We start from the raw sequence: 66700 nt of genomic DNA, 5'->3' as shown, positions 1-66700 counted from the left end.
AGTAGTCTAGAGATGGGTGACCTCCTGGGAAGTTTCTCGGGATGCGTATGAGTGAGGACAAAATGCGTCGGAAGAACTTGTGTTGGTTATTGAGGACAGTTGTTGGCCTGGATGCGCATTGGTGACAATAGACTCGACTCTTGATGGGTCGGGGTGTTACAAATGGTATCAGAGCAACCCTGCGACCGCGTGCTGATCGTGTGGATAATTAATCCAAGGTTGGTTATTGTGGACAATTGTTGGTCCTAGATGCGCATTGGTGACGATATACTCGACTACGGAAGAGTCAGGGTGTTACATGCTCTAATATCAATTGTTGACTTGAATGGAAAACTGCAAGAGGGGGGTGAATTGTTGTGTGAAACTCTTAGCACCTTTTGCGGAATTATAATGAACTAAGAGACGAGAGAATATTTATGACAAAAATTCCTAGGCCCAATGGGAAGCACAACTCCACTTTTATAATAAGCCAACACCTTTGTTACAACCTATTCTCTACTTGGACCCTCAAATTCCGCTAGGAACTCGTACTCTCGCGATTAACAGTTCCCTCTAACTGTTGAAGCTCTTCTCTCTCTAATCTCTTCTATTTACTCTCACCACTGTTTAAACTCACTCAAGTTTATTCCCCTTGTACTATGAAAATTACAAATCTTTTGAAATACTAGAAAACAATAATTTAGAGTAACTGGACAGGAACTCAACTGGATTTCTGACTAGCACTTAAAAGAATTAGACTCTAAACTCTTGTGTTTTCACTCATAAGTGATTAGCTATTTATACTAAGTGATGAACTCAACTAAACAGCTCTTTGACCCATGATATCCACTTAACCAACTAACATCCACTTTTTCCACTAATAGGAACTTGTACGTTCTTAGATGCTTGCAGCCAAAGACTCCTACATTTTATCCTATTAACTAAATTAGAATACATGCCTTGATACTTATACATTTATATTCCTTAACATTTACTCTAACTACCTAGATATTTATATATCTAATAACCTGGAACTATGGTGAGAACAATTTACACTCTTATTAGACTCCATTAATTCAGTTAATTACTAATTATAACTCATATTTAGAGGCAACTCATCGGTAGACCACTAGCGGAAAAAAGCCCAACTAATCCTGACAATTTGGGCTCATCTCATACGAAATTAGACCAGATCAGTTAGGCTAAGAGAAATTCACGAAAGTTAACTGATCTGGTTGACCATGATCTGTTTAGGGTCAAGTGATCCGGTCAAAGGGTTTAAAACGGATCAGTTGTTGTAAAAACATATCCCATTTAACAACTGATCGGATCAATTGAGGGTAATATGTAAAAAAAAATGATATAAGTGGATCAGTTTAGTTTAGGGAGAAACTGAGTACTAAACTGTGCAAACATTACAAAAGACCAACAAATATCGCCATAATACGTGCAAATATTACAAAAATACATAGAAGGGAAATTCAACCGTTCAGGAATTATAAAAAATGAAACAAGAAAATTAAAATGCCAACAAATTATAAACAGGAATTACAAAATCATACTTCAACAAATCAAAATTCTACAAAAATAACAAAAAATTACAACATTAGGTGTGGAGTAGGTAAAAATTTGGGGTGGAGCAAGTAAAAAAAATTAGAGCAAAAATAAATTACAAGAAACTAAAAATATTATAATAAATTACAACATAAATTACGAGAAATGATAAATTACGAAAGATTTAAGATGAAAAATCTCACACACACACACAAAAACCAATTATTGCAAACCCTAAATTTGGACTCAAGTTGCGACGATGCTTCTTCCAAATTTTGACCTTTTGCCACCTTAGTTGCATTGGGAGAGAGAAGTGGTGCTTCCCTCCATGTTGATTGCATGTAGGAGCGAGAAAATTGGTGATTTTTGCCGCTTTTTTTGCATTGAGGAGAGAGAAAAGTGGTTCGTGGTTTTTAGCATTTTAGGATTTTGGATGGTGGTGGTGCATCAAGAGGACGACAGAGTTGCTCGTGGTTGTTGGTGTTTTCTGGTTTGTGGGTGGTGGTGCGTTGAGAGGACGACAGAGGAGTAGAGTGAACGTAGATCTGGTGGTGGTAACCTTGAGGCGAGAGTGAGGGCTGAGGAGGGGTATGAGGAGAGGTAGAGGAGTGAAGGCTGATGAGAGGAGAGGGAAGGACGCGTGAATTAGGGCCTAATTTTTAAAAGCCCAACCCACTAACTGATCCAGGCTTCCAACACACTAGATCTGTTAACGAGTGAGGTATCGAATGAGATGAAGGTATGTTTCTAAAAGAAGACCATCCCATAAACTGATCTGGTTTTTTGATAAACTTGATCAATTTTCTTGTGTCATTTAGTGAATTTTCCACTAAGTGGACTAGACACCTAAGTTCCATCCAAAACTTGACTCGTATTCCAGTCAGATTCTAGACTCCATTGTACTTAAAAAACCTTAAAAGATCAAATTCCTAATTTTCTATACTTATGTACTCTTCAAGATTCTCTTGCTCTGGAACTTTTGACTCGTAACTTCTCTTTGGAACTTGGTTTTGATTAGCTTTGTTCCTGCTTTGGAACTCATCTTGTATCATCCCTTGTTCCATCAAGTAAATCCTGCTTTAGAACTCCTTAACGTATATTATTGGGTTCCTTGTTTAGATAGTCCTTGACCTTCCTTTACTTGGAACTCCATTTATGTGTACCTTAGAAAAGTTGTTTCTCCACAAGCAGCTTTTAAACCCTTAAGAACCTATAAAACCTCATAGGAACTCAAATGTGTGCAAGGCATCATCAAACTCATAGATCAACATACTAGACTTTAAATTACAGGTAGATTAAGCAAACTAGACTCAAAAATTGTGCATCAAAGGACTTGAGAAATACTACTTTGAACTTGCGGGAGAGTAAGTAGAGTAGGCACGCGATATGGAAGACTACGAGAATAGACAGACTAGGAAGGCTAGACTTGAACTTACCTTTGGAATAAGCAGGCTAGAGTTAAAGGGTAACTAGACTTTGAACTTACATTTAGAGTAAGCAGGTTAGCTAGACAATAAGGAAGACTAAACTTTGAAATTACATAATGGTAACCACGCTAGACTTAAAGGGTGACTAGACTTTGAATATACATTTAAAGTAATTAGGCTACACAATCAGGGGTTACTAGACTTTGAACTTACATTTAGAGTAAGCAGGCTAGACAATAAGGAAGACTAGACTTTGAACTTACATTTAGAATAAGCATGCTAGACTTAAAGGATGACTAAACTTTGAACTTACATTTAGGGTAAGCAGACTAGACAATAAGTGTTATTTCACTAGGAACACCACAAGAGGGGGGGTGAATTGTAGTGTGGAACTTATTGCCCAAATAATGCGGAATTTAAAACATAAGCAATAAGGAACTGAAAGTGCAAGAGAGATTTTGACGTGGAAACTTCTTGTCTCAATACAAGAAGAAAACCACGACCTATTCAGGATTTAAACTCTTCACCATAATAGGAAATCTCCTATGATTTAACCTATTACATACTCAAGTTCCACTCGGAACTCCAACTCTCTACAATCTCCACTCTATACTCTGGACTTAACTCTAAGTCTTTCAAGAGTTCCCACAACTCTTTACCAAAGGTTTACTCAAACCCTTCACCCTAGATAGACTTCACCTTAAGTCTACGCATACACATAAGAACTTACTCAAGTTCCTAACTCGAACTTACTCAAGTTCCTAACTCGAACTTGATACAAGAATTCACTCAAACCCTTTACCAAGTTCCCATTACAAGAGTTCACTCAAACCCTTTAACCCCAAACTCAAATACAGACGCTTGATAATTTGGTTTAACTCTAGTATATAGAAACTGAATAACTGTAAAGGAACATGGCACTCGTAGGAACTTGAAACTCAAAGGAACTGACTCAAACAAGGAATAGAAAATATAATTCTTTTGTAACGCTATTCCTTAAGCCAAACTTATGGAATGACATAAGTCTAACACTATGGAAAGACATCAGTCAGACAATTAGAAACTCAATTGAACTTGTATATTTATAGTAGTCTTTTAGAATGAACGTGGGATGAATCATGTGTTAGTGGTTAAACCATTATCCCATGATTTCCTTCCTTAAGGAACACGTTCCTTAACACATCCCATGATCTCCATGATCACTGTTAAACGTGGGAGAGAATTAAGTTACTGCTTCCTAATTTTAGCAACCACTTTGAGCATTAATTTGAAAATCTGATTTAATTAAAAACATATTAATTATTAAATCTGAAATTAAATTATTTTAATAAAATATTATCTTTAAATTTCTTCCGAATAAAACCGAATAATATTTTTATTATCTTTTGAAAAATAAAATCTTTTCCTTAAAAAGATTTTCCATAAAATCAGATTTTTCCTTAAATAAAACGGTTACCTATAATCTAGGCATATTTTACTCAACTGACATAACTTACCGTTGTAATGCTCCATCCTAAGTCTAGTTCCTTTTAATAGTTAGTTCCTTTAACTTAGATTAAAAGACTACCACGTCTGTTCCTTTAGAGAGGAACAGACAGACAATTTCTTTAACAATACTCATTATACGTATTATAAATCTAGGCTTTTTATTTTCCAAAAACTAAAAAGATAAAATTAAATTAATTAAAATCAGATTCCTAAAGAAACCGATTTTATTAAAAACTTATCTTTTATTTTAAAACTAAAACTTATCTTTTATTTTAAAACTAAAACTTATCCTAAAACAACTAATGCATATTATTTATAAATAATTAACCACGTAGAGATTTATTAAGAAATAAACTCTAATAAATTCTTATAGATTAAGATAATAATATGCATCAGATTTATTGACTCTTAAATACTTTTGACTCTAAGTTCCACGAGTTCCTTTGACCTTACGAGTTCCTTTAGACCTTGTTCCATTACCTTTCATGTTTCCATATACTTACATGAATCCTAGAAAATAAACTCATATTTTCTGCCTTCATGCTCCATGCTGCTCCAACTCAAGAACCGCATGTTGATAGCTCCACCTTTGGAACTTCAGTGTGCTAGTTCCTTTAAGAAACTTCGCACTCATAGTTCCTGCTCAGGAACTTCTTGTTTCAACTCTGAAACGTTATATTGCTGCTCCACTCAGGAACTGCTCCAAACTTCATATTCAATGTTCCTCATAGGATGTACCTAGGAACCGCTCTATTTGTGTTCCTTATAGGAACTCTTTTAGGAACTTCACTTGTGGGAAGCCTTCATGATGTGATATATTCAACCTTTGATGACTTGTTTCATGGTAATGTAATATGCACATCTCAAACACACATGTTAGTTAGATAATCATCATTTGTTTACAATCATCAAAATACTACATGACTCAACAATAAGGATGAGTAGACTTTGAACTTATAGAAGATAAGCAGGCTAGACACTATGGAAAACTAGACTTTGAACTTACATTTAGAATAAGCATGCTAGACTCGATATTTGGAACGTTATGGCGATAAGGAGAGCTAGACTTTGAACCTACATCAAAGGTAAGCAGGCTAGGCTAGAGGAATCAGAGGTTTTAAACATTGTTCTATATGGGATTGAAATTGGAATTGACTAGGCTTAAATAGATATGCAAACAAGACCTAAGATTGGAGTTGGGCCAGTACAGACTTAAGTTTGGAATTAGACTTGACTAGGGTTACATGGAGATGCAAACTAGACCTAGGATATGAATCGAGCCTCTATGGACGTAATTGGAATTGGACTTGACTAAGACTTACATTGAGATGCAAATTAAACCTAGGATTTAAATTGGGCTTTTTTGGATTTAAATTTGAAATTGGACTTGCTAGGGCTTACAAGGAGATGCATACTAGACCTAGGATTTGAATTGGGCCTTTATGGACTTATATTTGGAATTAGACTTGACTAGGATTTACATGGAGATGCGAACTACACCTAGGATGTAGATTTGTCCTACATGGGTTTGATATAGACTTGGATTCACATAGACATGGAAAATGGGCCTATATTTTTCTCATAAGCTAGACTTATATGGGCCGAAGATGTAAATAGAGTTCTCTTTTTTTTTGGGCATAACTATTAAGTAGATCAAATCATAAGTTATATGTAACCCCCCGATAATTCTCTCTTTCCCAAAATACTCTTTCAATATAAAACTTAGAGAATCATCAAAGTATTATCTCTCGTGTGATAATGTATCGCTTATTCGGAATTTCGCAGCGAAAAACATATAACTGACCTTTAGAATTGAAATATAATAATTAACGAAATAACTTTAAAATCAAACAAATTTTTAACTTTAACTTCAAACCAAACTTAAATGTACTTGTATCTACTATAAAACAATAAGTAGATCAATCTGTTACACAAGCTCTCCATTTCCAAATTCCCATGATACTCCCTTTACATTCTTTTATCTTTCTCACTTTCTTGTGCGCTTTAAATTGCCAATGTACTTTTTGCCCAGTATTTACATAGTAAGGAGTCACCATCTTCCTCCTCCTTCACTTATATAATGGAGATAATTTTATCAACAAAATACCACTTGAAGATGATCGTAGCTAAAATCACTAATTAACAACGTTGCAGATGAATAACTATCAGTCATATAGTATAACTTTTGCTTTTCCATTTAACTGTAAACTTGATACTCTTCAAGTATATCGACTTATGTGAGCAATTATTTCAGTTGCTTAAAAAATGGTTCTTATTTTTTCTAATATTATAATTACCTGTTTCACTACTGAGTAGATCTTACAGTCCTATAATCTGATTTTGCAAAATCTAAAGCTATCCGAATCTCCAATTTTGAGATAAGAGATTGAACTTGACTAAGCTCGATATATTTCTAAACCCGTGCATTAAGCTATACTCGTAACTTGATTCAAACTCGTCAGCTCGTATTAGCCTAATCATAAGTTCTATATATGCTAGTTAGGGGAGTTATATCCATTGTTGTTAAATTCCGATTCGGATCTTACGATTCTACGATCTGGAAGAATCTCACCGATCCCGATCCTATGTAAGATCTTATATTGTAGGATACTTCGATCCTACCCAACCACAGAAAATCACGTGTTATGATCTTAATACGATTTTATGATCCTACAACTTTACGTTTCGATCTTGTTGTAAAAAAATCACAAATTAATTTCACATATTGTATTTTTCAGATTAAATTTTGGTTGCAATTTCATTTCAATCTTATAATATTGAAAAACTATCACCATTTGCTAATGAAATAAGTCATTACTAATATGTGCAAATTTTAATATGAAGTTCTCACCATATTCTAGCATAATTATATTGATTTTGCCAAATTGTAGGATCTTATGATCCTACGATCCTATCCCCGCGATTCGATCCTACCAACCCCTGCGATACAAAGTAGGATTTCGATCCTGGTAATATTGGTTATATCATCTTATCACTCACTAACTTGATTAATAATATAAAAATCAACTTGAATTTTTTTTAATTAAAATAGTTTTCTTATTAATAATAGTATACAATATTTATCGAATTGTTCTCGACTTTATCAAGTCAAGTGGGGATATACTCAACTTGACTCACTATTTCGCGAGTCATTGGCGAGTAGCTCAACTCGATTAACACCCGAATCCACAGCTAAGTTTGTTATTAGGCAGCTCATAAGTCATAAGTTGGACAACCGAAATTATACCTCAAAGCAGATCTGAATTAGCTAACTCTTTATAGCATGTTTAGTGAGATGTATAGAGTGTTAGCATGCAATATAATCCACCGACAAAGACACACGTATCGACCAGCAAGGGGTTAATCCACTGACGTATAGCAATATGAGGACGATGTACTGACGTAGGTAGTAAGGTACGTATTTGAGAATGGTGGACGTGTCGTGAATCGCGGAGCAATGTACTAGTACTAGTATTACTCTAGTAAAAAAACTGAGTACGAGGTTAGATGTATTGTTCTGATACTCTTTGGCTTTCAGAGTTCTAATAGTGGAAACAAAAATCTAAGAGATCATGCAATGACATGAACATGATGCTCGAGATCAGATTCATTGGATTTATTTATACTTTTTATGGTGAAATTTGCTAAAATCTTAAAATTCTATTTACTATAATATACTACTCCATTTCTTTTTACTTCTCTCGACTTGATATTTTTATAGTACGGTAATATTACATATATTCTTCTAATAATTTACTCTCATCGTTGTTTTTCATCCTTCCTGTTTTTTACTTTAATTATCAAGGTAAAAAAAATACCAAACTAATTAATAATGTGGAACTATTATTGAGCAAGTTGTTAACAAAAATTAGTAAATTACTAAAATATTTAATATTTTAAAGCTACTATTGACAAGTTGTTAAGAAAATCCATTAATAAGAATGATACTGTGTAATTTATGCTAGCTTTAAATGTGAGAAAGTAATATTAGTAAAAAATATATTTAAAAAAATTTGGCTTTTAAACCTTCTTTGGTTCCACTAGCATTGCAACATCACTCATTGTCAGATTTTAAAGGTTGTTAAACCCATGTCATAACCCATATTATTTGATAAGACTCTGATATAATGATTTGAATTGACAATTAGCTCTGTTGTCGCAAGTAAAAGTTGTAGCTTGATGGTTAATATAGGGATTTGTACATTAAAGAATCAAGAGTTTAAAACCTCACACAAACATTTTCGGAGACATAGGATAACAAGTGGTAGTGTTTTGGGTTCTCTTTTTCTAGTTCTATTAGCACAAAAGCAATAATTCATTTTTTTATATTATATATATATGCATATACAGATATTTATAGTTTGGTCTAACCTTGTTGAGCTATTCTCTTTCTTTCCTTTATTTGTAAGCTAAAACTTGGAATGAACCGTCTCTTCATTTTTTCTTTATCATTCTCACTTTGTTGTGTGTGTCTCCCAATGCACTTCTTTAAACTTACATATCTCTTATTATATATTAGTAAAAATTATAATGATTGAATATCTAATAAAGTATCAATTGAGACGAATCAAATAAAACCCCATGTGACTATATTTTTCTTATGAATTGAGAAAATTTTAGAAAACTCTCTCTAAGTATAATGTCAAGATTCCAAGTGAAAAAGATAAAATAAACAAAGTGAGTGCTTTAATAAGTTTTCTTAGGAGTAAATAAACATCATTGATATGTTAGTTCATTGGTAGGAAGAGCACCAAATTTTCTACATGAGAATTTAGGTCCTATTACGATAAAATTTGTAAGGACTAGTGAAACAAAGAAAAGATGTTACCAGATAATATTGCAATTAATGTAAAACTTTCGAAGGATAAAAATATTGCAATTAACATAGAAAAGAAAAATATAACTTAAAATAAATTTGACAACATCACACATGACTATTCATTTTATATAATGACGAGAATTTATAATCAAATTTTATTTACGTTGAACTTGATATTGCATGTAATGCAATACTCATGGAACGAATAAAATATTATTAAGTAGTTGTTTATAAACCAGGTTATTTATTAGGTAATTTTGCACCAAATCTCCTAAATTTAGTAAAGCCTAACCATTTTCGTCCAAAATCGATTAGATAAAATCATTGTCATCTGTAAATTCTAGAGTGACAGTAAACTAGTTCTATTTATCTTCAAATCCAAACCAATTCTTTAGAAAGAACCACATGACTCGATATCAACTAAACTCATACGTATTCTAATTTAACTCCCTGTTTCTAGTCACGGATGGATTGAAAACAAGCTTAGGAGACTTGCATTGCTCTGAGTATCCTTCGCACATATGTTGTTCAAACAGCCATCATACATAGAAAATGAGAATACAAGCAAAACTACCCAAAAAAAGAAAACTATAGAAATGACAGCAAAACAAAACTCAGCTCCTCGTCTTAGGAGTATTGACTGCAAAACTGATAACATATGCCCTCTGACAGAATGCGTGCATAGTATAGAGAAGTATGTTCCACGAATGCCAATAATCGGTTCATATCGAGCCTTCAGGTGTAGTTACATTGTATTTGAGTGACTCTACATACACAGGTCACTAACCAGCCAGCAGAAGAATCATCGTGCTTGGATGATCAAGCTCGCACAAGGGCACGAGAAGGGCAAGGTCAGATTACCAGCTTGTCTAGTCATCCTCTTCCATTGGCACTTCTGGAATATCAAATCTGTCCTCCTCAATCGTTTTATTAATAACAGATACTGGAGAGCGTGATAAATAGGTCAAGGTGGACAAGCAAATTGCATGAAAAAGGGACATGTCTCCATGCTATAGCTCAATTTGTAATTGACATATACACACAACTTTGAAAATAATTAAATGGACCCAAAACAAGATAACTGCAACATGAACAAATTAAGGACTTGAACAATAGTCTAAACAGCTGTTAACTGATAATTTTAGCGACAACGGAGACCATAGATAAAGGACAACATTACGAGTAATAATGAACTTCACATTATTATAATAAATAACAATACTCAAAATTGACTTGATTTTATAGCCATTATGTTATAGAAGTACATATTTATTTTTATGAAAGCTAAATGATAATGAAAATGCTTGAATTCAGATATGCAAAAAAGTGAATCTAGATTTTAAAAAATTAACTTCCATATTTTGGTTTTCAACCTTTTCGTTTATAAGTTCAATCTAATTTAGTTAGCCTATATAACAGCCAACCGTCTCTATCAACCTATTACCCATCTTTGCTATAAAAGAATCAATTGTTTTTTTAAAAGAAAATAAAGACAAGTCTAGTTACCCCTAAAGTCATAATACTAACTGAGCACCAACAATTTGGAAGGCCAACCTAAAGTCATAATACTAACAAAGGCTTCCGATTCTAGAACTCTCATATTAACCATGACTTTAACCACATCCCGATCTCCATCATGCTTTGTAGTTAATCTCCTCAAATGCCCAACACTATTCCCTATTCCAGTTTCCAGATACTCCGAAAAGAAAGAAGTTCAGATAGAACTTTTAGACAGATTAAACAAGCAACACATCGAGTTGAGTAGCTAGAGCAACTAGGCTGTGGAAGTTTTTCTTTTAAAAAAATGAAGCCTTGTATATATGTAAATTGATTGGCTGGATGATATTTGCTTCCCTGTCGATAAAATATGTTTTCCCTATTAACACCAAGAAGGAAACTGGAAAAAGGACTGATGACGGAACAATTCGTGGTATTCTCAAATTGCATAGGGTTTTTTGAAATGGCAAGGGCAGTAAATTTCGAGAGGCTTGGACAAAATTTGTGTCTGGACTCTGACTCTACAGCTACAAACCACTGAGCTCAAGATGCTCCAACCGTTAATTCTAACCCACTGATTACCATATAATCAAATTTACTCAGTCCACTGACATTGGTCAAATCCTCTTACTTGGATCAGTCAGCTTGAAAGCAACCCCACTGAGTCTAGCAAACTGATGAGCTATTCAAAGTTGGCTTGGTCAAACTCCAACAAGACTAGACAAAGTGAAGCTTGTCTTTCTGACTAAAGAGTCAAGTTAAACTCCTAGGCATGTGCTTCAACTCATTAATATACAAATAACTTGAAGCATTACATAAATATATATAATATGCCCAAAAAAGCACAACCAATCCATGATAGAGCAGTCAGATACTAAAATATCAGCAATTAAAACACAATAAAAGGAGGTAGCATGTCTGGATGTATGGGTTAGGGTCATATAGATGAGAAAAATCATGACCACATTGGCAGTAAAGGATATACAACATATTTTCATCCTCTTTTTCACCACGGTTACGGCTATTATTCAGCTCTCTTAAAATCTCGGGTGTTACCTGCATAGCCAAAAAAATTGAGAGAATGCACCTCAGCCAAATAAACATGCTATGACATTTACCAGTGGTTGCAGAGCTGTGAAAGCTCTTACCAAATAGTGTCTTTGTTGTTGCATTAATGTATTAAGATTTTCTTTGTCTTCCTTCCTTAATTCATGTTTGTATCTGTTGCAGATATAAAACGGACTGGCATTAGAGATGTCAAAAATTGATAGAGCAGAAAATGTATATCATTACTCAAATAAGAATACTATGAAGCTTCACTCTGCAGCCAAATATATTACATGTTTAACCAAGACCTTCTTATATAATAATTTCTTGTAGAAACAAAATCTAATCCAGCACTGATTCAGTGAATATGATCCCTTGACATTGAACTATCTTAGACAAGATAATGAGGAATGACTGGTTTCAATAGAGCTGTCATCAAATTCAATAATCCTACAAAAGATTCTAAATAAAGTTTTGAATCCTCAAACAAAGAAAAGCAGAGATATGAGGTTTTTTGAAGTATTGAATGCTTCATGACTCTTCATTTTGACAAGATGGCAAGGAAGACGATGAAAACCAAAAAAGTTCCGAAACCTAGAAATTACGATGCATATGGGAAAACCCCTGAAAAATTCCAAGTCTTCAGAAAATAAATTTGGAAAACACGTGCTCAAACAGAAAGTCATTGACAAAAAAAATTTATTTTGTTATTTTCTTTTCGGGGTGTGAGAGGGGAAGACATCGAGAGGTGGTAATAACTAACCTTTGAATAAAAGCAAGAAGAGTCTGATGCCAGATTACAGGCATTACCCTTGAGTCTTCAAGGAATCTCATGAAATGACCAACCAAAGCATCAAGCACACGATAAGGCAAAGCATACTTCTTGTCAATGAATATCTTGATTATATAGCTGCATGGGGTCCAGATCAAAACTAATATTAGCAAAATATTATATTTCAAAATTCGTATTATTGTAACCAAGGTGTCTGCAGTTAACAAAAGTGGACTTTTCACTGACCAACAGGCTTTCTATCCTCTTCAGTGTCAAGGACACAAGAAACTGGAATGCCACGTCTAAATCCGAATTGGACAGAAAAATAGCAAAACTGATACCATTATAACAAAGTAGAAGGCAGGACCAAGGTGCGATTATGCCCACTTAATATGACACACCAACTACACACACAGCCATTCCTTCCCTGAATAAATGTGTGAAAAGCAAACAGGGAAGAAGCTATGAAAGTTAAGACAATAAGATCCCAAAACTTTTGATAGATATATGGATCAAAAATAATAAAACGCTTTTTTTCATTTTATACCTCAAACAAATGCTTTGAGGTTTATAGCTCAACAGCAAATACTGGTTATCTGCCGAAAAAACCTTTGTATAGTTTTTCTTCTAAAAAGGAAGTTCACCTACAAGAATTTGATACTAGGGGCCATAGAATTTTCCTTTACATGTGAAGCAAGGGAAATTGTACCGAGCAATATCTTCACCTAGAATATAAATTTAAGTACTGGTTTATCTGCAAAAAAAACCTTTGTATAGTCTTTTCTTCAAAAAGGAAGTTCACCTACATTACTCCCTCCGTTTCCTAAAGATCTTCCCTCTTTCCGTTTAAGGGTGTTTCCAAAAGATCTTCCCTCTTTTGCTTTATTCCTTATTTGGCAAAACAAATTTCCCTATTTACCCTCTCATGTCACTATCATATGGTGCACCATTACATTATTAATTCAATTTTACTCCCTTTCTCTCCTACTTTAACCCCTTTTTATTTGTTTATTTATCTTAACCCCTTTCTCTCTCCTACTTTACTCACACCATGCCCCACACAACTTGATTTTCCTTGGTATCTGTAGGAACAGTAAGTGGGAAGATCTTTAGGAAACGGAGGGAGTATGATCTAAGAATCTGATATGAGAAGCTGTAGAAGCTGTAGAATTTCCTTCACATGTGAAGCAAGGAAAATTGTACCAAAGAATAGGCCTCGCCTAAAATATAAGAGCATTGTCAATCGTGAACAAAAAGTTCACTAAATTTCCCTCCTTACTCATGTTTTCTTCATTTCATGAACAAAAATATCACCTCGATTCCACTCATGAACAAATAAATCATCATTATACCTCATTTCATTTTAAAAAAATATTCCGAAATATGTTAATATGGATATCATTTTATAGAGGGAAATAAATTATGAATTTTAGTATAAATTTTTTTTTTTTTTATAAAGGAATTTTCCGGGAAATTCCATGGAAATTTCCACAAAATTTCCCAAAGTTACCTAGGACATGTGGCAATTGTCATTAGCTTGTTTTGTGTAGTTTAGGATGAACAATTTGTTCACATGGTGAACATTGAACAATTTGTTCATGTCATGAACAAATTATTATCACCAATGGGAGAGGTGTTCTTTTTGTTCACTCAAAAAAATTGCAATTTCATGAACAATTGTGTCACTATTGGCATTGCTCTAAGTTTCAGAAAAAGGATTAGCAACATAATGTATCTCATAGCCTTTAAGCTTTTGCAAGACTTAGTCGTCCGGCATATTTTGCCAATTACCAAAAATAGTACATATGATCTCACAACTAATGTTGTTAAAATCGAGATTCTAGTTTGAATCGAAAACAACATTTAGAATCGAATCGTAAAATCGTAAGATTCTACAAACATGTATAATCAAGATATTGCACTCAATCTTCATTGAATATGCTAATATTACAAGTTAATAGACCTAAAAATTGGAAAAAATAGTTGTTTACCCACTATATTGGCAATAACTAACAATATATATCTCTTATTTTCTTTGTTAGCATGATTTAAACTTGCGAGGTTTTCGCTAGTCAACAGAAATGTATAGAATCGTCTAGAATTGCGAATCGAATCGTCTACCATATTTTGAATCGTAAAATCGTAAGATTTTATGATTTGAATCGCGATTTTAATAACCCTATACAATCTACACAATGAACGAAATGATAGATATACAGAATTCGAAATATTTGAAATAGTTAATACCTGGTAGTCCCACAGTAATCCATCTCAGCTAGCCTCAACAATGCAACACTGCAAATGCAACAGATTACATGTTATATAGAGATGATTACAACTCCACATACATAATAGAGAAGGAAAGAATTAACCTCCATAAATGATTCCATCAACAGTCAAGGCAGCAAAAGGAATGTAGTTTAATTTTAGATACGAGGGCACTCTTCAAACATTTTGGCCCCCTTTTAGGGCCTACTAAGGCATGGGATGCAGAGCTGCGAATCATCACAAGGAAGATATTTATTTTATAAGAAATACTATGTAGGACACTCTCATTTTTCTCCTAAGTTTAATCGTAATTATATGACTTTTGAAGCTTGTATAGTTGTGCATTAAAATTTTTGAAGCTAAGTAAACTATGACCATCCTTCAACTAACTCTCCAAACATAGATGTCACCGAAAGAAAGAAGAAAATTTTAAAAGATTGACACAAACTATTTAGCATGCTTAAGAACATGTCACTATAAAACCTAACATAGAACCTAAGAAGTTGAACGTTGGATTAACACAAGTAAAAATAAACAAATACCAAAAAAAGCTGTCACTTTAGGGAACCAAATTTTTTGCTATGCTTCATAGTGAAAACAAAGGTTGGAGGTCCATCACCAAAACCCTTACCACAACTTCTATTACCACAAGGACAGATTAGATGCAAAATTCATTTTGCCTCAATTTTGGAAATATTGAACAGAGCAATAACTTGGCAACTTGATAAAGATCTTGACCTTCCAGGTATACTATATTGACACTTTATTCGTGAAAAGAACTTTAAAGTTTTATCTAGCCTAACAAATTCTTGTAATATCCTCAAACTTTGGCCATCATTACAGACTGAACCAAGCTAAGAGTTTATGTTGATAACATCAAGCTAATATCAAGCTAATATGATGCACAAATATGAGCATGTAAAACCATTTGTTTTATAGTATAGGTTCTCCCATTCTATTATCTCAACGCCAATCATTCCATTTTCTCTACGGTATTTCACATATTTACATTGTACATGTGCATCATCCTTTCATTTTGAATGAAAAAGTTCACAGCATTAATCTCGTTCAACTTATAAAGCCTATTAAAAAACATGTCTATTAACAAAAGAGGTAATCACATTTATTTTCATTCACCTAAGAAACAATCACTAGTGAAGAAGAGATATTGAGCGCCAATGTCATCAAAGAAATTAGGTTCATAATCAGCCCAATGTATGTAGGTATGTACAGCAATATATGACAATTTCAAGCAAGAAAAGACAAAAGGCTACAAAAACACATGCAACTTCAATTGTCAAAATATACAAATTATACCTTGAATGAGCTGGTGGAATGGACATTTTTTGGATCACACTACCTAAAATGACTGCTTCCCGAAGATTACAATTTCCAGACTGTGAACACACAAAAAAAAAAATCATGTTGACACCATCAGGCAAAACTAAAATCTCTAGAACTAAGGTAGAAGCGTGGAGATATGCACGGCACAATCAACCTAGCTACATGAACTCAACAGAAGAAAAGAAAGTAGAAGACATCAATAGCAATGTCACCATATACACAGCTTTCTCTAAGGCTACAATACCTTAAAAAGGGGAAATAAGATCCCTTTGTTGAAAGCAGCTGGCTTGTACAGAGCTTTCTTCAAAGTTTGATATAACTCAAAATGCAACCTTTTATGTTTTCTGATATCTTCCCTCACTCGAGGAAGAAGCACGAACTTGTAAAACTTTTCCGCCTTCTTCCTATTCATGTTAGAAGCAAAAATTCTAGTAGCCTGGTATACCGCACATGGGGACCATTTTTCAGGTTCAGTCAAATATAGGATCTCTTCCCAACACGCCATAGCAGGGATATGTTTAAATCCTTTTGGTAACTTTCCTGTAGTATAGGTACTTAAAAGCTTCCCCATCCTATTCACATTTTGACATATGTACATATTAATTTGCATGAAGATAAATAAAAGGAAAAAGATGGGAAAAAAAAATCACTGAAAAAGGCAGAATACATACGTCTTGTAATGCTCTATAACATTGTTATCCAATTTGGGCATTGGTCTCACTTCTAGAGAAAAGAACACATTAAAACATGTGAGGCATAAATTGTTTCATGAGAGAAAAAAAAGCCACGCAAAGATCTCTGGTAACCAAAAAATTCAGAAATTTAATAACATCGCCAGTTTTTACCAGAGGACACGGTAGCATCTTGTTCTTTGATACGAGCAGCAACAACATCCCCAAGTGTGCGCTGTGGACCTGCATCCTTCGATAAAAAAGCCTCCAGCAAGTTCTCATCCTCTTCATTGATCTGATCCTATTAATTACCATCAACAGCTAACATCAAACAAACAAACAAACAGAAAATCCTGAACTTAAATAGATTTAATATTGCTCAATCAAACACAAACAGTTACAACGATCCTATCAATGTCCAGTCAACTCATCAGTGCTTCTTAGAAAAAGGCAATTTAAGCTGTTACTGTTGGCAGTTCTTCATCCAGGCTTTAATAAAAGTTGATAATATTGAGAAGCAAAGCTGACATTTGCAGAAATTTTCTACTCATAGTTTTTTGGCTCATATAATCACAATCCTCGAATGTAATAACCGATTGTCATCAAAGTATTGTTTCTAAAACCAAGTTCTGGAAGCATCCTACATGAATTGCAAGCAAATTTCAGAGCATAAACCCAAAAATTTACCTATTTTCCTATAAATTCGTTATCAAATCAATCTCTATTCTATAAGGAAACACAAGGGGAATTTAGTGTCCTCCCAAAATGTCTAAAGTACCCTTATGTAATTATTATTCAAATTCATAGAAATATGTGATTACTGTAGTGATCAGATAAATTTTTAAAGCTATTGTTTTTAACCAAATACATGAACGCATATACCCAATTTTCTAAACAAAAGTTAAACGAAGAAGTATAATCTGGAAAAAAGACTGAGACCTCGTAATCATTAAACTGGCTTTGTGTCTCGGAGAAACCAGCAAAATCATCAATGTCTTCTTCCTCATCATGCAGTGGAAGTTGAACAGCAGATAAATTAAGAATAGCAGGGTTTTGCTCTTCGTTTTCTTCATCAACAATTTCCTTCTGCTGTTTAAACGCTTCCTTAAGGATTTTGTCGCTCAAACTGGTGGAAATCATCTGCAGAAAGTTCCCCAAATTTTCAAATCAAACCCAATTAAACTTAGAACTCATCCAAATACAATAAAAACATCAATCACTACAACAACAACGATAAAAGCGTTCAGTCCCAATATGTCAAAAATAAAAATTGAAGATTTAGAGAGAGAGAGAGAGAAAATGCCTGTTCTTGCTGTTGGTGGCGTTTGGGAGGTTTAGTGCGGTTTTTGGAAACAGCGGTGGGATGTTCGGCGAGAAAAGGGTGTGGATTGAGAGTGCGTTCTCTTGATCTCTTCTTCCCCATTTTCTCTCTCATCTTCGTGTGTTGTGCTTACACGGCGGCGTTAATGGGTATTTTCAGTTGATTGATGTGAGAACTGAGAAGTGAGAGAATTGGTGTGGCGAGATGAGTTGCAAGGGTTTAAAAAGATTTTGGTTTCGATCCGGGTTGAGTACCATAGATATATTATTGGGATATTCCATTTGATACCATTGAATTTTTGGCTTTTCCATTTGGTACCACTATTATTTTAAAATTCCACATGATACCACTCTAGTTTAATATTAATCTTTATCATACCATTTTTTTTAAGTAAAATGTTAGTTAATGGTTAAACAAGAATACAATTTTGTTTGTGTTTGCATGTTTCTATTTGCAATTGCAAAAATTTAATAAATTAAGATTTTAGGGTATCGATTTAACCCTTAAAGCTCTATTTTTCAATCAAAATTTTCATAAAAGTAATCATAATATTCTATGTCTTTTTATTGTCAAATATGACCTCAACTTTGACCTTAACGACTAAAATGATTACTAAAACCTTAACGCAAATTAAAACATGTACATCGAAGTAAAACTCTAGCCTATTCTAACTTAAATTAACACTTTACTTAGTTAAATGCTATAATAGAGAATAAAATCAAATTATAGTGGTACCATGTGGAATATCTAAAAAATAGTGGTACCAAATGGAAAAGCCAGAAGTATAATGGTACCAAATGGAATATCCCTATATTATTTCACCCTAACCCCAAAATTAATGGATATATCATAGAGGTGATCATGGGCCGGTTCGGGCCGGGTTCGGGCCGGGCCGCGGCCAAAAAAATTTGCCCATTGGCCGGGCCGGGCCTAAATTCGGGCCGAATTTTTGTGTCCAAAGCCCGCTATTTCGGGCCGGGCTTAGCGGGCTTTTGCTGGCCAAAACAGGCCGGGCCAAAAAATAGACTAAAAAGTCGTTTTTAGCTTGCCCAAAGCCCGCCCAAAAACAAAAAAAAAAAGACCGGGCCGGGCCGGGCCGAAAAATTCTGCCCAAAACCCGGCCCAAAAACGGGCCGGGCCGGGCCAAAATGATCACCTCTAATATATCATAATATTATGTTCCATAATATTTTTTTTTTTTTGAGGGGATCTATGTTCCATAATATAGTGCTTACTTAGGGGGCGTTTGGTTCGTAGGTTGGTATGGGTTTGGAATCAGGAATCAAATAAGAGTGGTATGGGGTTGGAACTTGATTCCTAATACCATGTGTTTGGTTCAGTTCTGGAATCAAAATGATCCCCATACCTGGTGTTTGGTTTACAATGTCTCTGGAATCAAGAATGAAATTAATATTATTTTATTTTGTCTTATGTCTTGTTTTGAATAATTCAACCGTGCTACTATAAAGCAATTCTAATATTTTTCAGTTTTTAGACTTCTTTAATTATCCGAAATCATTATTGTAAAATTTTAAAATACTAGAAGATTAGAGCATATAATCCAAATAATAACCAATAAAGTTACAAGTAGCTCCCTTTGTCTCCTCCTCCTTCTCAAGAACAATCCACATTCCTCCATTATTTCTGTACTTCATCACATAATTATAAGTAGTTGTAAGTGTTAACTTTAACGAATTAACGATGATAAAAAAAATTTGAAATTCTACAAGACTAATAGTCATATATTACTAAATCATCTACTTATAATTGCCACATAATATATATGCACTTATTATTCTGTCAAAAATAAAATATAGCACTATTATCACCAACAAATAATAGAGATCACTTATTACTCTGTCAAAAAAAAAAATAGCATTATTATCACCAACAAATAATATAGAGCACTTATTATTCTGTAAAAAAAAAAATTACACTAATATCAGAAGCTAACACACAAGAATTTCAATATACTATGAGTTTACTAAAATTTGTAATCAATACATAGCTGGAGAGAATTTGCAGTACTATGAGAATTTGTAACCAATACATAACTAGATAGAATAATGGAGTATATGAATTTACAAATTTTCAGTGTATACAAATTACAAATTAATACGATGTTTATGAATCAACTATTATATCCTATTGTATCCTAGGTAGTTAAGTATGCAAAATTATAGTTGGAGATCGTGATTTCTAGTATATGAATTTGTAGGTAGTTAAGTATGCAAAATTATAGTTGGAGATGAGTTCTCAGATGTAGTATATGAATTACAAATCAACTATCAATATCCTAATGTATCCTAATAGACAAAAAAAAATTGCAGTAGAAGAAACTAGAGAAAACAATGGAGTACTTGGAAGTATCACAGGGAGGAAGATGAAGACGTATTAATTCTATGCAGCAATATATTTTATCTTAAGTAATTTGATACTTGGGTTGGTATGAGCCAAACCCACCTCCCCCCATGGGTTTCTAAACCCCATACCTCATGGGTTTAAGGTATTGGTTTTAAAATTAAAATTTTACTAACCAAACACTAGGTATGGGTTTAGCCCATTCTAAACCCATACCTCATACCCATATTTTGTGAACCAAACACCCCCTTACGGAGATTAAAAAGATTGAAAAAAAGTAGTAGGATTCTTAAAATAAAAAATTAAATAAAATACTTTTATCTTGGAACTACTCCATTTTCTTTTTCCTAAAAAAAAATAAAAAGCAATAAAAAATTCTTTAGAATGGTGCAAATCAATATATAGGAACACACATCTTAGGAATACTTTGGAAAGTTTGTATAAAAATTGAGGATAATTTAGTCAAAACAAATTAATAAAAAATAAAGTAGGAACAATATTTTTGGAACACCCAAAATGAAATGTAAGCATTATATTATACTCACGATGTTAATCTTAATTAAATACATAAAAGAGTAACTTTTCAAGAGCACAAGAACTACTCAGGATTTCAAGGTCATAAAATGTCACATAGAATTGTCATGTCATTAATTCTCATTTCTATCTTTTAAAAAATAGAATACTACATATATTTAACTACGTATCAGTGGCTTTGGATAAATATTAGAGTTTGGTTTTGAATAAACAATCTTAGCTACTATATTATGTAAATTGTGTATAATAACTTTGTTACATAATCAGTATATTATAATTTTTGAATCATTGGTAAGCGTCCAAAATATGCTTCAAAATAAGATCCCTTTACATTATAATTTTACAGTTTCTGAAAATATATTATCTTTCGAAATCTTAGTCTTTCTAAACTCAACCAAAATTAGTACCGATTCATTAAGAAACTTTGTTGTTACAAGAAAAAAAAAGTTCTATAGCGATAAATTATATATTTATTGGAAATGGTGATCAAACAAATAAGAGTTTGATCTTTAAAAAACAATCTTAGAATATTATAGAGAGCGCACCTAAGCATGCCATATCTTTTTTTTTCAAAAAAAAAAATAGAGTTCTTGATAGATATAAATACATCAAGGAGTTTTAGATAATTGAAGATTAGAGTTTGATTTTATTATATTATGTAAATTAAATATAACTTTTGATACATAATTCGGAATATTATAATTTTTACACCATTGTAAAGTGCTTAATATATGCTTTGAAATAAGATTCATTCACAATATAGTTTTACAACTTATAAAAAATTATTTATTTAGATGAATAATAACTATTTATTCTTTATTTTAGATACATATAGAAATAACTACAAGAATAGTATACTTGCATGTAACTATAACTAAAGAGTATTAAAGGATCAAACAAAATATATCTTTCTGAATCATAATTTTAAATTTAAGTTATATAAAGATTAAAAAAAAAATAGAGCTCTAAATAGATATAAGTGCACATCTACCTCCGTCTTTAATTACTTGCAAAATTGGTGTTGGGACACGGATGTAGGCTAGGAGATGAGAAAAAGGGTAGTAAGAGATCGTAACTTTATGGGAAAAATGACCCTTGAAAATGCCACATATAGTTGGCCATGGGTGAATACTGATTTTGGCATATAGCGGATGATATTCTGCAGAGTTTGTCCATGACTTATTGCGTTTACAATCAAATAAAAGCACATGTCACATAAATATGAAATAATTTGTTAAATTATGAAGGATTGGTAATATTGCATACGACGGTATGTTGCTAAGGTATATTGCAACGATACGTTACTATGCGCTTCAAGCCTCAATAGACCAACATGATTAACAATATCAACCCTCTTTCTAATATGTTGGCCATGTCCCATCTTTTCCAACATTCATGTTTGGAGGAGACGAAGGGTGCATCATTTGTTTCTTATCAAAGGAAAAGAATAAATGAGGAATATATTTGGCACTTAATGAGCGTGACAAATGGCGTCCAATGAGGATAAATATCACGACCTCGTGAGCTGGCTTTTGTACTCTTCTTTATAATAGTGGTTTGGGTGCGCGCTACGCACGCGTATAGCTAGAAGTAGTTAGATTGGCACCAATATAAGTCAAATACTACCTCCGTTTCCTAAAGATCTTCCTTGTTACTGTTACTACAGATACCAATGAGAATCAAGTTGTGTGGGGTGTGTAAAGTAAGAGAGAGAAAATGGGTTAAAATAAATAAACAAATAAAAAGGGGTCAAAGTTGGAGAGAGAAAGGGAGTAAAATTGAATTAATAATGTAATGGTAGACCATATGATAAGAGACGTGAGAGGATAAAAAGAGAAAAAAAATTTCCAAATAAGGAATAAAGTAAAAGAGGGAAGATCTTTTGGAAACGCACTTAAACGGAAAGAGGGAAGATCTTTAGGAAACGGAGGGAGTAGCTTATAATTTCTTGGTATTATAAGAAAGGTTGAACTTTGTCATAATAAGCACTTTTTTCTTCTGGTTTATCTAGTATTTCATATATTGTTACTTTTAGTTTCAGCCAAGAAATTTTCAATTTTCACGCATTTTTCACTTTGTATGGCCATAATATTCCCCCGTGTTATTTCTCTATTTTGCAAGTGAATATTCTTTAAAGGAATTGAGGTTGGCTCAAGTGGTGAGCTTTTCCATCTTTCCTAGTAAGGTCTAGGGTTCGATTCCTACCCCAAGCATTTGCTTGGGATTTAAGGAGGGAGGGGGTTGGGGGTGTCTGGCTTGTAACGGGCCTCTGGATGGGGGCCTTATGGGAGGGCAACACAGAGTAATTCTTCTTACTATTTTTTTTTTTAAAAGTGAATCTTCTATAAATATACGGTGGCAAATTATTATATTTAAGGAAAAAAAACTTAATCCCCCCACACACACACACAACAAATTTTACAAAATAGAATTATCAAATGGGACATATCAAACAAGCTAATCCGCACATAAGCCTATTGTACAAAGTTGCTAACTAAACTAAAATTGATATTTGAACGTTCAATTTTTACACTCAAGACACATAATTTATATATCTATAATGATTTTATAGTACAATAATATTACATATGATCATTTGGATGGATATGAATAGAGTATACAAGGATAACTCATTCATCCATAGAATCTTCTTTAGATATACGGTGGCAAATTATTATATTTAAGGAAAAAAAACTTAATCCACACACACACGCGCACACACACACACCAAATTTTAACAAAATAGAATTATCAAATGGGACATACCAAACAAGCTAATATGCACATAAGCCTATTGTACAAAGTTGCTAACTAAACTAAAATTGATATTTGAACGTTCAATTTTTACACTCAAGACACATAATTTATATATCTATAATGATTTTATAGTACAATAAGTCAATAATATTACACATGATCATTTGGATGGATATAAATAGAGTATATAAGGATAACTCATTCATCCATATAAGCTAGTAATTTACAATACAGTACAATAGTTTTGACACCCTTGAAATTTTGGCGAGGCAAGTATCCACAGAATTTATGATAGGTAGGTATCTCATAGGACATCCAGGCTCGATCCTCTTCAACTTGCACAAGAAAGAAATTCTGAAGAAATATTAGTACTAAAAATGTTAGGATGTTAAATATAACAAGAACAAAATACTTAACAAAAAAGAAAGCATATGTGTAGTTAAGGAGGAGGTAGCGAATGCAAGCTAAGTATAAACTTGAAGCCCAACTAAATTGCGGTCAAGGCACATCCTAGTTCCTACATCCTCCTCCGAAAGGTACTTGTCTGAATTTCGATGAGCACTTCTAAGTCAGAGTAATATCTGTTATCCTTTAGGTACAATAAAACCCTCAATAAAAAGGGGGGGGGGACAAAAATTAGCTATGATATGTTTGATTTCATCTGATGTATATCTGAAACGTAAATAGCATAGAGATTGCAAAACAATTAAGTTCGGGAATGAAATTGTAAAAGACCATAAGGTCCAGAATTTAAAGATATGTAAAATAGACATGGGGAAATTTAAGGGATTATCTCCAAGGCCAAACCATTAAATAATAACATTAAATACCAAAAACGGCAAAGATCGACAAATTTTGAAAACCCTGTCTGGACATGTGCAATTAATCGATGAAAATTAACAGCGAAGTTGCGATATAAAAACTAAAAGTATTCCATATCAAATCTCAACATATCCCAAGAACTAACCAATTATCATAAAGCAAAATAGTTAACAAAACATAACATGAACACATATAAGTATGAATGTGAGATTGAGAGACGGAAACATTTAGTGCTTTGGACAAGAGGTGCTATGAAAGCAAGTTTATCAAAAGCGGGGAATTCAACACATTTATATTTATATAGATACAGAATAAAGTGTAGGTTAACTAAATAGATATCTAATTGGAGAAGGAAGAGTCAGGTTAGAGGAGACGCTCATCCATAGTTACTTGCCTTTGTATTGAAAGACATTTCACTAATCCGTGAAAAAGCTTAATTTCTGGGTTTACCCATAAAAAACATATTTTAATGAATATGGTTACACTCACATTACTATATGCAATATGAGCATATTATTTTTGTCCATGCCTCTATCCAATAAAATGAGACGTACGCACATGGCGCGGATTCCGAAATATTCATTTTTTATTCTACACGTGCTTCTAAGATGCCATTTTTATCACTAAAAATCCGGAGATCAAATTTTACGGGTAGAAAATCAGATTTATGTTATAAAGATAATAAAAAACTTTTATTAAAATATTTATTAAAACAATAAATATTCAATTGGGCTTTAAAAAGGGACTTTAGACATTTTACGAGTTTAATTTGTAATTAATCATCATGGATAATTAATTGGGCTCTTATAATGTTATTTTAATACACATATGGCTTGGTTATTCGGATTTCTCCTCCATTAGGTCGTGTCAACTAATACCGCGGTATATTTCATCATCGGACCCGTAAATAGGGAGGCACAATTATGTGTCTACCTTAGGGATGATATATAGTGTAGGTTTAGTTTGTTGGATTGCAATAGGTTTTTGAAAGATAGGTCTCTTAAGATCTTTATTAAAAAAATATTTTAGAAAAGAGTTCGATAAAATATTTTTGGAGAAAGATTATTTTTATAAAATATATTTTATAAATAAAATTAATTAATAATACTAATTAAATTGGTCTTAGAAAAGGGTTTGAAAAGATTGGGCTTTCATAAAAACTATTGTTAAAAGGTTTTCAAAGATGGACTTTTAAAAGTTATTTTAAAATGTTTTAGGAAAGTGGGCTTAGTAGAACTAGTTATAAAAAAAGGTTTTAGGAAATGAATTAATTAAAATAGTTAGGAAATGCTTTTGGGCTTAAAACATTTTATTTTAGACTCTTTTTGTATTCTTTCCTTGATATGGACCAATTGGAGTGGGATATTGGTCATCATAAGGTACCGAATGGGGAGACACGATTATGTGTCTACGGAATCCCCCACTTTGAATGAGGTTCAGAAAGTCAAAAGTCAAAGTATATGGTGTCGGGACGGAGAACGATTCTAAACACTCTGCAGATTAGAACTAATCTATATACGTCGGTCTCTACAAAACAAAGTAGTACATAAGAAAATAACTACAAGCAATCTGATTACCTGCAGAAGAATATGTTAGCAGATAGGTGCAAACAACTCAGATAAGCACGTAATGATGTAATAATGCAAACTTAAACTCTTTAGGGATGCATGAGACACTCTGAAGCATTAAGGTTATGCAAAGCTAAGGGATGATACGTCATACAAGGTCAGGGTTATGCAAGACTAGAATGTATGCAATGCAAGGTCAGGGTTTTGTAAGGCTAGAATGCAATGCAAGGTCAGAATTTTGCAAGACTAGAAGATGTGTAGAATGATAGAATGATCATAAGTAGATAGAATAATTTTCGAAAGTAGTTTTTAGTAAATAATCGGGGTTCATAAACGAGGTCCACGAATTACAACTTTTTCGGAGTTTGATTTGGATGCAGCACCACATATATATATATATATACATATATATATATATATATACATATATATGTATATATATGTATGTATATGTATATATATGTATGTATATATATATATGTATGTATATGTATATATACATGTATATATATATATATACATGTATATATATATATATATATATATATATATATATATATATATATATATATATATATATATATATGTATTGCCTTGAATTTGGCATATACTTGATCTAATATTGAAATGTACTTGATCTGTCTTGAACTTTGAAAGTTTTCGATGGGGATTCTTTCTTTGGGAAGTTGATATAGGTAAAGTCAAATATCGCAAGAAACCATGGAATTGTCAGGGAGTCCTTCAGGGACAAGGAGAGTTTGGATTAAAAAATAAAAAGGTTCAAATTTTGTAACTTAATAAATGTAGATGGTAAAAGTCTTTAACGAGACTAGGTTCAGACTCGAGTCTATGTCGATATCAAGAAAGATATTATGCTCCTAAATTCCAGAAAATCAAATCATTAGACTATGACTGATTTGTTTTATTGAAGCGGTCGGAAATCGAGATGAGGATTCGTACATATCCTTGATGAATCAGACCATTCTTAGTTCCTGATTTGATTTTTTTTATTATTATTATTATTTCTTGTGTGCCCTGATTTTTTCCTATGCCGCCCTTTCGGGTTTTCAAACTAGCGGGCTTGGACACACCTTGAAGAAGGAGTAACGGTTGATGAAGGTTTAATTGGTTGGGCTAATGGAGGATCATGAATTTGGATTATTAACGTTTGATGGGATTGAAGGATTTGAATAAGAGTTAGAACTTGTGTGCAAGTCCCCTAGCTTAATTTTTTTTTATTTGCTTTTGAAACTTTCCTCTCTTTTTTTTGCATTTTCTTTTGCTTTATTCGCACTTTGATATTTGTCACTTTTTTTTTGTTTTGCCTGGCATTGATATATTTTTATGCAGTAAGGCTTGCACACAAGTTATTGGTTTAGGAATATTGAAAGGTTTTAAGGTTATTTCCGGAGTTATGATGTCGAAAGGATATTTGGTTAATGATGGTTTATGGATGATGAAGGAAAGAGGGGGAATAACTCTTAATCCAAAGTATGTCCTTTCTTTCATTTTTCTTTATTTTTATTTCAAATATTTTTTATTATCATTAGTCAAGTTCATTAAGTGATTTAAGTTTCATCATTGAATTAGAAGCATAAATGATGAAAGGTTAATTAAAATAAAAATGTGATTATTTTATTAATTGAAAATGAATGAAACCAGGCTTATTAGAAATAAAAATCCTAAATGACAAAAACTAGACGTGAAGGGAAATGAAGGAGCTACGGGAGGGACTCTTCGACTCAACGTAGAAAATCAATGCTAAATGACTAAACCCCCTACACTGTTGACACGATGTCCAAGGGGTTGTTGATGTTACTGACTTTTACTGCCGGCGGAATCGAAAGTTTGCCACTATCAACCATGTATTGCATAGTATTCCTTAAGGCTCAACACACAGATGTTGGGTACCCATTCCCTTGTTGGTACTTACAATAGGCATTAGGGTTCCACTTCTTGTGCCTTTTTTCAGGTGCAAGGTCTTGAGAGGGACCGATAGGCTATATTGCTCCTTTCGCATGAAGCCTAGTGAAGGCTTCTTCTAGAGTCATGCCCAATGGAGTGAATGTTCTCTGAGGCTTTTGATAATCTTCCTTTTCAGTAGTTAAGGCATTAACATTAGAGTTAGAAGGGTTGTTATTACTCTTCTTGAAATAGTTATTGTTGTTGGAACCCTTGCTCTTGTTGGCTTGTACCTCTTCCTCAATTAGTAAGCCCACCTTATAAGGCTTTGTGAAAGACTCTATAGGTTGGAATTCGATATGTTCTTCGTACTTAGGCTGTAGATTGTGGATCACCATTCGGACTTAATCCTCTTGAGATGGTCTGTTAGTCATTAGTGCAGCTTTCTCCCTCAATTTGTTAAGGAAGGTGACGAAGTCTTAGTTGGAGTTTTGTTTTGTTAACTCCAACTCGCGAAGGCCAACTCAGTTTGCTTTTATTAACTGATTTGAACCACTTAGATGGATGTGCCTCCAAGGTTAAGGGAATAACATAAGCAAATAGGTCCTAGCTCATGCCCTTGAGAGCCGTAGAAATGGAAAAAATTCTCAGATAATCATTTGGGTATCCCCCCCCCCCCTCTTGAATTACGGGAAGTCACCCAATGTTACCTTTTTAGGGAGCTTGTCCCTCAGTTCAGGATCAATGATGTCAAGGCCATGCACTAGACTCTCAAGTGCAGGAATTAACTAGATCAATTGCTCGAGTTTTTCGAACCTCAAATCCGTGTTGGATTTGATTGGTAGTGGAGTGTCGCTTTGTTCGTCTTCTTCAGTTAGCTTCTCCCTCAATGCCTTAGTCTCTTTGTCTTGTTCCATAAGACAACAATTCATTAGTGTAAGTTGAGCCATAATGGCACTGTGTTGTTCATTAGTGTCTCCCATTTTAAATGATGATTCAGAAGAGTCGAAGGATTCGTCTAAAAAAGTGATAATGCGTTAAGAGTCAGGGAGTTGGCTGACCTTCTTGCCTCTCTGTCGGGTGTTCCCAAGTTATAACCTCACGACCTTTCCTGAACAGAAATCGAATGGACCTCATAACTTTAAAGAAACAATATTTTCGAAATGAGAAATGGAGATGAAAAATGGGAGAAATGAGAATGGGAGATGAGAGATGAAGGTGAAACTAAGAATGAGAATCGGAATTGATTAGAAATGGGTATGATTATGGTTATGATGACGATATGAGCCTAGCTATATGCATAGGCAGACATGGACTGGACTTGTCTATGCAAGAAGACTAAAGGATTGGACTTTGCTGAGTACTAGACTTTGCACTTACAATAAGTAGACTAGACTCATAGCAAGGTAGACAAGTAAAATTGTTTCGACTTAGGGGATGAACTTTTATAATCCATAGACTTGACTTTTATAGTCCATAGACTGACCAGGGTTTACATATAATGCAAACTAGACCTAAGAAAATTTTATAGTCCTAAGACTAAACTTTTATAGTTTGATGATTGACTACGGTTTACATATAATGCATACTAGGCTTAGAGAAATTTTTAGTCCTAAGACTGACTTTTATAGTCCGAAAAATGACTAGGGTTTACATATAATGCAAACTAGATTGAAATTATTTGGATAGACTTGGACTAGACTTCACATAAAGATGCAGATGGGCCTACATTTTGAAATGAATGAGACTTATATGAGCCTAAGATCGACTAGTGAATGTATGGATTCAAATCAAACGGGCCTAGGATGAATGCAAAAATGGACTCTAATGCATATGGGCGTAGTATGAATGGAGGTTTTTGGATTTATGAAGGTGTTTAGTCTGGGCTTATAATTTTCTAAATTCGTTTTGTGAAAGAAACAACTTGTTTTATCTTTTGTTAGCCAAATATGATGGATTAATTTTGAAAATGTTTCTTTTTTCGTAAATATAGTGTATGATGATGTTTAGTAAATGCTTTTGAAAAAGAGTAGAATAGAAAAGGGTGTAGGATTGATTTTGAAAGATGTATTTTTTTTGGGAATTCGTTGAATATGGTAGGGTAGGATTGATAGGGAAGATTACTTAAACAGCATGGAAAAAGTGGGAAGCGGTAGATATGAATGCTAACTCTAACTCTACAATAACCACTTTAGATGTACTTTTTAGCACAGACTCGACCTTGCATGAAAAGACTGATTGCTTTATTAATTAGGTGAGACTCCTAGAAAGATAATTTTTTTATGCGAAAGCAGACAAATCGAACATAAGATCGTCCTGTACGATGACTAAATCGACGAAAAGCGTGCAATGCACAGACTGTGTGCCGCGCAACATCTCTGCAAGCGGCCCACAACCATGCGTCTGGCACGCAAATGGTGCGACATGCGCAATTTAATGCGCATGGCGCACTACTCCCCGACACATTTTTTTTGGGGATTTGGGTGACATATTTTAATTAGGTGAGACTCCTAGAATGATAATTTTTTACGCGAATGCAGACAAATCGAACATAGGACCGAACTTAAGATCGTCCAGTACAATGACTAAATCGACGAAAAGCGTGCGATGCAAAGACTGCATGCCACGCAGCATCGCTGCACGCGACCCACAGCTGTGCGTCTGGCACGCGAATGGTGCGACATGCGCAATTTAATGCGCATGGCGCACTACTCCCCGACACATTTTTTTGGGGATTTGGGTGACGTATTAGGTAATTCACTATTTTTTTATTGTTCGTTAAATGCAATTTTAGGAAAGGCGCATAATAATGACAATTAGGTAATTCACTATTTTTTTATATTTGCAACAATAACCAATTATTCTACTAGTGTCAGAAAGGGGACCTAAGCGTCTTCTAATTTCTGACAAAATGGTAGAAGGGTCATCCGAGTCATGAAGGGAGTTAGACTAACTCTCATTATTATCATTTTCACCTATCTCATGGGCCTAGCTTCTGGATGATCTGTTGCTTTAATTTAAATTGTATGTTCATTTACAAATGGAGAGTAAGCATGCTCTTAGATTTTGAATAGTGTGTTCTTTTCACCTTAAAAAGTTGATGAAAAAATATCAGACTCTTTTTAATGTGAGTTATATTATTTTCAGGTGCACATTGTGCACCCTAATATATACTCCAAGCTTTGAATTTTTGTTCTCTTTCTCCCTCCTATCCCAGATCTGCCCATCAAAATACCCCCTCTCTTCCCTCGCCCACTGGAACCATCTCCTTTCCCTTTTCCCCACCCCCAAAATAAAAATAGTTAACCCAAAATGGTTGTCGGGGATGTGGGTTCCCCCCTACACCACCACCTGCTCCTCTGTGTGTCGTTTTTCTCTCTCCTATGTTCCTTGTCGCTGACTATGTGCAGTGCTATCACCGCTGTTTTGGTCGTCGATGTTCATATTTCACACTTGTTGCTGCTACTGTATTTCTCCTTCCCTTACTCGTGTCTTCTTTCCTCCGCATGCGCCGCTGCTAGTATTCGTGATGAGAGGAAGGGGTGCTAGTTTTCATGGTGAGGACATTGGCGGATCTATGGGGTACAACTGTACCCTCATGTTGTAAACAAATAATTCCTGCATTTCTTAACTAAATTGAAGCGGTTGTCTTCATCGTTAGTGGGGCGGACAAGATGCTTTGTTGTATTTTGAGGTCAGGGGTTCGATGACTATACTCTTCTTTTTCCACAATTTTGCAAGATTTTTGATGTACTGCTATCTAGGCATATTGCTGACATGTTACAAAGATTTTTTTAAAGAAACAAGTTGTATGGTCTTCTATTATACTTTGGCATACATGTAGAAAATTTCAAATAGAAGGAAAGTAGTTCATATTACTAACCATTTTTTCATAATATTTCTTTTATCAATTTGTACTGTCTAATTATTTCTTTCTATTAGTTTATTTAAAAATTTAAAATTAGGAGTGTTATTTGTAGTAACAAAAAAATATATACTTATACTTCTTATATAATACATTATTTTCACCCATGTATAATCGATTTACATGTCACTACTACATTTTCAATCAAATGCAACGCTCTAATGCAACGGTTGACCATAATGCAACACCCTAATGCAATGACTATGCTAAAGTTACGGGTTTTTGCAACGGTCAACCCTAAAGCAATGCTTATTTGCAACGGTTCTACAAAATCGTCGTATTAGAGTGTTAATTGCAATGACTCTTAGATCTATTGCAACAGTTTTGTAAACCGTTGCAATAGTGCATAGTCCATTGCATTAATTCAATGCAACGGTGGTTTATTTTGCCATAGGGTCATGCGCTTGGTTAGTTTATTTTCCCCAAAGGCTGCAAACCCTAAAAGTTTTTCTATGTGATTCTCTCTCATCCCCTACCTCTCCCCTCATGTTTTTCCCCCTGCTAGCTACCCACCTCCTTCGTCACCCCTTATGCTCGACTAAGTTTCCTCTTGCAGCCGCGAGCGAGCGGCATTGCTGTCTTCTTTCTTTCCTCTCCTCGAGGTGCAGCGGGCTGTTCGTGGATGAGTTGTGCTGTTGCGCCAGCACTGCTTCTAGGTGGTGCTGCAACCACCATCCCGTGTCGTCGTTCGCTCATCGGCTTGCTACTACGCGTCTCTTCAACCATTAGTTGTGAGTTGTGTCGATGTCAATACTACTACCGTCGTGGTTTTGAATCTGGCGAAGCTCCTCCCTCCTTGTGCTGGTACAACCCCTTCCTAATCTCCCTCATAATTGGATTTTATTTCATTCTTGTTAAGTTTGGAACATAATTAGCAAGTTGATTATAGATGATGGGTTTAATTAAGAGGAGTTGTGTTAGTTGATTGTGAGAATGGGTATTGCTATGTTATATTGGGACTTGTTGGTTGAAAGTCTAATGGAGTTTGTTTTTTTGAACTGTGAGTGTGTAGGCTTGGTACAGAGTGTAATTGAATGGTGTTGTGTTTTGATTCTGTCAATTAGTGCTGTCAATTGTGCTAATTGTTGGTTTGTAAACTCAAATTGAAGTAGCCTTTAAGTGATAATCTTTGTTGTTTTTTTTTTTTTGCAAAACAATTGTGATTCTAAGTTCTTTAATTTGTTTAACAAATTTATTACTTTAATGTGATTTAGTTTCCTTATTAGCAAATATCATTAAGGTATAAAAAATAGTCTAACGACTCAGAAATTAGATTATTATTATTATATTTGAAATCACATTCCAAATTGAGGTGTTATAATATTTCATTGGATTTAGAATTATGATCAGGAGGTTAAAGTGAAGTTGTGTATAAGTCTACCTAGTTGTAACCATAATTATGCTTCTTGATTTTAAGAATTTGGCTAGATGATGAGATGATAAAGGAACAATTTTTGAAGGTCAAGGTGCATTACACAGAACATTAAGTTAAATTCTTAGTACTTTATGGTGTAAGTAATATAGGTTGGCGTTTAAACATGACTACTTTACTATCAAACATAGTAATGTAGGAATGAAATCAAGTTCCTAGTTTTGTTTTTTAATCGGTGGAATGAAGTTATCCGTCTTAGGCGGTGAGTTTGCATTTAGTAAGGAGTAAGGATCATTAGAATTATGATTTCTTTGTTTGTGAAAGGTATAATAATAGTTTGTCGTAAAATAAAAAGTTATAATAATTGTCTAAGTAATGTTAATTTGATAATGTTCTGATTTTGACTAGAATGATTTTTTAAAATTGGTGAAGTATAATTCTGAAAAGATGTCTAATTAGATAAAAGTTTATGATATAATATGTATTCCTGAATTGATGGCAATAGTTCATTAAATGTCATTATTATGTTGTTGTGGCATAGGGATAATGTAGATGGAGATGATATTTCGGTATATATACAAAGGACATCAAATATCTCTTGAAGTGTTGTTGGAGTGAATAACTCCTTGGTGTTATGAGAATATGGCAGATTGAATTGTTTCGAATGCTTTCATTTATCGAAATCGGATAGAGTTATTTAATGACAATAATCTAATTTTTTTTATATGTAGATACATGAAGAACTAAATAAATTAGGCGATTAGGCGTCATAATCGTTGGAATGCTAACTTTTTCTTTATAGATTTCACGTATAAGTGTAATGTAGTTTTAGAATTACTTGATTAGCTAGTTAGTGATTTTATATCGGTCATAATGTTATAGAATTACTTGACTAGCTTAATTTTAGTCATGTTCCAGCAAGAAACTAAGAAATAGCAGGCTAATGAGAAACTAATTAAAATTATTAAAATAAAATAGCCCCCCTTTCGTGAAATTAAAAAAAAATCATGTTTAGTCTCCTAAAAATAATCATCAGATTGCATCACTTATTGATTATGAAGTGTATTCTAAAAGAAGGTGATATAAGCTATTAAATTGTTCAAAAAACTTAGTTTTATAAATTAATACTTAATTTCATTTTTAGGTGAATACATAATTTTACGCAGCCTTTTTAGAACAACCCTCTCATCTTTCATATATATTTTGCCTATGTTAGTGAATTATATGTTTAGGTTTCTAGCATGATTAAAAAAATAACAAACAAACGATTAGATAGAAATTCTTGTTATACTTAAATTTTGCACCTTTATTCTTAAAGAACGCTTTATGTGAGACAATCTCCATCTGATTTGGCACCTTTATGTTGCTTGAAGATCTGATTTTGGTTCTATAATAGGACAACTATGGTCTTGTTTGGTTGACATCCAATTACCTAGGAATTGCAAGTTCCTAGGAAGTGCAAATATAAGAAGATGTTTGTTTAACTAGAGCATAGGAAGTGGAACTTCCTAGGAAGTTCTACTTCCCACACAATGGGGGAAGTTGCTTACCTAGTCCCCCATAGGTAAGTGCCACTTCCCATGGGAATTCCATCTTCCCATAGCCTACCAAACAATTTTGCTTACTTCCTAGGAAGTGAAAGATCATGGGAAGTGAAATTTCATGGGAAGATCGTGCAACCAAACGATACCTAATTTATAAAAACTTAATCACAAGTAGTGTTTGGTTTTTACTAATTTGATTAAATTTTAATTTGCAGGTCGACATAAATGAACAAACGGGAGGCCACATTCAAGAAAACTAGTTACTTGTAGGAAGGCATGGAAGCTCTTTAGATGGAGAGTGATATATTGAAGCATTTTACATGTAGAAGTTCTCTTGAAGAGAATTGAGAAACCATAATTTTATGTAGTTTTTTAGTTAATAGACTTTTGTAATAATGTATTTCGTAAATTTGTTCATAGGCTCATGATTATTGTATACACAATTCCTCTTCAGTGTATAAAATTTCAAATTAAATTTATGTATATATAATTTTATGTACATATCAATGCAATACTACTAGTTTATTATGGTGTTGGAGTTGCATTAGCTACGGAGGCGTCACAATGAGGCATATTATTATTATTAGAGGCGTTGTAATAGCTATATGATGATGTCGCAATATATATGGAGGTGTTGCATTAGATGTCAAAATGGGACACAATATGAGTAATAGGGTGTTGCAATAGTTATTGGAGGGCGTTGCCATAGGCATAGAGGCGTTGCAATAGGTTCTATAGCTAATGCAACATATATTTACACCTATTGCAACAGGTTTGAGGTAGTCGTTGCAATAGGCCTAAAAACCGTTGCACCAGGTCTAATGCAACGACAACAACAGCAACAGTTGTTCAACCGTTGCAATAGCTCTATTGCAACGGTTTTGGGCTCTATTGCAACGATTTTCAGGGGTTGCATTAGGTCATTTATGTAGTTTTGTGTCTTGTATAGTTTGCATATTTTATAAAAGTATAATTATTAAAAATGTCTTTTATCAATATAGTTTACTGATTTTTTTTAACTAAACAATTATAACATAAAAATATAATTAAATCGACCATACAATTAATAATTTACTTCTACTTGGTCTGTCTCACAATTTAGTTCTTGTTTCTTTTTGGGTTTTTCAAAAATATAATGATTGTTTGTATTTCTTATATTTATCCATTATTTGCCTAGAAAAGTTACGCGACCATTGTTTATTTGCTTTTTGGAAGAAAAAAAAAATTCCACTACGAGATGGATTGAGCATTATTTTTGCACATCCTTGATTATATTTTGAGATGCATTAGAGCACATCCTTATAAGGATTACAAATTTACGATAAAATAACCATTATGAGTTATTGATTTATTTATCTTAATAATATATTTGTACCCCTATTACTCAATTAATAGGTCCGTCACTGGATGAGAAAGGAGAAGAAGAAGGCTTTTTGGGTGGGGGAAGAGTGGGGGATTTTCGAGGTGGGGGTGGAGAAGGTGGTTTTGCGGTGGGAATGAATAATGGGGGAGGAGGGATAACTTTTTTTTATGTATTTTACCGGTCACAAGTTAATTTCAGGGCCGTTCCTAAATATTATTGGGCCCGGGACGAAATTTAAAAAATGAGCCCTTGACGCACAAGAGATTAAAAAAGTTACTCAATAAATAATTTTTATGAAAAGTTTTCATTAAATTAAGAAAAAAATATTGCAATCGAATCGCACTAAGGGAAAAAACAAGCAAAACCATGGGAAGATGGAGGGCACAACTGTGAAATATATGCTGTCAAAAAATTAGATACTGCTACCAAAAAAAAATTCCTAGATATGCTAAATAGAATATGTGATATCAGACTACAATCACTACACACATAGCATCTAGAAGGGTGGAGATGGAAAAAAAATATTTAGCAAATTCAACAACAAGATGACTGATCCACTAGAACAATGATGAACTACACAAAATCAAGATAATCTAACTAAAAAAAAATTAAACAGGTCTTTACAATTGCTCAATTTTTTATTTATCAGCTTTACACATATATAATAAAAAATATTGTAGATGTTGTCACTAGTGGAAAAAATCCCATATAATGCGGTCAAAATCGGACTTATTGATGTGGTTTTTGACCGCATCACTGATGCAGTTTTTGTGAATGACCGCATGAGATTTTGAGTGTTTTGAAAAAAAAAATTACAGCAACCAATGAAATCAAAGAACTGCAAAATTACGAAATCAACGCAGCAACAAAACAAACGAAATCCAACAAATGAAATTCATAACTTCAACAAACGAAACCAACGAAATCCAAAATTACAACAGACTAAATTAAAACAAACGAAATTAAAACATATGAACTGCAAAATACGAAATAAAAAGACAGAAAAAATACATCCAAAAAACATATAATAAAAACAAACAAAACCCTAATCACAAAAAAACCCGAAGAGCTTCATCCTTTTTCGATGAACTCTAGCAAGTTCTTCTTCGCGTCTTTAACTCTTCGAGCAAACTCTTCTTCGCGTCTTTTGGCTTTGCCTGGATTCATCCTTAGCCTGGTTCATTTCATATTAATCAATCGAGCAATTGCTGATGATGAATGGTGGTCAATGTTTTGAAGTGAGGAGAGGTAAGGGGAAGGCGCGGATGAGAGAGGGAAAAGGAGGGGGTTTAGGGTTCCAGTGAGGAGAGATAAAGGGAGGGGGGGATGAGAGAGTGAAGAGGAGGGGGTTTAGGGTTTCAGTAAGGAGAGGGGGCGGAGGAGAGGGGGAAGAGGATGAGGTTTAGGGTTTTAGTGAGGAGAGGGATTTGAGAGTTGAGGGAAGAGGAGAGATGTGGTCTAAGTAGAGGTGGGCATGGGCTGGGCCGGACTTGTTCACAGGCTCGGCCCGCGGGCTTGAGTGGATGGCGGGCCGGACCGAGCCCAGGCCCATGAGTGGCGGGCCGGGCTTGAAATTTTAAAAATTTGTCCATGGCTCGGCCCAGGCCCACGGGCCAGCGGACCGGGCTCGTGCTTCCCGCGGGCCGGCTCATGTTTTATGTTTGACAGTTTTAGGGTAAAAAAATAAAAGGAGCGTTCGGCCCGCGGGCCGGCCCACGCGGGCTCGTGCCGGTGCGGGCTGGAAATAAAATTTCTTGACCATGACAGGCCCGCGGCCCACGTAGCGAACAACGGGTCGGGCCGGGCCGGGCCCAATCGTGCGGGCCGGCCCGACCCATGCCCACCTCTAGGTCTAAGGTTTGAGAGTTCAAGGAAGAGGAGAGACGTGAATGGGCTAGGGTTATAAAAGGGAGGGTGTTGGGTCTCGTTTTTGTTTTTTGAAAAATAAGAAAATTTGATACGGTCCACCAAACCGCATCAGATTTTAAAAAACCGCATTAGTTTTTTTAATTTGATGCGCTCCACAAGAGGATTGCATCAGATTGTCCTCCCAACTTTTCCTCTCATATTTAATGCTGATTTTCGAATGCGGTTTTACAAAAAATCGGATTCGTTATTAACTGACTATTAAGGCTTTTTCACTAGTGTGTATTAGTTTGGTAGTTTGAAAAACATACCAAAGTTTGTATTATTCAAGTAAAGTTTTTTAGTACGTCTAAATTTATTGGGAGAAATAGTGAAAGAATTAAAATTGTAGACAACGTGCGGTCCAAATTACTTAACTATAGCTAATGCAAATGCAGTTAACCATAAAAAAAATGCAAATGCAGCTCTGGAAATCTGGTCAAGTTGAAGTTTTGAGCAATAATCTTCATTTCTTTATTTTATAGTAAAGAAATAAGAACGAGGAGATCAAAATTAAATATACAAGGATTCTATTCATTATAAAATTTAACAAATGCAACGACCTCTATCTCCATATTCATTGATGACCTGCACGTTTGCTACGTTAGCAATAGTAGAACTTGAAGTGATTGGCATTATATGTTTGAATCAAAGGGAATAAGCAGGTAAGATGGCAGCTGGGGAAGGTAGGGGAAGGGGAGGGCCAAATTTAGAGTTTACACCAACATGGGTGGCGGCCATCGTATGTACAATTATAATCTCACTGTCTTTGGGTGTAGAAAAGATCCTTCATCTCCTTAGCAAGGTTACAATTGTTTTTATCTCTTGTTTACCTCTTTGATGCGTGCAAAATAACAATGCGACTGTTAAACTGCAGAGGTTAAAGAGGAGGAACAAGAGGTTTTTGTACAAGGCCTTGCAGAAAGTAAAACAAGGTCAGGAAACAGTTTACTGCAGCTAACCAATTTGATAAAAATGTATATATATTATGCTACTCAGTCTTTTTAATTTACCTAAGTACTCATGTCAGATCCTTGACACTCTCAAACGGGCATGGTCACATGGACATCTTGACATTTTTTTGGGCCAAATTATCGAATTTTTTTTTCAAATAGCTGAGTCAAATACTTAAAACATTTGCAAGTGTTTCATATGGGTACGTGAATCTGAGTAACATGTGTGTGTCATAGTTGTAGGGGAAAGTCCGTGGTGCTGACTTTATGCATTTGTGATACAGAGCTGCTGCTGTTGGGATTCATCTCTCTGGTGCTGGCTAGGTTGCAAGACGAGATTGTAAACATCTGCATTCCCAAGAACTGGGCTGTAAAGGGTCTTCCATGTAAGATAAACAACAATGTTTCACATGCAAATAGTATTGTTGCTCATTTCAGTGTTAATACTAGGCGGCATCTTTTGGCCGAAGAAACCAACCATAAATCTCATTGTGAGAAGGTATTCTAGCTTTATCTTTGCATATCTTTTCCCGATGAAGATTCCCTTTCTTTGTTTTTTGTTTGGTGAAAGTTTTGTCTATTTTATATCTTTGATGATGTTGGTTCAAACTTAATATCTGTATTAAGTTTGAGTACCATAGAGTATATGATCACGTATTATTTACTCTCTAAACTTGTTCAAGAGAGAAAACAAGATTATGACCATATTCCGTAGTAAACATGATGCCAAAGTCCTTAAAGGCTTAACTTAATGCAAACATAACACTCATTACTCGTTTGGTAGGTGTTCATATAAATGATTGTAATAATATTAATCTTATCGGACCTATTGAGTTTTAGTTTTTTCTGTGAACCTCTATTGATTGTTTAGAATTGTCTAATTGAAATTTGGTTACAAAATTTTGCAGGGAAAAGTTCCTCTTCTATCTTATCAAGCACTTCATGATCTACATATATTGATCTTTGTATTAGCAGTAGTCCATGTACTTGTATGTGCTTTGACAGTCTTATTTGGAGCAGCAAAGGTAAGCCGCCATTTCACTACCATTGTCACTTAACATTGTTTCTGAAATTCTTATAACTGATTAGTAGTGGTTCACCTGCTTTCTTTCAAACTAACTATTCATTACACTATATAGATTAGGCAGTGGAGACGATGGGAAGAATCCAGTTTGCAAAAGATCTATGATCTGGATGATGGTAATCTATCCCAATAATGTCATTCTGATCATTCTTTACATAAGATTAACTCATCGATCCTCTTTTGAGTCTGCTGCATATCCTGTATAAACCTGCAGATGGCAAAGTTATTAATGTAAAACATGACGATTTCATCAAGAACCGGTTCATGGGCATTCATGCTAACAAGCGAATCTGGTTGGTATGTTCTTAACTTCTGATATACCCACAAATAGGAACTCGACTAACCATAGAAAAGTCATTAAAGCATATTTACCTAAAATTGTGATTTTATATTTCATATCTCAGCATTCTTTCACCAAGCATCTCTACAGCTCAGTGTCAGAATCGGATTATGCTGCAATGCGCATGGGTTTTGTTTTGGTAACTAATTTCTTCAAATAAAATTCTTAATGTTGAAATATATGTAGTCTCTCAGATTAGTTCCTACCCATGCTTTTCAGGCTCACTGCAGGAACAATCCTACCTTCAATTTTTATGAGTACATGATGCATGCTTTTGAAGCTGATTTTGCCAAAATAGTTTCAATAAGGTATTCTTCGAAGGAAAGTATATTGACTTAAGTGACAGAGTAAGAAACAAAAGCATTTGCGTGAGAAGTTATCTTTCATACATAAACATGCTTCCCTTTGCGTTTGTGACTGCAGCAAGTACGCTTGGGTGATTGTAATTATCTCTATGTTGCTCAACTTAGCCGGTAAGATTATGTCATTTGCAATCATGTCGAAAAAATTCAAAGAAAATATCTTGATGGCTTAAGAAAATTTGTTTTCGCAGGCTGGCATACGTATTTTTGGATAGCATTCCTTCCATTCATTGTAAGTGCAAGAAAACTCCTGGATATCATAACATAAATTAACTATCTAAAATGATTTCTCGGACAATGACTTCATTTCTGACAATGAGTTCATGAAGCATGCATATTTTAGTTTTAATTTCTTCCCTTTCTAGCAAATGCAACTTGAGTGAAACGCAGAACACACCTTTTTTTTGCAGCTTTTGCTCATGGTGGGTACAAAACTGGAGCAAGTAATTACATTGTTAGCCACTGAAGTTGTCCGGAGGAAATTTTGTGGTGTAGAAGACATGAAAATCAAACCATCCGATCACTACTTTTGGTTTAGCAAGCCAAAAATTATTCACTTATTGATCCACTTTATACTCTCCTGCAATTCTTTTGCAATAGCATTTTTCTTCTGGAGTTATGTAAGTAGGCAGGAACACGCATATTTAGAAAAACCAAACACTATTACTGATTTACTTGACTGAGTTTTCTGTTTTCCAGTCCAGATATGGCTTCCATGCTTGTAGCATGGACAGTGCTGGATTTACTATTCCTAGACTCATAATTGTGTAAGAATATCAGCAAAGCTCCTGGTTATTAAGCCTTTCACTTGATTTGCTAACGAACCTGACCTCATCTGATAATTTTCCTTTGCAACTCAGTGTGTTCGTGCAGGTTCTTGGCAGTTACAGCACCCTACCACTCTACGCAATCGTAACTCAAGTACGTTATCAATGATCTTTTGTGTTTCATATCCTGTCCTTGAGAAAACTATTTTCCATCATTCACATATCAAACAAACAGAGGAAAAATGGAAAACCACTTCCACCCGGACGTTTTCACCCCATACCAAGCACTCTCTTGCTGATTGTTATTAATGTTTTCCTTGTATGAAGATGGGTAGCTCCTACCACAAGCAGGCGATGGAAAATTCTGGTTCTAGCTTCATCCATGGTTGTTGTGTCCGGACAACAGGAACATCTGAATCAGCTGTTGTACCAGAAGAAACGATCCAACCGATGGTAGAAAATAATGATGGTATTCACAACGGACCAGTAACTAGTCCATAACTTTCTCATTGATCCATAGCACTCCTATCATCCGAGAATGGAGTTTACCTGTATTGTTCTATGTCTGAAGTAAAATTATTGTTAGATAAAGAAGCTACAAATACAATAAACATGAGAACGTGTGTAAATTATGATGTAACAGGATTGTGAGCAACAATTTTGAAAGAACCGAAAGCAGAGAGATTGACATACAAATTCTGCTTAGCTTTCAGGTTAGTTGACGACATGCCATCAAGATATACAGTGAATTTGAAATAGTAGGGGGGGGGGGGTTACAGTGCGATTTCAGAGCACAGGTTACTTCAAGCATTTGAACTCATGAAAATTCCCCAGACGATAATATAGCACCTAGGGGTATGCACCGGACAGTGTCACCGAACCAGACCGGACCGGACCGGACCAGACCTATTGGATCGAAATCTGCATTTAAAAAAATCTTCTTTGTTTCTATTGAGATTTATACATATTTATAAATTTAATTAATACATTAAAAAATTTAATAATTTTAACAACAATAGTCTTAAAGTTAATAGATAGTTGGTTTAGTTTTCTAACTTTATAACTTTAAACTACTTTTTACTAAAAAATAGAAATTTCCTTGGTTTGGGCCGGACCGGAAACCCGAAATCTTGATTTTCAACAGACCAGGGACCGGATTGGAATACTTGGTCCGATCCAATCTGGTTTAGTTCCGGTCCGACCCTATCCTTTGCCCACCCCTAAATATAAGGAATTTAGTTGGACAACCATATAATTTAGGAAAAATTGACATTAGGGGTTCCAACTTTCAGTTAACCTACATAAGTCCTAACTTTGGGGGTGTAACTTTGTTTGGGCTTAGATGACTTATGACCTCCTGGATAGGTAAATTGATGTTCTTTTCTTTAACTTTTTAAATCTTTACTATATCTCCCGTAACACTCTCTAACTCTCTGCACTGGCATTTTAGAGAAAGGAGATAAAAATCCATGAAGTTAATGACACTTTAGAATCGGGAAGTTTTGGGAAGTTGATGGCGGTTTACAAAACAGAGTTAAGAGAGGAGGAGAGAGAATTGTGAGTTTTCAATTGTGGGAAATTACCAAATTCACCGTCTTATTATGAAATAACAAAATTCAAATTTGCGGGTGTGTTTCAATAGGTGTCTCCAGCTTGACATTTGTCTTTTTGTGCGAAATGACAAGAATGCCCCGTGAGAGACCATTTTCACCTCTTACGATGAGACGCCTATTGAATATCAATGTTCCCACATTATCGATTAAACCCAAGTACAAATGAGAGAGCGTGAAGCGGGTAGACCTCACAATTGTGTCTTTTGACCTTGCCATTTCGGGTTAGTTTTACTTTGAGTTGGTTTTGGATCGATTTGGGCCCCAATTTTGGCTTGATTATACTATTTAGGCCGGTTCAATTTGTGAGTCAAGGTTTTAGGTAATCTCAAATCAGATGAAAACGAGTCTTATTTTAATTGTTCGGGTCCATTCGATTTTGTTACAATTCAATTTTGTGAAACTATTGGGTCAGACCGTCTGACCCAATAGTTTCCGTCAGACTGGCTGAGTCCAACTCAACATGGCGGGGTCTCGCCGTTGATTTCGAAACACCAACATGAATTTGCTCGCCGTTGTTTCACAACACCACTACCTCGACTTTCCTCAAATCCACAACCACTAAAAACACCTTCTCAACTTTCAGCAAAAGCTACATGTTGTTGCACACATCCTTGATTCGGATGTATAAATGCGGGACTTAGTATGTCATACTGTCATTAGAAGTTGGTTAGTAAAGATGAGTCGAATCTGTCGAAGATTTTGGGAGTTCGAGGTAAGGAAGGAGTGAAAGAGAGTAAGTCAGTTTCTTCGTCTTCGAAGCGATCTTCCATGGCGGAAAATTGAAGGATGAAATTGGAAGTTTGAAGGAGGAGAGAGAAAGTTCGTGGGAAAGGACATGAGTATGGAGTATAGTATACTGTACATAAAGCCTTTTTTCAGAAATATTTACAGGTAAGTTACTTTCATTTAGAGGTAACTTACTTTCATTTAGAGGTAAGTTACTTTCATTTAGAACTGACTTACTTTCATTTAGACCTGACTTACTTTCATTTAGAGGTAACTTAATTTCATTTAGACTAACTGAAAAAAATGAAGACTAACTGGAAAAAATTTAGGACTAACTGAAAAAAAAAAGACTAACTGAAAAAAAATTAAGACTAACTGAAAAAAATTTGAAGACTACCTGAAAAAAAATGAAGACTAACTGAAAAAAAATTGAAACCAACTGAAAAAAATGAAGACTACCTGAAAAAAAATAAAGGCCAACTGAAACTCAAGTGCGTCTAACTGAAGCACAAGTGCTTCTAACTGAAGTGGTCCGACGAGAACATTGTGTCGGACTAGTCCGACACAATACGAACTCTTCAATTTTTTAGTAGTCTAATGCATGATTACATATGATACTTGTTTCAAAAACAATTATCCTAATTATTTTCTATGAAAAGCTATATACTTTTTCTGTTTAGAAATAGTTGCACCACCATTTTATATTTTCACGTTTGCCAATGCATTATTTCAAACATTAATATTTCTTATTATCAATAAGTAAAAATTATAAAAAGTTGATATTACAATAACATACATTGAGACGAATCTAACAAGATCTCATGTTGACTATGTTTTTCCTAAAATATAAATCACCAAAGACAATCAAAGTGCAAGATGTGAATAGTAAACACTATACAAATTGTTCAATTATTTCTAAAAGGACGAAGTATATTAGATCAAGATAATTGTGGGTTAGTTTCGGTTTTGTACGCTCAATTTTTGGTTTTGTGTTGAATTTTGAGTCATCGAATCGGATCTTGACTCAGCTGATTCAAGTTTGGGTCAATTTTTCAATGTGTAGAAACCTATAATCAAGAAGATATTATTTAGATCCAAATAAATGATTTACTTCCTATTTCAGTTATTAGAATAAATAGTAGTTTAGAACTATAAATACATACTCCTTCCATCGCTTTTTAATGTACACACATTTATTTTTGGTTTTTTTTTATTTACACACCGTTGGTTTTTCTATTATTGTTAACATGTCTCATCTAGTCTTTAATATTTTAATACACTTTTTAGTTTCTCTCTCTGGCCACCTTTTGTAGTATTTCTCTCCAATTTTTTAGTTTCTCTTTCATATTTTTGTACTTTTTTGTTTGTTTTTCCCTAAAGTAAAGTGAATATATTAAAAAAAAACGAAGGTAGTATTACCTTGATGATGATGCTTTACTTTTTTTTTTATTCTATTAGGCTAGGCTCTGTTTCTAGTTGTTATTGTACTAGAAGTATGTATCTAATTAATGTGTTAGGCCGTTAGGGCATTATTTTTTTTTGTATATGATCGAAATGGATAGTAAATCTATATATTGATATGAACAAAGATTTTCTTAATTATAGGTAATCTTTTAAATCGACAATAATATCTTTCGATGGAATATTCTAATGAGGTTCCATCGCCGGTCAATCTGATATTATTAGTTTAGTGGAAATCCATATTACTCATACCAAATAGTTTAAGTTTTGCACATGTGAGTACTTCCTACTTCGTAATTTCTTATTACTTTTACCAAATTTAGTGGAAAGAAAAACTTTTCTATATATGATACAGCAAGCGAAACATATGATATATTGAAAGAATATTATAATCAAAGCACAATTTGATTATCTAGAAAAACGTACACATTAATAATAAATGATCACTTTTATGAAACCTAAAAAAGGAGCGATGAAGCTACTATAAATGTGAAGGTAGCAAGTAGCAATGGAATGTTTAGTATGGTTCCTTTAGAGTATGCACCATCAGCAGTAGTCGGAGAGCCCAGCCCTGCAAAGATGTAACGGTATAGATTAGGAACTTTCTGGTGCAGAACATCTTCATATCAAAACTCGTTTCACCCAATCAAAGTGATACAACCCTAACTATAGACAACAGGATATGTCTTAATCATCATGGATTTTTTATATTTTTGACGTGTTAATCATCATCTAATTGTGGAAAGAGTAAAGGAAGAAAAGAATTTTGAATAATACTTTTATGTCTAAAAATCGTCCCGAAGGTGTTATATGAAGTTGCTAGGTATAGTAACTTTAGATAATTTAATCTATCAATGATTAAGACAAACATTCAGCTTAATAGTATTCTATAAATACTAGCTAGCTCAAATAATTTTGAAATCATCAAGTCTCCATTTTTGTTTTTCATGTCTGGAATATCTCAAGTTGATCAGAGTCAAACAACTCCATTTTTGTTTTTCATTTATGGTTGAAATATCTTTGTCTGATCAAAGTTATGCAAATTCGAGTATAAAATTTTCACCAATGCGTATTTAGATGTAAGCCCTCCTTTTTATTTTAACTTGTAACATTTTGAATTTAGCACAATTCATATACTTACTTTGGCTAGAAATTTGTAAATAACATATGATACAAATTTTAGCATGCAAGCAAGGCGTTGTAGTTGTACTTATCACAAAAATTATTTACAAGATTTCAACTTTTTTATAATTTTCACAAGTATATAATTAGAGATATTATTGATTAAAGGTGTATATTGACAAGCGTAAATTCAAAAGGTTGGAAGTAAAAGAAAAATCATGTAAGAATATGTAAATAGATACAGTTTTTGCATTCAAAATTGCGAAATAGCAACAATAAACAACAAAAAAAAAAATACAAAGAGCTTAGCATTACACATGTATAGATTCATGAACAAGAAGAATTTGATGGAAGCCCTCAAGTAGAAGTTTGTCACTTATAATTAGCTAGTACTAGTAGTTGTTCTTACCATCGCATTGACTAAGAGGTGGAGTTTGCATATGACACGAACTAGGAAGAGCACGAGCTAGAGTCCGATTAAGGAAAACACCAAGTGCTTCTGCACCAACACCGTTAAGCATGTTACAAAGACACACGGGCGCAGTCTGAAGCATATTCGCGAGCTCCAAGCAACAAGAAGAAGATGGTGTAGATGAATTTCCTGTGCTAAAGCTCAAGCAAGGAGTTAAGGACGTTAACGCACCGGGGCAACTTGGTTGCGCGCACACCACTGCCCAAAATATTGGTACCAACATAATAACTAAAGTGGTTGCAATCCTTCCTGGACCCATTTATGCTGCCAAAATTTCTTAATTGAATATATGCTCATAATAACTTGGTTTTCGTTATATATATGCCAAAATTTAAAGTAGTTTTTGGGCTTCAAACTATGCATTAGTTTGGGCACGTACTAGGTGAACAAAGAAGTAGGGGTGTATTGACCAGCATGGACAAAAATCCGAGACCAGTAAACTACTTAAACAATTATTACACTTTCATGTCATTTTCAGGTGCTGATTTGTCAAGATTTGTGGCTTCAAATTGTCGTGTGTCGATTGTGTTGAACAAAAATTATAAGTTTGTGTTACTTTTGTATAATGTATAAAATATATTAAAGTGGCCAGACATGGCACAGCTCAAGGATCATGATATTCAGGTGACCTAAGTCACCTAACCCAATATGATATGATTCTATCCAGTAAACTTTTAGCATAGTAGAGTGTTCAACTGTTCATATTGGACTCTTATGCATTTTCCATTTAAGACAGTTAGTACCGCTACATTCTTGATAATACTAGTTTTGCATGCAGTGCATGTTATATTAATGTTGTTTGTTTTTCTCAATTAGTTTCTCATTAGTATTATAAAAAATTTGATTCTAAAATACATTTATAATTAATGTTAATTTTTTACTTTTTTTTCTTAAATTAATATTTCATTGGTTTTATTAGTTATTTGTTCATCATCATTCAAATATATTATCGAGAGAAAGAAATATATACATTAGAAGAAAGTCTGTACTCAGATAAAGTGGAAGAATTTATGTATCAGGTTCAATCGTCGGAAAGAGTTTGATTTATATAATAGGGATTACTGGAGAATAATCAACATTTAGGATTTAAAATATTATGAGTATAATTATTAATATGAAATTCAAGTTTTAATTTTTTTCTTCTAATCCTGCTAATTAAGTTATATTATCAATTTAATTTTTGAATAAATTTTTTTCACATAGGTAATAAGAAAAAATCGTTCTCCTTAATTATATATTTAATTGAAATTTCATATTCAATTCCATTATTAACTAGTTCAATATATGTTAAGTAGGAAGAAGAAAAAATTTATATGACAATTTAATTTCATTAAGGGTATATTAGACTTTTTATGAGAGGACACCATCTTCCTCCCCCCTTCCCTTATATAATAGAGATAACTACATTTTCTTTTAAAAGTTTTACCCACTTTTTTTCCAGTTATTTTTGTAAAGTTGTACTCAACTTGTTTTTTTTCCTCATTTGGTAAAAGATATACAATAATTTAATTATTCTTTGCCCAACGATTTCTCTTCCATGCTCTTTATCTCAGTTATAATATAATAAACTCACACGCTCTCTCCTCATTATTAAAGTTAAAGAAATCAAGTTGACCCACTTTTTATACTTTGTCTCGAATTTTCCTTAAAGTGTGTATTTATACTAACCGAGTTGAACTTTAAAAAACAGAGGGAGTAGTTAACCAACTTTACTTATTTCACACATTATCATCTAGGAACATATGTGGTATTATAGGCGTGTTTTTATTTCACTTACACGTTGTGAGCGCGTATTTAACTATCTCATTGTAAACGTTTTATTCAAAACGTTTTGAAGTCGCTAACAAGCATTTTAAAGGAAGACAAAACTAAATGGATATAAGAAAATCATCGGGACAACTTAGGGATTTATCCAATGTAGATCTTCATGTCATGACTCTATTAATGTTTAATGAACCAATAACTGAGTTCAGGGTGAGGGTACGAATTGAACATGTTCATAATGAACCACGTTCACCCATTGCTAGCCTCTACTATATATTGATTCATGTCAAGTTTAATGCAAAAGTATAATCACATAATATTTTCATACACCCTAAAAATATTAGTCTAAGTTGATTCATAAAACACATAAAAAGACTATTTTTAGTGCTATGCATGTTATTAGGCAATTAAAATTACAGGAAACATAACAGGTTGTCCAAATTATATAATTAATATTAGAACAGTTTTTTAGGTCTTGTTTAGCAATAATAACATATCATGATGAAAGTATAAACAGGACAATCATGTAACATGCATGTATATGTAAAATGAATAAAAAGAAAAAGTTTAAAATGTATTAAGGGACGTTTTTATATTAAACATCTACATCGTAAAATAAACAAATAATAATGAATATCAAGGACCCTAGGCAGGATTATACCGTTGCTTGGGTATGAAAGACAACATCTACGTCTTTATGTGATGCACAAAGCCACGTGTTAGTTGTAGATTGGTACACCTGACACAGTTGGACCTGTACGCTTGGCACACATGGTGCGCCAGACGCACCGCCTTGTGATGCATGACACGCTTTGACAACATTTTTTTAAAACGCGTTTTAAAAGATTTTCTTTTATCCTTCTAATCCATAAATATAATTTCACGGGATAAAATCCGATTTTAATTATCAAAAATATCTCCGAAAAAATTTATATTTAAGTAAAATAATTAATTATTATTAAACAATTAATTGGGCTTTTCCAATGAATTGGACTCAAAATACAATAAATTATCATGAATAATTAATTGGGCTTCAAAATACGATTTTTGATTATTAAAATAAACTTTAGCACTTTTAAAATAGTTTTGGGTTTAGCTATTTGAACTGCCTTCCCCCTAGATCATTCTAATTAAGACTGCCGTATGTTTCATTGGGTCCTTAAATGGTTAGACACAATTATTGTTATATAATTATACTACATATGTTTCTAGATACATGCAACATTACAAATTTTGCACTATTCACATATTAACTTTCACCTGATCTTGAAGCTAATATAAAATATATTGTTGGATTAGTCTCAAATTGTATTTTAAAAATATCAACTTTTTATAAGTTTTTCAAATTAATAATTAAAGATATTAATAGTCAAAGTAGCGTCAAGAAAGGTACCAATATAGTATTTCTTGTCAACTTGTAATGCCAATGTTATAACTAGGACAACCCCATTATGAGAAAAACAAGGTGATTGGTAATTTTTTTTGAGCGGTTTCCTTAAATTACGTGTTCAAATTATTGAAGGAAATTTATAGTAAACTCGAGTGTATAATGCTCATGTTATATCCAAAACTATTTTACTCATCTGAAATTCTCCAACGAGCAAAATTCTAAGCAATCATTCTCAGATGGGATAAAGTTCCACTTGTTTGAGAAAATAAGCAAACACTTTTACCCAAATGAGCAAACGTTTTCGCTCATTTTCTCAAATGACCATAAGTGTTTGCTGAAGCTGCAAAATTGATTTCAAATATGGAAATATGTCCATCATTGATGGACCCCAAAACTTCTTTTTTTTTTGCATTATCAATCTATGTATTTTGAGCAACCTTCTCCCAAAATGTAATAATATATATATGTGGATGAAAAACTAAGTGTTTTAGTTCAGTTTATCAGACCGGTAGAAAACCTTAATGCCCACCAAAGGCATGTAATGAACCTTATTTCTAATTAATAGTAGTTTGTTCCTTCCTTCCACAAAAAAAGTGGGGGAAAGAAATGAGTAAAATGATTATAAATAAGTAATTAGAAATAAGAAAATATTGCTCATTTCAAAAATTTATTATAGAATTCGCCCAACACCCTGTATACCATGCATGTACTCAAAATATTGGGTGAATAACCAGAAAGTAAACAACTGTATTAAATACCCAACACTAATAGTTCATTACCAAACACATTAAAGAACTTATAGTCAAACAACTCGCCAAACAAATTAAGTAAAGCAATAACATAAATAATGAGAGCCGAAAGAAATTGTTCCATAGTAATAAATAAAGTAGATGAAACTCTCTTTTTTTATGCTATTATTACATTCAAAAATTGAACAAATATTTAAAAATTCTAATTTTTTTCATCTATATTTAGTTTATTGATGTCTAGATGTGTTTGAAAATAGAGAGAAAAGGAAATCAAAATAAGTGCTTTTGTTGGTCCCCTAAGTATGTGTAATGGTTGTAGTTACTGTAGTAGACACCAATCAAAAGGAAATTATATGGGTACAACCCAAGTATGTTGGCAGACCTATGATAGTGTATGTGAACACTGTACAAGGACGCAACCAAAAGACTATCATAACAACGCTTGAGATTAGTTCAACATTGTTGGCGGCAGAGAGGAAAAATAGTACCTACTCTTCTTTATCTAACCTTTTGGCGCACGTTAAGGGTAATTTCCTTAGCTTGCACCGATGCCATGGCAAGAGGGTGGGGAGTGAAGAAGATTGCTCAAAAAGGCAAGAGGAAAGCAAAGGGTCCTTCGTCGTCTCCGGTGAAGATTTCGAGCCTAATTAAAGAGCGAGAAAATAATGAAGAGAATGAGCTTGAAGAAGCGACGATTGTGGTTTTTGAGCAACATTGGAAGATCAAATCCAACACCCGATGAAAAAAAGTTGTTATAGAATAATTTGGCTCAATGCCATACAATATGGTTCCAAGCAGGCTAGTGCTTCGCGTCATTCGCGGGGTGAGCGAATGAAGAATGAGGGGACTAACCAATCCAATCTGGTAAATACAAACTCACCTTCTGCTATTGTTACAATTGATTAGGATGATATTCAGGAGGAGGTTGAATATTGGTCTTTCGTAACTGTTTGTTATGTGCTTGGGGCTGACCCACCATTTTCACTCATGGAGGGGTACTCTAGGAGGGTGTGAGGTAAACATGGGATTAATAAAATTGTTGGGATGGGTAAAGGCATTGTCACTGTTCACTTCACAACAATGGAAGCTTGTTTAACTGTAACACATGAGGGTTTCCACTTCTTTGATCAAATGGCATTGATCACCAAGCTTTGGGATCCAGATAAGGCGATTGATAAAACGAATGTGTAATTGGTTCTTACTAGGATAAAGTTACGTGTCCTCGCATCCAAATATTGGGGGAAAAAAGCCTGCTTAAAGTTGCAGGGCAAGTTGGAAGTGTTGTTAAAATGGACACTACAACTAAGAATAAGGAGCTTTTAAGTTTTGCTAGAGTGATGATGGAAGTAGCACTTAAGAAAGAGATTAGCTTCTATAATGAGCATGCATGGTGCGATTGTTGAACAGCCAATGGAGTATGAATAGCGACCAATCCAGTGTGGGAAAGTGCTCTAGATTTGGCCATGAATTTGACAATTGTAGGAAGTAGGAAGGGAGCAAATTGTGGGTGTAGAATAAGGAAATTCAAAAGGACTGCGAGGGGTTCACTATGATAGGAGCTCAAAAAAAGGTGATAGAACCCACTCAAGTTGAGGTTCATGTGCATAACCCTTTTCTAGCACTACTATGTGATGATGTGAAGGAACCGAGCTTTGAGGAAGCTGGTTCTAGTGGGGAGAATGATGGAATTCAAGCTACAAAGGTGGCAGAGGATGCTACTGGTGGTATACATCAAACAAAATCTAATGAAGCAGAGTCAAGTTGATAACTGAATGAAGGGCGGGGGTAAATCTCACACATCTTAATGGATAGTATCTTGATATGGAATGTAAGGGGCATAAATAGCAGTACAAAGCAATATAAGGTAAGAAATTTCATTACATCTCACAATATTAAGTTGTTTAGTCTCTTAGAAACTAGGGTTAAAACTCTAAATCTAGGCTTAGTTTACCTTAACATGTGCCCTGGTTGGTGTTTTACCCACAATAATAGTTGTCATAATAATGGTAGAATCATTATAGGTTGGTGGCCTATAGATTTTACTATTGCTATAGTACATGTTAACAGTCAATATGTTGACTGTCATGTCAAGCCTAGAAATAGTGAAGGCTTTGAATGTATCTTTATTTATGGATTTAATGATCCAAGTAGTAGAATGGAGCTTTGGAGTGGAATGAGAAATATTGTTGTACATGTGAACAGGAGTCCTTGGGTGTTAATGGAGGACTTTAATGCCCTTATTGCGGTGGTAGATAGAATAGGCTCTGTTGTTAGAGTTGCTAAGGTGGCTCCAATGAGAGAGTGTTTGATCTATTATGTTCTAGTAGATATGAAAGCTTCAGGAAGGCATTTTACCTGGAATAAGAAACAGGAAGGAAGTTCCAGGATCTTTTCAAGGATTGACAGAGTCTTAGCCAACCAAGAATGGGTTGATAAGTTTGAAATGGAAGAATCATCATTCTTACTTAAGGGTAACTATGATCACACACCAGTTCTCCTTTGTGCGTATCCTGAGGTAAACCAAAACAAACATTTTAGGTTCCATAATATGTGGTGCAACCACCAATCTATAGCTGCTACTGTGAGACAAGCCTAAGATATTCAAGTACATGGATGTGCCACATATAGAGTTGTTCAGATACTCAGAATTGTTAAAGAAGCCTTGAGGGAGTTGAACAAAGTGTGATTTGGGGATGTTGAAGTTTTTTTCTTTTTGATAATTGGGGATGTTGAAGTTGTTGTTATTAAAATAAAGGATGACTTAAATGAAGCTCGGAATATGATGCATAGGTTCCTTGAGATGCCCGGGTATGGTGTGAAGGAAAATGAGGTTAAAAATGCTCTAAAGTATGCTCAAAAAATCAACATGCCATGCTTCAAAAAAACAATGATTAATTGGCTTCGTTGTGGTGATGAGAACTCGAAGGTTTGCTATCAGGCTATAAAGACTCGAAGAGCACAAAAAAATTTGCATGCTATTCCCAACACAACTGGTGCCTTTGTGAATAACATGGAAGATGTAGAGGTTGTGTTCCTAGACTTCTATAAAAATCTGGTTGCCTGCAAAGATTAGATTCAGCCTATATTTCCTAATTTCCTTGAAAAAGGAAAAAAAAGCTTATTGAGAATCACTTGCAGATCATTAAACAATAGTTTACAAGAGATGATGTGAGTAGGGTCATTTTTGGCATACCTGATAAGAAGGCTCCTAGTGCAGATGGTTTCAACAGTAAATTCTTTAAACATTGTTAATTGGGATGTTACTAGACCTAACATGACTGATGACGTGCTTGACTTCTTTAGAATCGGCCAACGAGCTTCTAAAGGTCATAAATGTGGCCACTCTAACCTTGATACCAAAGGTGAAGTGTCCTGAGAATGTGCCATAATTCCAACCTATTGCTTGCTGCACAATTTCATACAAATGCATCACTAGTAAAATTATTAGTGAAAAACTCAATTTGATCTTGCCTAATGTGCTTTCAATCAGCCAGGGGACCTTTGTTGGAGGGAGAAGCATCCTCCAAAATGTTCTAATTTGGTAAGATTTAGTTAAAATGTACAAGAGGAAGCCTGTTAGGGCCAGTTGCATGATGAAATTGGACCTTAGGAAGGTCTATTATACGGTTAGTTGGGAGTTTGTTAAATAAATGCTTCTTGGTGTGGGTTTCCATGTTGACTTTGTTGATAAGATAATGATTTGAATCACTACACCTATGTTTTTTGTCATGATAAATGGCTCCCTTTCTGGCTTCTTTGGGGCTCAGAGGGGTCTAAGGCAAGAGACCCAATGTCTCTCCTAATTTGCACGTTGTATATGGATTACTTGGATCGAATCCTTTGCTTTAATTTGTGAGTGAGTAGGAGGGTTTTGAATTTCTTAGCATGTGTAAAGATCTCAAGTTGACTCATTTGTGATTTATAGATGACCTATTGTTTTTCCGCCATGGAGACTTCAGGTCTATATATATATATATATATACTCTTCTTCAAGGGGTCAGATTATTCTCTAATGCATATGGTCTTGAAGTTAATAAAATTAAGTCAAAAGTTTACTATGTTGGGATGCAGGATAATGAAATCCAATGGGTTACAGATGTTAGTGGCTTCTCTGTTGGCATGTTACCTTTTAGATATTGGTTGTCACCATCTCTACACTCAAGCTGAAGAATAGGGACTGCCAAGCTATAATTAGTAAAATGGTGAGTAGAATTCGTGCTTGGAGTTCAAGGAACCTTTCTTTTGTTGGTCGAAGCCAATTGGTGAATAGTGTGCTCATGAGCATATACTACAAGAAAATAGGTTTTGGGCGACAAATTTGAAACAAAAGGGCAACAAAACTGAATTTCGTGGCCCATAATCGAAAACAAGGGCGACGAGTTGATTTTGTTGCCCTAGTGTACATTATGGGGCGACTAAACTTTTTGTTGTTGCCCAAATTCATAGTTGGGCTACGAAATAAGTTTGGGTTGCCCAATTCTTTTGTTAGGCAACAAAACGATGTATTTTGTTGCCCTTATTTAGTGAATGGGCCAGTTCAAATTTAAGATTCGTTGCCCATGCCAAATAAAAAATATCGGAAAAATAACTCGCTCCGAAAATTTCCCACAAAATCGCGATCATTCCAAAATCACGATCCCTCCTCTCACATTCAAGTGCTCATAACTCTCAACTCACTCTCTTCGGTTCACGGTGGTTCAGTTGTGCCCTCATCTTCGATTTTTTTACTAGTGAATTGGTGACTTTCGACGAGATCCACGACGTCTCTCAGATGACAAGTTCAATTATGATGGCCAATTAATTTTCTCATGAATCAAACTACGATAATTGACATATCTCACGTTTCTCAGGTTTCTCGACATTCTCAACCACCTCACTCACGTTTCTCAGCATCTCGACGATCTCAGGTGATGTTTCTTTGATGAATTCTCTAATTATGATCGAAATTTTGATTGTTGGTCAATTATTACCCTCTTATGCTCTGCCCTAACTTTTTAAAATTACGCAAGCGGTGATGTGGGTGGTTGCCGGAGATCAGCGGTGAGAGGCTAGCGAATTCATATTAATAATTCAAGGTAAACAACTGTTTTGCTTGACAATTTACCATTTTCTTATAACATGGTATCATATCAAGTTCTTGCTTGCTGAAGATTCGTGTGAAGTTTTTTGGTGTTCTGGTAAAAAAAAAAATTTCAAGTTCATGCTCGCTGAGGTTATTGTGCGATGTTTTTTTTTTCTGGTGTTCTGGTAAGATTTCCTGAAATCGCACTAGATTTGGATGGTTTGTTTTCTGTGAAATTGATTGATTTGTGTGAAGTCGATTGATTTGTGTGGAGTTTCTTGTTAATATTTGTAAATCGCTTGATCATATGAATTTTTCTTATTATTGCACCAGATTATGATTTGTCCCACATGCCGTTTTGTTTTCTGCTTTGTGTAAGAAATTGGATCGACAGATTGCTTCTAGCATGTACGTTTGTTGATAATTAATAGTATAGTTTCTTGTAATGTGGAAAAGAATGTTGAATCTTTAGTCTTAAATGGCAAAGAACTTATGAGAGTTGGGAATCACGAGGCACTACACGTCTTGTTGCTAACACTCTGAGCTGAAAAAAGTTCATCTTTCAATAGTTAAGGTTATTTATTAGAGTTATGTTCAATGTAAAGTTTAAAGTATATCACTTTTTTTTTGGTTGAAAGAAACAAAGAAGTGAAAATGGTCATCTGTCTCAGCATCACCTTGCCTTCCAGGTTTTACATGCTTAATGTCACTGCCAAAGAATGTTGTCCTGTTTCACTTCTCTGTGTTAGCAACCTGTCAAATATCGATTTACTTGACTGCAAGGACAATCCTATTTGATTTTTTTTAATCTGATTCTCCTAGAACATTTCCGAATATCTGCCTGATCCAATAGCCCGTTTTACAATCTAAAATGTAGTCTGGACAATTCCACAAAGTAACTTAATTGAAATTTGCTTTAGTTTTAGGAAATTAAATCCTTAAGAACCCAAAATAGAAGGGTTTCTCCTTTAGATTCCATCCATTTAGGGACATCATTCCACTCATGGTGATGAAGTGGCGATTCTGCATGTCCTTAGAGACGGAAGCAAAGGAGCAAGGAACATTTATCATATCATAACGAAAAGAAGGAAAAAGAATTCTACCTTAGATATTTGTCTCAGAAGTCATTGCACATTGTTACGACTTCTAATCTTTTCTTTTTGTGAATGCAGGTTTATATTATTGGCTCATCATGTTGGTTATACTACTTACAATTGTCTACCTTTTCTTCCGGCCAGACAAACAGTTATTGACCAAAGATTTTTAAATGTCCGCCACCCCTTGCAGACCCCCCCTTGCTGCCCCCCCCCCCCCTAAAGAATAGATAGTTAAAGTAATTTCTTAGTTAATATTGATCAATTCATGCAATTTAGTTGTGGTATTCGTGCTCTATGACAAATTGTTACTTCATCAGAAAAATATGGCATTATATTGTCTTTTAAATTACTGATGTCGGAGAAGGATCCCCTTCTTGTCAGACTTGAAATTTTTCATTACTTTGGCATGATTGTTACTTTGGTAATGTAGACTATTATTCGTGCTCTATATTCGTGCTCTATGACAAATTGTTACTTTGGTAATGTAGACTATTAGATATCACTATGTAGCACTCTGATTCACCAATGTTAGACATGTAGTTAGTTTGTAAGGATTCCATCATTCGATATTTGTACCAATTGTTTTATTGTTACAGCTTGACTTTTACTGGATTGGTAAAGGTTATCATGCCCTTGTAACTTTTGGCTAGTTATAAGGAGTTGCACAACTTCTGACATCTTTATTTTGACGGCTTGCATGAAAGTGTATGAAACATGAGGGTTTTGCTTTTGTATAACATAATGTCAATATAGTGCATTTCAAAGTCACATGTGTGTTGAACCATACTTTCATGATACCAGTTTTGAAATTTCATAAATTAGGACTCTGGGCTGAGTGAATGAATGACATCTATATGTAACTGTGCTGACTGTAATATTTCGTGTGAGTCTTGATGAGCTGTGGTATGTGAGCAGAGATTTCCTTACGCTCTTATATCATGTTTATCCATTAGATTCTACGTCCAGATCTTTGCCATTGTAGTTAATACTTGTTATATTGGTGCACCTATATTTTTTTTCGGGAAAAGAGTAAAAAGATCATTAATCCCCCCCCCCCCATTTCTTTGTCACATGGGTATCTAATTATAACATTTTTTTATTTTATCAGGAACAATGGGTCGTGACTATTTTCCGAAATTAGCAAAGCAAAGCTATGATAAGGCTTGGATTCTGTTAATTCCTTCATAGATTATGGGTACTGCTAATTTATTTTTTTTAGATTTACTTTGAATTATTCAAGTTACATCGAATGTTAAATTTGAAGATTATTTTGTTGTACTCCGATTATATACAATTTGTTATTCCACGTATACTTCTTCTATTATCTCATACTTTTGTTTTTAATAGGTTCATCTAATATATATGAATAGGGAAAAAGCTCATAGATTACACGATAACAATAATTCGTAGTCCATACCAATTTGGGCAACAAGATAAGGTTCGCACATTGTCATTTCAATTTAGCGCGTGATTGAAAAATATGTAGAACAATTCGTAGCCTAAAGTATTTTGAGCGACGAAACTGGTGTTGCCCAAAACATCATGTCATGTAAGACTACAAGATATAATGGGCGACAAAAACCAATAATTGTTGCACAAAGTTCAGTAATATTGGCGACGAAAGTTAAGTAGTTGCCAAAAGTCAGTCAAGTATGGGCAACAATTTAAGAAACTCGTTGCCCAACTATCCCCACAAATGTGCAACGGATATGGGGCTCGTAGCACAAATGACCATTATGGGCGATGAATGTAACTCGACGTCCAAGATGTGGTTTGTGCAACAATTAGAATTTTTGATGCACCAAATACAATGGGCATCGAGCCTAAGACGACGAAATTGGCGCGCAAAAATCTCTTGGCCCAAACCTTTGTGCAACGATTTTGTGCCATTGGGCAACGGATATTTTTGTTGCCGTAAACTTATTTTCTTGTATACATGTCTATTGGGGGTCAACTACTCATTCTCCCTAAAAAAGTTTTGAATGAGATCAATAGCATATGTAGGTGCTTCCTCTAGACTGCTTCTTATAATGATATTAAACCAAGTGTTGTGGCCTGGGAGGACTTATGCAAATAAAAAAATGCAGGTGGGATGGGCTTTAGAAACATCCTTAATTGGAATATGCATGGTAGCTGTTAACAAGCTTGCTCGGTGTGTGGCTCAAAAGAAAGATAATTTATGAGTGAAATGGGTGAATTATATATATATATTAAAGATGATTTATGGGACACCTATGAATCCCCTACAACAGACAGTTGGGCATGGAAATATATTTTCATAGCTAAGAACAAGCTTAATGGCAAATTGATAGGCACTCAGTCGCTAAGTTGTAGTACTTTTAACATCTAGCAGTGTTATAATGCAATTAGTGAAAGAACAACTCCTTTACAATGAAGCTATTGTGTTTGGAACATGCTTACTCTTCCCAAACATAGATTTATCCCCTGGATGGCTGTGAAGGAGAGACTTAAAATTCGTGCAAGGATGATGAACATGAATCTTTGTTGACACTAATAGGTGCTTACTCTACCTTTAACATGCTGAAGATACTTAACACCTGTTTTTTGGTTGTGTGTCCAGTACTAGATGTATGAAGGAAATTGTTAATTGGCTAGGGATTCGATGGAATGGCAGGTGCTTAACGTGGGCTTGTAGATGGATTCTCAGTAGGTATAAAGGGCCTAAATTCAGAAGGCATGTGATCATGGTTGCTATGGCTGCTACAGTTTACATGATTTGATGGAACAGGAACAAATCATACTGCGATAGTGTAGTCAATACTATATATAGCAAAGTAAAGCATATCAAGTTCATTGTAAAGAATAGAATTGTATAGCTTATAGGAAAGATAGTTAAAGAAGCTGATAAGAGATGGATTGCGGAGATGTAATTAACTAGACCTGTCTAGTTTAATGGGCCTCCTTCTTTAGGTGTATTGTTTGCTTTAGTTGATCTTATTCTTAATTACCAAAGAAAAACACTGTTGGCGGCTATCTAATAAGACAAAATTAAGGGAATCTTTTCTTATGTGGCACATCACAGCCATACACATGTACGAAGATTATGCATCCTATTAGAGGAATATTACTTCTATAAATAGCCCAACAATACTATTATGTAGGTACATTTGGAACAGTAATACTTTTTTTTCTCTCTCTACTTTCTTTTTGTAAATCCTAGTTAGATATAATATTGACTTGAGTGCTGGAGGAGGGATCCTCGCATCACCCCCCGAGGGTAGTTTAGGTTTGCTTCCTTGCAGCTACTCACTAGCGAACACCTACTCCACTTCTTGGTAGGATCTTCTCAAGACCGCCAACTATTCTACAACCAGAACATCTAGGATCTAGAAGGAGGGGACCACCCATTTTTGTGAAGCAGACATGGCTAACGTGAACAATTTGAGTCAATCTCCACCCGGTGTTCACTAATGTCGATCATGGGTTTTCTCAGCACGCGATCACTAGGGTAATGGTACACCACAGTTTAACTTCAAGGTGCTTGATAACAACATTATTCAACAAAAACCTAATAACAATGTCTCTCAATCTATGCGTTCGAACCTGTAAAGGTTGCCTACATATCCCGATAGAGGGAATATAAATTGCTTATAGTTAGGGACTACTAGCTGCGGACTGCATGAGATGAAATGGAGAGTATGGATGCAATGAGACTTCTAAATGCTTAATTACTCTAGTTATGCATGAAGTGTATGAACGACGAACTATGCAATACAGAGGGACTCTAGTATGAATGTTGTCCTAATTGATCTGCAATTCTAATGACTTCAGAATCATAAACTTGATAGACTTCTAATGACGTTAGAATTCTAGATTCGACGAACTTTCAGGGATGTTACACTCCTATTATGCATGAAACTCTAGTGGACCTAGACTTCTAAAATGAATGAAATTTTGATGGATTTAGACTCTAATATGGGCGAAACTCTAACTGATTCGAGACTCCTAAGATGCACAGACTTTTAATGGATTTAGACTCCTAAGATGAACAAAATTCTAATCATTTTAGACTCCTATCATGCTGGACTTTCTATGGATTATAGACTTCTAAAAAGGAAAGAATTTAACGACCCTAGACTTCTTAGATGGGTTAACCTAGACAGGGTTAAAACTCTTAACACGGATAGAGTTATATGAGGTGAAGAACTATAAATGGAATGAAACTGGACGAATCCATACATTTGGATTAGACGGACTATGAGGGCAGTTAGAGTTCATAGGCGGATGAGACTTTTACAACAAGATGGACACTAAAAGGATTCCTAGACGATGTACACAAATAATGGATAATATGCATAAAAAGATGGGATAGAGAAAATGGATGAATTTTTGAAAAACGATAGGAGAATAATTTTTGAAAAAGAAAGGTGATATAATTTTTAAAAAAGAATATGACATAGTTTTTCGAAAAACGATAGGAAACATAGTTTGATAAATATGGGATAAAATTTTGAAAGAGATATGGTGTAAATAACAGATAGAGATCGTTCCATAATGCAAAAGGATTGGTGGGTGGTAAAAGGAAAAGAAAAAAAAACCAAATACTAAATATCCAAAATTTTGGTCGAAAATGGTATTAGCCCCCCCCAAGGCAAACAATTAAGACAAGAAGTAAAGCTAGGCGAAACACATATCATATGGCACAATACATAGTCATAGACAGCATAGAGGAAGGCCAAAGTAATGGTGCACTGAATGCAGGTTAAATGCAAGGTACGGGAAGAAACAGCGCAACATGCAGACTTAGAAATACGCGGGACACTGACAATTGCGCGGGGCGCGAGACTTCCGCGTCAACTGCTTGTAAGATGTGCGACGCGCAGGTTTGGCGTAGACTAAATTTTCACTTTGTTCTCATCGCGTAAATTCGTTTGATCTTTTTGACTCGAAACATAGCTAATATGAAATAATTATGGCACAGACACAAAATATGCACAACTAGAATAATAATATGCATCATTCTCAACCTAAAGCCCGGTTCTATGTTCAACTATCATCATGTTTAGGTTAAGGCTGAAAAGGGTCCATCACTAAAGATTTATCCCACGCTTCGTACCCCTAATTAAAGAGGTAGCCACGTGTAAGATGCACACCAGTTCTCAAGGCGGGAACAAGAGAACAATGACATGGTTGGGTAGGTTTGCTTATGACTAAGATCAAACACTATCACTCCGGAAGCTTTTTGGGAGGACAAAGCGCAAACCCCCTGGGGTAACCTCACACATAGTACTTGTGCTAATGAGGCAAGGTAGATTGTCCTTATGGTTTCCGCTGCGAGTAAATATTTAATTCAAGGTTTCTTAAGCGTTGATTGAGATTATTGAATCTTAAGTGTGTTTAGCTAGTAGCTCGGGAATCGGGTTGTTACAGAAGAAGAAGAGGTAAAGGAAAAAGAAACTTGGTTGTTGGAAGTTGACAGCTCCTTTGCTGTTAGCGGGTCAAACTTCAATCATGCCAGACAATCCGCACTGATGATATCGGTAGAACTTCTTGTATCAATCAAGATCCGTCTTACCCTGAGATTTGGTATTTTCATCTCTACCACCGATGAATCGTCATGGGGTGTTCTTATCTTCCTGCGATCCAGTTCGCTAACCATAATTTTAGGGAAAGTATTACCTAATTGAGTTCCCGTAAATAGTTTTTGTGGCCGCGATTGGTAGGACCCCCTGCTGCGAATCCTCCAGATATCACTAGCACCACATCTTCGCCAGTGCTTTCGTCTTCCTTTCTTCTACCTTGTCGATTATCCTTCTTCTGGAATTTTCTACTTACTTGAGGTAGATAACAGCCTTGATGTGGTTCAAGGTGGGTCATCCGAGAATGACATTATAAGCTGTCAAATCTCGTACCACCAATAACTTAACAAAGAGCGTCCTGGAGGCTGCTTTGTCCCCTACCCTAACGGGTAAGGTGACAGTTCCCATTGGATGAATGATTCCTCCTCCGAATCCAATGATGGGATGGTTGACTGGAACCAGATTATTCTCGTCAAACTTCAATCATGCCAGACAATCCGCACTAATAATATCGGTAGAACTTCCTGTATCAATCAAGATCCGTCTTACCCTGAGATTTGCTATTTTCATCTCTACCACCAATGGGTCGTCATGGGGTGTTCTTATCTTCCCGCGATCCAGTTTGCTAACCACAATTTTAGGGAAAGGATTACCTGACTGAGTTCCCGTAAATAGTTTTTGTGGCCGCGATTGGTAGGACCCCCTACTGCGAGTCCTCCGGATATCACTAGCACTACATCTTTGTCAGTGCTTTCGTCATCCTTTCTTCTGCCTTGTCGATTATCCTTCTTCTGGAATTTTCTACTTGTTTGAGGTAGATAAGAATTCATCTTACCCTTGCAAGCTAATTCTTCTAAAGCTCTTTTCAGATTCTTACATTCGTTTGTCTCGTGACCACAATCTTTGTGGAAATGAAAGTACTTGCTTTTATCTCTGTTTCTGTAGGGCGTCTTCATTTCGTATTGATCTTTGATCTCCATGAGAATGGAGTATTGATCCTTAATGAACTTTATAGGCTCAGCTGATGTCGCTGGCTCAGTTCTTTTGCTTCGTTTGGATGAAGTTGTCATTGAAGTCACCGCCCAAGTTTCAGCTTTCTTGGGGATGTTCTTCTTCGGCTGAATAGTTTCTTCAATTTTCTTTGTCTCTGAATGTTTTGCTTCCGCACAAACTTCCGTAGCATGGATAAATGCCTCGGCCTCCTCAAGGGCCTCAGTTAGGGTGGATATCTTCTTCTTTACCAACTCGAACTTAAAACTTCCTAGTCTTAGACCCCTGATGAAGGCGTCAAAAGCCACTCCCGCATTCAGATCTTGGATCTGCAATGCTTCCAGGTTGAATCTCTTCACATAGCTTCTTAGAGCTTCCTTGGGCCCTTGGACGACCTTGCCCAGATGCATGTTGGTCTTCTGCTCCTACCGATTTGCTACAAAATGGCTTGTAAACAAGATACTAAGCATAGTGAAATTATTCACCGAGTTAGGTGAAAGATTGTTAAACCATTTTTGAGCTACCCCTTTCAGCGTAGCTGGAAAGTTCTTGCACCATGTAGCATCATCAACTGCCTGAACATACATTTGATTTTTGTATGCTGATAAATGATCATCCGGATCTGTAGTGCCGTCGAAAGGCTCTATCGTCGGAAGCTTAACTTTTGGGAATGGGGGGGGACTCCATGATTCTGGCCGAAAGGGAGTCGTCCAGTTAATCTTGAGTGTCCCAACATGTCCCTCAGTGGGTATGTGCTCCCGGCGATATTCTTTCAGCACTGGGTTTGAGGAGGTGTTAGCTAAGGCTTGACGCCTATACACCATAGGTTGTAAAATCGTTTTTTCTGGCCTTGGCTGAATAGCCGAAGGTCTTGACTTCTTCCTTTGGTTCTAGACAGAATCCTTAATGGGGGAGCCTTCATGTAAGGAGTATACCCTGAGGCCGAACGCTCAAGAGCAGCTGCCCTCTTGGCTTCCAAGTACTCCCTAGCATCCGTCTCCATCTTTTGACCACTAGGAGGAATGTTATCTCCAGGACGGACTACCAACTTCCAGTCCATCGTCCTTCTTGGTTCACTGACGGTTGGCTGCTTTCCTTTAGACAGTGGCTTTGTCATCTCCTGTCGAAGAGGTCGGCTTGTCCCTGAACGACCTTCTTGGGACTACCCCCTAGGCGGCACCACAGCGGCCTGACCTAGATTAACCTGAAAAAATAACATATTGCTTTTAATTTGCTCCTCCATGACGGCGGCTGTAATACCCCTCTGGGGACCACGAGCCCACTAGTAGATATTGTCCTCTCTGGGCCCTAGCCCGCAAGGTTTTTCTTTGGAGTGGGAACGGCCCACCCAAAAGGCCTCTACTAGGTTGAGGTATCCACCTCTATATAAAGAAGGCTTTGTTCTCCTCAACTTCCGATGCGGGATGGATTTTTTTACTCCCATTCCCCCACCCCCTTAAAGGGTGTCTGCGTCCTCTAAGGCACGACAGGACATCGAATTGGTCCCAGCCTCTGATACCACTTGTAACACCCCTCTGGGGACCACAATCCCACTAGTAGATATTGTCCTCTCTGGGCCCTAGCCCGCAAGATTTTGCTTTGGAGTGGGAACGGCCCATCCAAAAGGCCTCTACTAGGTTGAGGTATCCACCTCTATATAAAGAAGGCTTTGTTCTCCTCAACTTCTGATGTGGGATAGCTTTTACTCCCTTTCGGGTTAGGGCCCAGAGAGGACAATATCTACTAGTGGGCTCGTGGTCCCCAGAGAGGTGTTACAAGTGGTATCAGAGCCAGGTTCGATTCGATGTTCTGTCGTGCCTTCGAGGACGCAGACACCCTTTAAGGGGGGTGGGGAAAGGGAGTAAAAGCCATCCCACATCAGAAGTTGAGGAGAACAAAGCCTTCTTTATATAGAGGTGGATACCTCAACCTAGTAGAGGCCTTTTGGATGGGTCGTTCCCACTCCAACGCAAAATCTTGCGGGCTAGGGCCCAGAGAGGACAATATCTACTAGTTTGCTCGTGGTCCCCAGAGGGGTGTTACAGCGGCCATCCTAGCCTGGAAATCATTTAAGACAGTTTCCAGATGACGAGCTGTCACCGGACGGTCAAGATTCTATTGGATGACAAGGCCCCTGCTCCCACTAGAGAGACGAACGGCAGCAGAGGGCCTGTCTCTTACTCTAGGTGGCCTCTCATCTCCCACCATATCTTCCACTTGTATCTCAAAGCTTCTATTCCTGACAAACATTGGATGAGTGGCAATCAGTTGTTGCGTCTCCCACAGACGGCGCCAAATGTTACGTAGCGTTAAACTCGTAAATCAATACTACAATCCCCAACAGTAGATTCTAAATTAGGAGACTTGTGCAACAATGCCTGGACTCGAACCCCGAACCTGAGCTCTGCCTTGAAACCTGCAAAAAGGGGCCCACCCTGGAGGTTTGGGTGGTATTTCTCCCTCCAAAGCTTAAGTCAGGTATCAGGGATATGAAGGAACTTTTAGAGAGAGAAAGTAGAGAGAGAGTATTTATGGCAGAATAACAATACTATCCTCTGAAAAACATACCTTTCCCTTGATTTCAAGGACTATTTATAGTGTCTGAAATGACTGTAGTACCTTGATGTCACCCTAATTTGGGAGCATCTGATTGGCTAAGCAATAATGCTGTGACACGTGACAATTGCTGATTGGAGAGTACACCTCACCCTTTTACACAAAAATGTGTTTTTCCTTTACTGGGCCTAAGTACAATTTTGGGCCATAAGAAGGGTTTTAGTACCTCTTTTCCTCAGAAAAGTGTACTTTTGTCCATACAAGCTTATGACCCATGTACTTTACCAGAATAAGAGAGTGCCACTTGTAGGGCTGTGATGGAGCCACGTGTCATAGTTATAGCCGTTGATTTTTAGGCTACAACATAAAAAGCATGCTCAGTTAGGGTTTGTTTTATTTCCTCTCTCACAAC

At 35.1% G+C, this 66700-nt stretch overlaps 3 protein-coding genes across 6 annotated transcripts; 1 reads left to right on the top strand and 2 right to left on the bottom strand.

Moving 5' to 3' along the window:
• Window positions 1-9736: 9736 nt before the first annotated feature.
• Window positions 9737-18447, bottom strand: LOC104908117 (bystin). 4 transcript variants are annotated; one of them, XM_048641358.2, is made up of 11 exons: window positions 18170-18447; window positions 17806-18006; window positions 17041-17161; window positions 16867-16915; window positions 16440-16767; window positions 16169-16248; window positions 14831-14878; window positions 12575-12721; window positions 11913-11985; window positions 11748-11820; window positions 9737-10219 (listed from the first exon to the last, which is right to left on the bottom strand). In XM_048641358.2, exons 1-11 carry the CDS (start codon window positions 18299-18301, stop codon window positions 10137-10139), a joined length of 1335 nt encoding a protein of 444 aa, XP_048497315.1. In that variant the 5' UTR covers window positions 18302-18447; the 3' UTR covers window positions 9737-10136. The 4 variants fall into 4 exon arrangements, with proteins under 4 accessions (XP_048497315.1, XP_010695501.2, XP_019108299.2 ...); XM_010697199.4 differs by having other exon boundaries at window positions 17041-17167; window positions 18170-18446; XM_019252754.3 differs by having other exon boundaries at window positions 16867-16918; window positions 18170-18446.
• Window positions 18448-38910: 20463 nt separating this feature from the next.
• On the top strand, window positions 38911-42332 carry LOC125495602 (MLO-like protein 1). Its single transcript, XM_048640367.2, has 14 exons — window positions 38911-39045; window positions 39118-39175; window positions 39478-39692; window positions 40102-40218; window positions 40333-40393; window positions 40492-40574; window positions 40682-40756; window positions 40837-40925; window positions 41041-41090; window positions 41171-41211; window positions 41390-41599; window positions 41679-41746; window positions 41840-41900; window positions 42074-42332. The coding sequence occupies exons 1-14, from the start codon at window positions 38911-38913 to the stop codon at window positions 42245-42247; spliced, it is 1437 nt and encodes a 478-aa protein (XP_048496324.1). The 3' UTR covers window positions 42248-42332.
• Window positions 42333-45893: 3561 nt separating this feature from the next.
• LOC104908116 (non-specific lipid transfer protein GPI-anchored 15) lies at window positions 45894-47486 on the bottom strand. The gene is made up of 2 exons (XM_010697196.4): window positions 47078-47486; window positions 45894-46117 (listed from the first exon to the last, which is right to left on the bottom strand). Exons 1-2 carry the CDS (start codon window positions 47397-47399, stop codon window positions 46005-46007), a joined length of 435 nt encoding a protein of 144 aa, XP_010695498.1. The 5' UTR covers window positions 47400-47486; the 3' UTR covers window positions 45894-46004.
• Between the last annotated feature and the right edge of the window lie 19214 nt (window positions 47487-66700).

This window comes from Beta vulgaris, chromosome 3, assembly GCF_026745355.1.
Source record: "Beta vulgaris subsp. vulgaris cultivar EL10 chromosome 3, EL10.2, whole genome shotgun sequence".
NCBI lineage: Eukaryota > Viridiplantae > Streptophyta > Magnoliopsida > Caryophyllales > Amaranthaceae > Beta > Beta vulgaris.
Note: the sequence above shows the minus strand (reverse complement) of the source record. Positions and strands in the feature narration are given on the sequence as shown.

Coding starts and splice junctions, on each gene's coding strand:
- LOC104908117 (XM_010697197.4), bottom strand. CDS start 18,301: ATGAGAGAGAAAATGGGGAAGAAGAGATCAAGAGAACGCACTCTCAAT. Junction 11,821..11,912: donor AACAACAAAGACACTATTTG/GTAAGAGCTTTC, acceptor TTGGCTATGCAG/GTAACACCCGAGATTTTAAG. Junction 10,220..11,747: donor AGAGGATGAAAATATGTTGT/ATATCCTTTACT, acceptor CCTATTTATCAC/GCTCTCCAGTATCTGTTATT.
- LOC125495602 (XM_048640367.2), top strand. CDS start 38,911: ATGGCAGCTGGGGAAGGTAGGGGAAGGGGAGGGCCAAATTTAGAGTTT. Junction 41,091..41,170: donor TATGTTGCTCAACTTAGCCG/GTAAGATTATGT, acceptor TTGTTTTCGCAG/GCTGGCATACGTATTTTTGG. Junction 41,600..41,678: donor CATTTTTCTTCTGGAGTTAT/GTAAGTAGGCAG, acceptor TCTGTTTTCCAG/TCCAGATATGGCTTCCATGC.
- LOC104908116 (XM_010697196.4), bottom strand. CDS start 47,399: ATGGGTCCAGGAAGGATTGCAACCACTTTAGTTATTATGTTGGTACCA. Junction 46,118..47,077: donor ACCTCTTAGTCAATGCGATG/GTAAGAACAACT, acceptor ACATCTTTGCAG/GGCTGGGCTCTCCGACTACT.